We start from the raw sequence: 71,579 nt of genomic DNA, 5'->3' as shown, positions 1-71,579 counted from the left end.
CGGTGAAGACCGTAGTTTGAGGAGTTCATGTATTCACTATGTGTTAATGCTTAGGTCCGGTACTCTATTAAAAGGAGGCCTTAATATCCCTTAGTTTCCAATAGGACCCCGCTGCCACGGGAGGGTAGGACAAAAGATGCCATGCAAGTTCTTTTCCATAAGCACGTATGACTATATTCGGAATACATGCCTACATTACATTGATGAACTGGAGCTAGTTCTGTGTCACCCTAGGTTATGACTGTTACAGGATGAACCGCATCCGGCATAATTCTCTATCACCGATCCATTGCCTACGAGCTTTCCATATATTGTTCTTCGCTTATTTACTTTTCCGTTGCTATTGCTACAATCATTATAAAACACCAAAATGTTACTTTTGCTACCGTTACCTTTTACCACCGTTACCACTACTATCATATTACTTTGCTAAATACTTTGTTGCAGATATTAAGTTTTCAGGTGTGGTTGAATTGACAACTCAGCTGCTAATACTTGAGAATATTCTTTGGCTCCCCTTGTGTTGAATCAATAAATTTGGGTTGAATACTCTACCCTCAAAAACGGTTGCGATCCCCTATACTTGTGGGTTATCAATGATGAATTGTAATTGCAAACTTGACTGAGAACATAGTTTGTCGGTTTCCAGTAGAGTTTATGCTTTATACTTTGATGTTGTGATGAATTATTACTTGTTCATGAGAAGCTTATGAAACAAGTTCTATGATAAAGTTTTATGTTAAAGTTTATTGATGTTATAATAATATACATGATGCTTATATGTCCATATTTTGTTTTTATCGACACCTCTCTCTCTCTCTCTAAGCATGTGGACATGTTTTCGATTTCGGTCTTCACTTGAGGACAAGTGTGGTCTAAGCTTGGGGAGTTGATACGTCCATTTTGCATCATGTTTAACTACTGTTATTTATAATGTTTTATGGATAATAATGCTTTTTGGAGTAATTCTAATGCCTTTTATCTCATAATATGCAAGGTTCACACAAGGAGGGAGAATACCGATAGCTGGAATTCTGGACCTGGAAAAGCTATGTCAGGCTACCTATTCGCACAACTCCAAATGAGCTGAAACTTCACGGAGAATTTTTATGAAATACATAAGAATTATTGGAGCAAATAACTACCAGCGGGGGCCCACCAGGTGGGCACAACCCACCTGGGCGCGCTAGGGATCCCAGGCGCGCCTTGGTGGGTTGTTCCCTCCTCGTCCCACCTCCGGTGCCCCTCTTCTGGTATATAAGTCATTTTGACCTAGAAAAATTGAGCAGAGGACTTTCGAGATGAAGCGCCGCCGTCTCGAGGTGGAACTTGGGCAGGAGCACTTTTGCCCTCCGATGGAGCGATTCCGCCGGGGGAACTTCCCTCCCAGAGGGAGAAATCATCATCATCACCAACAACTCTTCCATCTTGGGGAGGGCAATCTCCATCAACATCTTCAACAACACCATCTCCTCTCAAACCCTAGTTCATCTCTTGTGTTCAATCTTTGTACCGGAACCTTAGATTGGTGCTTGTGGGTGACTAGTAGTGTTGATTACATCTTGTAGTTGATTACTATATGGTTTATTTGGTGGAAGATTATATGTTCAGATCCATTATGTTATTTAATACCCCTCAGATCTTGAGCATGATTATCATTTGTGAGTAGTTACTTTTGTTCTTGAGGTCACGGGAGAAATCTTGTTGCAAGTAATCATGTGAATTTGATATCCGTTCGATATTTTGATGGTATGTATGTTGTGATTCCCTTAGTGGTGTCATGTTGATAACCCACAAGTATAGGGGATTGCAACCGTTTTCGAGGGTAGAGTATTCAACCCAAATTTATTGATTCGACACAAGGGGAGCCAAAGAATATTCTCAAGTATTAGTAGCTGAGTTGTCAATTCAACCACACCTGAAAGACTTAATATCTGCAGCAAAGTATTTAGTAGCAAAATAATATGGAAGTAACGGTAACGGTGGCAAAAGTAACAGTAGTAGTTTTGTAGCAATTGTAACAGTGGCAACGGAAAAGTAACTTAGCAAAAATCAATATGAAATGAACTCGTAGGTAATGGATCAGTGATGGATAATTATGTCAGATGGCATTCATCATGCAACAGTTAAAACCTAGGGTGACACAGAACTAGCTCCAATTCATCAATATAATGTAGGCATGTATTCTGTATATAGTCATACATGCTTATGGAAAAGAACTTGCATGACATCTTTTGTCCTACCCTCCCATGGCAGCGGGGTCCTAATGGAAACTAACGGATATTAAGGCCTCCTTTTAATAGAGAATTGGAATAAAGTAGTAGCAATTAGTGAATACATGAATTCCTCAAACTACGGTAATCACCAGAAATAATCCTAATTATTGTCACCTTGGGGTATGCGGATCATAACTCGTAATAGGTGTCTACAACTTGCAAGATCGGATCAAGAACACAAATATATTCATGAAAAATAATAGGTTCAGATCTGAAATCATGGCACTCGGGGCCTAGTGACGAGCATTAAGCATAGAAAAGTCATAGCAACATCAATCTCAAAACATAGTGGATACTAGGGATCAAACCCTAACAAAACTAATGCGATTACATGATAAATCTCATCCAACCCATCACCGTCCAGCAAGCCTATGATGGAATTACTCACGCACGGCGGTGAGCATCATGAAATTGGTGATGGAGGAAGGTTGGTGATGATGATGGCGACGATTTCCCCTCTCCGGAGCCCCGAACGGACTCCAGATCTGCCCTCCCAATGAAGAACAGGGGTGACAGCGGCTCCGTATTGTAAAACGCGATGAATCCTTCTCTATGATTTTTTTCTCCCCAAACATGAATATATGGAGTTGGAGTTGAGGTCGGTGGAGGTCTAGGGGACCCACAAAGAAGGGGGCGTGCCCTAGGGGGGCGCCGCCCACCCTTGTGGGCAGATGATGGGTCCCCTCCGGTTGATTCTTTCGCCAATATTTTTTATTCATTCCAAAAATATTCTCCATGAAGTTTCAGGTCATTCCGAGAACTTCTATTTCTGCACAAAAATAACACCAAGGCAATTCTGCTGAAAACAGCGTTAGTCCGGGTTAGTTCCACTCAAATCAAGGGCAAAAGAGTTTGGAAAAGTAGATACGATGGAGAAGTATCACATGTGAACGTCGACTACATGGCACTTCACCATATTTGGGCCTAAGGGAATGCATTGTGGAGTAGTTATTAGATGATGGGTTGCGAGAGTGACAGAAGCTTAAACCCTAGTTTATGCGCCACTTCGTAAGGGGCTGATTTGGATCCAAAAGTTTAATGCTATGGTTAGATTTTATCTTAATACTTCTTTCGTAGTTGCGGATGCTTGCGAGGGGGTTAATCATAAGTAGGAGGTTAGTTCAAGTAAGAACAGCATCTAAGCACCGGTCCACCCACATATCAAATTATCAAAGTAGCGAACACAAATCAAACCAACATGATGAAAGTGACTAGATGAAATTATCGTGTACCCTCAAGAACACTTTGTTTATCATAAGAGACCCTTTTGGCCTATCCTTTGCCTCAAAAGGATTGTGCTACCTGATACGTCTCCAACGTATCTATAATTTTTGATTGCTCCATGTTATATTATCTACTGTTTGGACTATATTGGGCTTTATTCCACTTTTATATTATTTTTGGGACTAACCTATTAACCGGAGGCCCATCCTAGAATTGCTGTTTTTTGCCTATTTCAGTGTTTCGAAGAAACGGAATATCAAACGGAGTCCAAACGGAATGAAACCTTCGGGAACGTGATTTTCTCACCGAACGTGATCCAGGAGACTTGGACCCTATGCCAAGGCATCAGAGAGGCGATCACGAGGGTGGGGGGCGCCCCCCCCTAGGGCGCGCCCCCTACCTCGTGGGCCCCTCGGTGCTCCATCAACGTACTCCTTCCTCCTATATATACCTACGTACCCCAAACGATCAGAACAGGAGCCAAAAACCTAATTCCACCGCCGCAACTTTCTGTATCCACGAGATCCCATCTTGGGGCCTGTTCCAGAGCTCTGCCGGAGAGGGCCGTCATCACGAAGGCCTTCTACATCATCATAGCCTCTCCGATGAAGTGTGAGTAGTTTACCTCGGACCTTCGGGTCCATAGTTAGTAGCTAGATGGCTTCTTCTCTCTTTTTTGATCTCAATACAAAGTTCTCCCCCTCTCTTGTGGAGATCTATTCGATGTAATCTTCTTTTTGCGGTGTGTTTGTTGAGACCGATGAATTGTGGGTTTATGATGAAGTCTATCTATGAATAATATTTGAATCTTCTCTGAATTCTTTTATATATGATTGGTTATCTTTGCAAGTCTCTTTGAACCCGTTTGGTTTGGCCAACTAGATTGGTAGTTCTTGCCATGGGAGAAGTGCTTAGCTTTGGGTTCGATCTTGCGGTGTCCTTTCCCAGTGACAGAAGGGGCAGCAAGGCACGTATTGCATCGTTGCCATCGAGGATAACAAGATGGGGTTTATTTCATATTGCATGAATTTATCTCTCTACATCATGTCATCTTGCTTAAAGTGTTACTCTGTTTTTAACTTAATACTCTAGATGCATGCTGGATAGCGGTCGATGAGTGGAGTAATAGTAGTAGATGCAGAATCGTTTTGGTCTACTTGTCACAGACGTGATGCCTATATACATGATCATACCTAGATATTCTCATAACTATGCTCAATTCTGTCAATTGCTCAACAGTAATTTGTTCACCCACCGTAGAATATTTATGCTCTTGAGAGAAGCCACTAGTGAAACCTATGGCCCCCGGGTCTATTCTCATCATATCAATCTCCATCACTTTAATCTTGTATTGCTTTTTACTTTGCCTTTTACTTTTCACTTTGCATCTCTATACCAAAAATACCAAAAATATTATATCTATCAGATCTCATTCTCGTAAGTGACCATGAAGGGATTGACAACCCCTAATCGCGTTGGTTGCAAGTAGCTATCGTTTTGTGCAGGTACGAGGGACTTGAGCGTGGCCTCCTACTGGATTGATACCTTGGTTCTCAAAAACTGAGGGAAATACTTACGCTACTCTGCTGCATCATCCTTTCCTCTTCGGGGAAATCCAACGCAAGCTCAAGAGGTAGCACTACCTTGTTGCACTTTTTTTACCGTTACCATTACTTGCTCATTACAAATTATCTTGCTATCAAACTACTCGTTACTTATAATTTCAGTGCTTGCAGAGAATACCTTGCTGAAAACTACTTGTCATTTCCTTCTGCTCCTCGTTGGGTTTGACACTCTCACTTATCGAAAGGACTACGATTGATCCCCTATACCTGTAGGTCATCACAGCCGTATCAACCATAGTTTTTGACATGTGATTTAAACCATTATAAAATATATGAAGGATTAACCATTCCTCCATTCCATGATTAGGAGAGTTCCTTATGGCTTCTTTCGTTCTATCCCACGCAAGCTCTAGTGCCTCACATTCTTCCTATTTGAAACCTATAATCATATAATGTAGTTGCATAAATTTTGTAGGTGGACAAAATTTAGATAAAAATATGCTGCAACAATCAGCCCAAGAAGTTATATTTCCTCTAGGTAAAGCTAGAAGCCATTCTTTTGCTTTTTCTCTTAGAGAGAAAGGAAATAGATGCAACTTCAAAGCGTAAGGGTCACAATCTCTAATGTGTGTCACGTTACACAATTCAGTAAAATTATGCAAGTGCATACTGGCATCTTTAGAAGCAGAGCCTCCAAATTGGTCATGTTGAACCATGGAAACTAAGTTCGGTTTGACCTCATATTCAGCAGCTGCAACCTCAGGTTGTGCTTTGGATTCATGCATAAAGTCGTTGCTCGAAGTAGCAAAACTTCCAAGATTACGAGCCATGATAATCTTTTTGGATTTTTCAACTAACAAGACTTGCAACAAGAAATAAAACTTAAACTAGAACAAAAATTAAAAATAAAAACTGGAACTAAACTTTAACAAAAACTCCAAACACAAAGACTAAACTCCTCCCCGGTAATGGTGCCAAAAAGGGCTTGATACCTCCTTTTAGTGATCCAGTAAAGGAACAAAAAGTATCCCGCACCTGTTTCCCCAGAGGTGACCCCGGGTCATCGAACCCACTAGAGGAAGGCTCCATGAAGCGATGGTCTCTAGCAAGCTTTCGTCAAAGAATTAATTCTAGCTTTTGATCGGATCAATCAAGAAAATAGTGATTCAAACACTTACAATAAAAAGAGGTACGGGTATGAGGTCTTAATGCTTACAACCATGTATTTGTGTTGGGACTAGACATGATCTTAATTTATGTGTTGGAAGTCACTCGTCTAGATGTGCTTGCTATGAACCGAAGTGGGGGATATGTCCAAATAACATCTTGACCAGCACAAGTCCTGCGTCAAGAATCAGTTGTCCTACCACAGGCCCTATCCATCGCACGGGGTTGCCTCGATAATTAAGATTATAATAATCAGACAAGAGCTTTGGGAGTTTAATGACTACACCTCATGAATCCCCAAGAATTAGATCTATGTTACCATACTAAACCCTTAGTCACTGGTGTTTAGAATAACATTTCACATTCTCCTTGCACTTGGCATCACCGTTGCTCGATCTCCATGATCCTGGGTACCTGCAGGGATGAAGACCGCGGACAAGACAAGAGACATCTGCAGAACAATTTTATTTCACACATACGTGATGTTAATTCAATGTTCTTCCATTGATCCCCACAACAAATACAACAAATTGCAAGGCCTATGCCTCATCCCATACCTTATCGAACTACTCACACATGGAGATCAGATCGCAAGAAGAGAACACTGAGAAACACATCTTGAAGATTGATGGATTGCAAATATGTCTTACAATGGTTGCCATGTACGATGCACGATTACAAGTATGAACTAGAGGGAGATGGGCTATGGTGGTGTTGGCGGCTATGGAGATGGAGAATGGTGGCGGCTATGGTTGATGAGATGGGATGATGATGGTTCTGTTCTTGTTTCGCTCGGCGCTTCTTTGTTGACATTTTGACGTGGTCCCCTTTATAAAAGTTGTTCAGGTGGACGAGGCGCCTCAGAATTCATGCCATATGACCGCGCTGATACAGAGGCTCACGGTCATATAGAACACCGTCTTTTGTGTTGTTTTTGCTGGTGCACCTCCTGATGATTTATTATATCTCCATTTCCACTCATTTCCATGTTCACACGTGATTTCTTCCCTTTCTGGCCCATTTCCTCTTGAAACACATCAAAGAGAGGATTTGTGGAATCATTCACATTCATTAGTCATTAGTAGCAATATTGTAGCGAATATCTAGGTATTAATGAAATATATCGGTTTAAACAAAAAGTGAATGAGTGTAAAAATATCACTCATCAAGGTCAAAGAACCCGAGGACCTGACCCTTCTTGAGAGATAGTCATGTGGAGGAAGGGGCCCGGGGACACAGGGTCAGATGGCCCAGGGACCCAAAGAATCTAGAGTGCCTTTACTCGAGGACCCGGTGATGAAGCTATGTACCTAGGGTAGGGTCATGGACCTGTCCAGCATACCCGCCCCAAGGACATCTTTACAAAGAATCAGAAGCAGTCGAAGAGAAATCATCATCCACTCGACCATGGAGATGCGCTCACTCGACCACCTTGAAGACACTCGACCACCAGAAGATGAGGAACCCTCCACTCTGCAATGGTTAAGACATAAACCATAGCATTATGAGCATTTATGACATTTACTGTAGACATTACCAGTAACATCTTTCCTTTATGAGCATTGAACTCTGTGTAACGGAGGAGAGCTGGGGTCCTGGCGCACTCTATATAAGTCGCCTCCCTCCTCTGGGACAAGGGTTCGCACTTTTGTAAACACGCACACACATATAATCCAGTCGACCGCCTCAGGGCACCGAGACGTAGGGCTGTTACTTCCTCCGAGAAGGGCCTGAACTCGTAAAACTCGTGTGTACAACTACTCCATAGCTAGGATCTTGCCTCCTCAAACCTACCCCCCATTCTACTGTCAGTCTTAGATCCACGACACCCGGTCCCTAGACCTCGGGGCCCACAGGTCACAACAATAGTGGCACTTGGTTAGGATTTTGACCCAAAAAATCCTTAGGCACATGGGATGGCTTAGTGTATGAGTTTCCATGATCCTCAGGCTTTCTTGAACTCCCTCAACCCCTATCAATAGTGTGGTTTTCCTACGACTTGAATAAAGCCATAAAACCTTAAGAGTCTTCATATAACCGATACCTTTTTTCCTTTTTGAAATGGGGGTCAATCATTTTCGTAATATATCACCGAGAGACAAATGTCCCGAGGTAAACTTGAGAACCAACATTAGTCCTACAAACGATTAACAGATGGTCCAAAGACTCTTAGGACTCCAATTTGGACGCCTATTTAGGCCCGAACGCACCAAGACGTTTGAAATCCCTAGTTCAACCCCAAATCAGGGGAGTTCATGTTGGGGAACATAGCAGAATTTTAAAATTTTCTACGCATCACCAAGATCAATCTATGGAGTCATCTAGCAACGAGGGAAAGAGGAGTGAATCTACATACCCTTGTAGATCACGAGCGGAAGCGTTCAATAGAACGGGGTTGATGGAGTCGTACTCGACGTGATTCAAATCACCGATGACCAAGTGCCGAACGGACAGCACCTCTGCGTTCAACACACGTACGGTTGGGAAGACGTATCCTCCAACTTGATCTAGCAAGGGGGAAGGAGAGGTTGATGAACATCCAGTAGCACGACGGCGTGGTAGTGGAAGCAACGGTGATCTCGGCAGGGCTTCGCCAAGCGCTGGGAGACGGAGGAGTGTCACGAAAGAGAGAGGGAGAGGCCAGGGGCTTTGGTGCGCAGCCCTCCCTTCCCCCCACTATATATAGGGTGCCTAGGGGGGGCGCCGGCCCTAGGAGATCCAATCTCCTAGGGGGGCGGCGGCCAAGGGGGTGCCTTGCCCCCCAAGGCAAGGGTGGCGCCCCCCACCCCTAGGGTTTCTAACCCTAGGCGCAGGAGGAGGCCCAAGGGGGCGCACCAGCCCACTAGGGGCTGGTTCCCCTCCCACTTCAGCCCATGGGGCCCTCCGGGATAGGTGGCCCCACCCGGTGGACCCCCGGGACCCTTTCGGTGGTCCCGGTACAATACCGATGACCCCCGAAACCTTCCCGATGGCCGAAACTGGACTTCCTATATATAAATCTTTACCTACGGACCATTCCGCAACTCCTCGTGACGTCCGGGATATCATCCAGGACTCCGAACAACTTTCGGGTTACCGTGTGCTAATATCTCTACAACCCTAGCGTCACCGAACCTTAAGTGTGTAGACCCTACGGGTTCGGAAGACATGCAGACATGACCGGGAAGCCTCTCCGGTCAATAACCAACAGCGGGATCTGGATACCCATGTTGGCTCCCACATGCTCCATGATGATCTCATCGGATGAACCACAATGTCGAGGATTCAATCAATCCGTATACAATTCCCTTTGTCAATCGGTACGTTACTTGCCCGAGACTCGATCGTCGGTATCCCAATACCTTGTTCAGTCTCGTTACCGGCAAGTCACTTTACTCGTACCATAATGCATGATCCCGTGATCAACCACTTGATCACATTGAGCTCATTATGATGATGCATTACCGAGTGGGCCCAGAGATACCTCTCCATCATACGGAGTGACAAATCCCAGTCTCGATTCGTGCCAACCCAACAGACACTTTCGGAGATACCTGTAATGTACCTTTATAGTCACCCAGTTACGTTGTGACGTTTGGCACACCCAAGGCGCTCCTACGGTATCCGGGAGTTGCACAATCTCATGGTCTAAGGAAATGATACTTGACATTCAGAAAAGCTACAGCAAACGAACTACACGATCTTTGAGCTAAGCTTAGGATTGGGTCTTGTCCATCACATCATTCTCCTAATGATGTGATCCCGTTATCAATGACATCTAATGTCCATAGTCAGGAAACCATGACTATCCTTTGATCAACGAGCTAGTCAACTAGAGGCTCACTAGGGACATGTTGTGGTCTATGTATTCACACATGTATTACGATTTCCGGATAACACAATTATAGCATGAACAATAGACAATTATCATGAACAAAGAAATATAATAATAACCATTTTATTATTGCCTCTAGGGCATATTTCCAACAGTCTCCCACTTGCACTAGAGTCAATATTCTAGTTACATTGTGATGAATCGAACACCCATGCAGTTCTGGTGTTGATCATGTTTTGCTCTAGGGAGAGGTTTAGTCAACGGATCTGCTACATTCAGGTCCGTATGTACTTTACAAATCTCTATGTCTCCATTTTGAACACTTTCACGAATGGAGTTGAAGCGACGCTTGATATGCCTGGTCTTCCTGTGAAACCTGGGCTCCTTGGCAAGGGCAATAGCTCCAGTGTTGTCACAGAAGAGAGTCATGGGGCCCGACGCATTGGGTATGACTCCTAGGTCGGTAATGATCTCCTTCACCCAGACTGCTTCTTGTGCTGCCTCTCAGGCTGCCATGTACTCCGCTTCACATGTAGATCCCGCCACAACGCTTTTCTTGCAACTGCACCAGCTTACTGCCCCACCATTCAAAATATACACGTATCCGGTTTGTGACTTAGAGTCATCCAGATCTGTGTCGAAGCTAGCATCGACGTAACCCTTTACGACGAGCTCTTCGTCACCTCCATAAACGAGAAACATTTCCTTAGTCCTTTTCAGGTACTTCAGGATATTCTTGACCGCTGTCTAGTGTTCCATGCCGGGATTACTTTGGTACCTTCCTACCAAACTTACGGCAAGGTTTACATCGGGTCTGGTACACAGCATAGCATACATGATAGACCCTATGGCCGAGGCATAGGGGACGACACTCATCTTTTCTCTATCTTCTGCCATGGTCGGGCATTGAGCCGTGCTCAATCTCGTAGCTTGCAATACAGGCAAGAATCCCTTCTTTGACTGATCCATTTTGAACTTCTTCAATATCTTGTCAAGGTATGTGCTCTGTGAAAGACCAATGAGGCGTCTCGATCTATCTCTATAAATCTTGATGCCTAATATATAAGCAGCTTCTCCAAGGTCCTTCATTGAAAAACACTTGTTCAAGTAGGCCTTTATGCTTTCCAAGAATTCTATATCATTTCCCATCAACAGTATGTCATCCACATATAATATGAGAAATGCTACAGAGCTCCCACTCACTTTCTTGAAAATGCAGGCTTCGCCATAAGTCTGCATAAACCCAAACGCTTTGATCATCTCATCAAAACGAATGTTCCATCTCCGAGATGCTTGCACCAGCCCATAAATCGAGCGTTGGAGCTTGCACACCTTGTCAGCATTCTTAGGATCGACAAAACCTTCCAGCTGCATCATATACAGTTCTTCCTTAAGATAACCGTTAAGGAATGCCGTTTTGACGTCCATTTGCCATATCTCATAATCATAGAATGCGGCAATTGCTAACATGATTCGGACGGACTTCAGCTTCGCTACGGGTGAGAAAGTCTCATCGTAGTCAACCCCTTGAACTTGTCGATAACCCTTAGCGACAAGCCGAGCTTTATAGATGGTCACATTACCATCTGCGTCTGTCTTCTTCCTAAAGATCCATTTATTTTCTATGGCTCGCCGGTCAACGGGCAAGTCAGTCAAAGTCCATACTTCATTTTCATACATGGATCCTATCTCGGATTTCATGGCTTCCAGCCATTTGTCAGAATCCGGGCCCGCCATCGCTTCTTCATAGTTCGAAGGTTCACTGTTGTCTAACAACATGATTTCCAAGACAGGGTTGCCGTACCACTCTGGTGCGGAACGTGTCCTTGTGGACCTACGAAGTTCAGTAGCAACTTGATCTGAAGTTTCATGATCATCATCATCAACTTCCTCTCTAGTCGGTGCAGGCACCTCAGGAACATTTTCTTGAGCTGCGCCACTTACCGGTTCAAGAGGTAATACTTCATCAAGTTCTACCTTCCTCCCACTTATTTCTTTCGAGAGAAACTCTTTCTCTAGAAAGGACCCATTCTTGGCAACAAAGATCTTGCCTTCGGATCTGAGGTAGAAGGTATACCCAACAGTTTCTTTAGGGTATCCTATGAAGACGCATTTTTCCGATTTGGGTTCGAGCTTTTCAGGCTGAAGTATCTTGACATAAGCTTCGCATCCCCAAACTTTTAGAAACGACAGCTTATGTTTCTTCCCAAACCATAATTCATACGGTGTCGTCTCAATGGATTTCGACGGAGCCCTATTTAAAGTGAATGCGGCAGTCTCTAAAGCATAGCCCCAAAATCATAGCGGTAAATCGGTAAGAGACATCATAGATCGCACCATATCTAATAGAGTGCGATTACGACGTTCGAACACACCATTACGCTGAGGTGTTCCAGGCGGCGTTAGTTGTGAAACTATTCCACATTTTCTGAAGTGTGTGCCAAATTCGTGACTCAAGTATTCTCCCCCATGATCTGATCGCAAGAACTTGATTTTCCTGTCACGTTGATTCTCAACCTCACTCTGAAATTCATTGAACTTTTCAAAGGTCTCAGACTTGTGTTTCATTAAGTAGACATACCTGTTGGAAATATGCCCTAGAGGCAATAATAAAAGGATTATTATTATATTTCCTTGTTCATGATAATTGTCTATTATTCATGCTATAATTTTATTATCCGGAAATCGTAATACATGTGTGAATACATAGACCACAATGTGTCCCTAGTGAGCCTCTAGTTGACTAGCTCGTTGATCAACAGATAGTCATGGTTTCCTGGCTATGGACATGGGGATGTCATTGATAATGGGATCACATCATTAGGAGAATGATGTGATGGACAAGACCCAATCCTAAACATAGCACAAGATCGTATAGTTCGTTTGCTAGAGTTTTTCCAATGTCAAGTATCTTTTCCTTAGACCATGAGATCGTGTAACTCCCGGATACCGTAGGAGTGCTTTGGGTGTACCAAACGTCACAACGTAACTGGGTGACTATAAAGGTATACTGCAGGTATCTCCGAAAGTGTCTGTTGGGTTGACACGGATCAAGACTGGGATTTGTCACTCCGTATGACTGAGAGGTATCTCTGGGCCCACTCGGTAATGCATCATCACAATGAGCTCAAAGTGACCAAGTGTCTAGTCATGGGATCATGCATTACGGTACGAGTAAAGTGACTTGCCGGTAACGAGATTGAACGAGTTATTGGGATACCGACGATCGAATCTCGGGCAAGTAACGTACCGATTGACAAAGGGAATTGTATACGGGGTTGCTTGAATCCTCGACATCGTGGTTCATCCGATGAGATAATCAAGGAGCATGTGGGAGCCAACATGGGTTCCAGATCCCGCTGTTGGTTATTGACCGGAGAGCCATCTCGGTCATGTCTACATGTCTCCTGAACCCGTAGGGTCTACACACTTAAGGTTCAGTGATGCTAGGGTTGTAGAGATATGAATATGCAGTAACCAGAAAGTTGTTCGGAGTCCCGGATGAGATCCTGGACGTCACGAGGAGTTCCGGAATGGTCCGGAGGTGAAGAATTATATATAGGAAGTGCAGTTTCGGCCATCAGGAGAGTTTCGGGGGTCACCGATATTGTACCGGGACCACCGGAAGGGTCCCGGGGGTCCACCGGGTGGGGCCACCCATCCCGGAGGGCCCCATGGGCCAAAGTGGGGAGGGGAACCAGCCCATAGTGGGCTGGTGCACCCCCCTTGGCCCACCCCATGCGCCTAGGGTTGGGAACCCTAGGGTGGGGGCGCCCCACCTGGCTTGGGGGGCACTCCACCCCTTGGCCGCCGCCCCCCCTAGGAGATCCCATCTCCTAGGGACGCGCACCCCCTAGGGGGCCTATATAAAGGGGGGAGGGAGGGGGCAGCCGCACCCTTGAGTCTTGGCGCCTCCCTCTCCCCTGCAACACCTCTCCCTCTCGTAGTAGAACGGCGAAGCCCTGTTGCGGTAACCCCTGCATCCACCACCACGCCGTCGTGCTGCTGGATTTTCATCAACCTCTCCTTCCCCCTTGCTGGATCAATAAGGAGGAGACGTCACGCTGACTGTACGTGTGTTGAACGCGGAGGTGCCGTCCGTTCGGCGCTAGGATCTCCGGTGATTTGGATCACGTCGAGTACGACTTCCTCATCCCCGTTCTTTGAACGCTTCCGCGCGTGATCTACAAAGGTATGTAGATGCAATCCGATCACTCGTTTCTAGATGAACTCATAGATGGATCTTGGTGAAACCGTAGAAATTTTTTTGTTTTCTGCAACGTTCCCCAACAGTGGCATCATGAGCTAGGTCTATGCGTAGTTCTCTTTGCACGAGTAGAACACAATTTGTTGTGGGCGTAGATGTTGTCAACTTTCTTGCCGCTATTAGTCTTATTTTGCTTCAGCGGTATTGTGGGATGAAGCGGCCCGGACCGACCTTACACGTACGCTTACGTGAGACTGGTTCCACCGACTGACATGCACTAGTTGCATAAGGTGGCTAGCGGGTGTCTGTCTCTCCCACTTTAGTTGGAGCGGATTCGATGAAAAGGGTCCTTATGAAGGGTAAATAGAAGTTGACAAATCACGTTGTGGCTTTCACGTACGTAAGAAAACGTTCTTGCTAGAACCCTTTTGCAGACACGTAAAACTTGCAACAACAATTAGAGGACGTCTAACTTGTTTTTGCAGCAAGTGCTTTGTGATGTGATATGGCCAAAGTTGTGATGAATGATGAATGATATATATGTGATGTATGAGATCATGTTCTTGTAATAGGAATCACGACTTGCATGTCGATGAGTATGACAACCGGCAGGAGCCATAGGAGTTGTCTTTATTTTTTGTATGACCTGCGTGTCATTGAGAAACGCCATGTAAATTACTTTACTTTATTGCTAAACGTGTTAGCCATAGTAGTAGAAGTAATAGTTGGCGAGCAACTTCATGGAGACACGATGATGGAGATCATGGTGTCATGCCGGTGACAAGATGATCATGGAGCCCCAAGATGGAGATCAAAGGAGCTATGTGATATTGGCCATATCATGTCACTATTATTATTTGATTGCATGTGATGTTTATCATGTTTTTGCATCTTGTTTACTTAGAACGACGGTAGTAAATAAGACGATCCCTCATAATAATTTCAAGAAAGTGTTTCCCCGCACTATGCACCATTGCGACAGTTCGTTGTTTCGAAGCACCACGTGATGATCGGGTGTGATAGATTCCAACATTCACATACAACGGGTGTAAGACAGATTTACACATGCAAACACTTAGGTTGACTTGACGAGCCCAGCATGTACAGACATGGCCTCGGAACACAGAAGACCGAAAGGTCGAGCATGAGTCGTATAGAAGATACGATCAATATGAAGATGTTCACCGATGTTGACTAGTCCGTCTCACGTGATGATCGGACACGGCCTAGTTAACTCGGATCATGTTATACTTAGATGACGGGAGGGATGTCTATCTGAGTGGGAGTTCATTATATAATTTGATTAGATGAACTTAATTATCATGAACTTAGTCTAAAATCTTTACAATATGTCTTGTAGATCAAATGGCCCACGTTGTCCTCAACTTCAACGCATTCCTAGAGAAAACCAAGCTGAAAGACGATGGCAGCAATTATACGGACTGGGTCCGGAACCTGAGGATCATCCTCATAGCTGCCAAGAAAGATTATGTCCTAGAAGCACCGCTAGGTGACGCACCCATCCCACAGAACCAAGACGTTATGAACGCTTGGCAGACACGTGCTGATGACTACTCCCTCATTCAGTGCGGCATGCTTTACAGCTTAGAACCGGGGCTCCAAAAGCGTTTTGAGAGACACGGAGCATATGAGATGTTCGAAGAGCTGAAAATGGTTTTTCAAGCTCATGCCCGGGTCGAGAGATATGAAGTCTCTGACAAGTTCTTCAGCTGTAAGATGGAGGAAAATAGTTCTGTCAGTGAGCACATACTCACTATGTCTGGATTACATAACCGCTTCACTCAGCTGGGAGTTAATCTCCCGGATGACGCGGTCATTGATAGAATCCTTCAGTCGCTTCCACCGAGCTACAAGAGCTTTGTGATGAACTTCAATATGCAGGGGATGGAAAAGACCATTCCTGAGGTATTTCCAATGCTGAAATCAGCAGAGGTAGAAGTCAAAAAGGAACATCAAGTGTTGATGGTCAATAAAACCACCAAGTTCAAGAAAGGCAAGGGTAAAAAGAACTTCAAGAAGGACGGCAAGGGAGTTTCCGCGCCCGGTAAGCAAGCTGTCGAGAAGAAGCCAAAGAATGGACCCAAGCCCGAGACTGAGTGCTTTTATTGCAAGGGAAGTGGTCACTGGAAGCGGAACTGCCCCAAATACTTAGCGGACAAGAAGGCCGGCAACACAAAAGGTATATGTGATATACATGTAATTGATGTGTACCTTACCAGTATTCGTAGTAGCTCCTGGGTATTTGATACCGGTGCGGTTGCTCACATTTGTAACTCAAAGCAGGAGTTGCGGAATAAACGGAGACTCGCGAAGAATGAGGTGACGATGCGCGTCGGGAATGGTTCCAAGGTCGATGTGATCGCCGTCGGCACGCTACCTCTACATTTACCCACGGGATTAGTTTTAAACCTCAATAATTGTTATTTAGTACCAGCTTTGAGCATGAACATTGTATCAGGATCTCGTTTAATTCGAGATGGCTACTCATTTAAATCCGAGAATAATGGTTGTTCTATTTATATGAGAGATATGTTTTATGGTCACGCTCCTATGGTGAATGGTTTATTCTTAGTGAATCTCAAGCGTAATGCTACACATATTCATAGTGTGAATACCAAAAGATGTAAGGTTCATAATGATAGTCCCACATACTTGTGGCACTGCCGCCTTGGTCACATAGGTGTCAAACGCATGAAGAAGCTCCATGCAGATGGACTTTTAGAGTCTCTTGATTACGAATCATTTGACACGTGCGAACCATGCCTCATGGGTAAGATGACCAAGACTCCGTTCTCAGGAACAATGGAGCGAGCAACCAACCTATTGGAAATCATACATACTGATGTGTGCGGTCCAATGAGTGTTGAGGCTCGTGGTGGCTATCGTTATGTTCTCACCCTCACTGATGACTTGAGTACATATGGGTATGTCTACTTAATGAAACACAAGTCTGAAACCTTTGAAAAGTTCAAGGAATTTCAGAGTGAGGTTGAAAATCAACGTGACAGAAAAATCAAGTTTTTGCGATCAGATCCTGGAGGAGAATACTTGAGTCACGAATTTGGCACACACTTAAGAAAATGTGGAATAGTTTCACAACTCACGCCGCCTGGAACACCTCAGCGTAATGGTGTGTCCGAACATCGTAATCGCACTCTATTGGATATGGTGCGATCTATGATGTCTCTTACCGATTTACCGCTGTCATTTTGGGGCTATGCTTTAGAGACTGCCGCATTCACTTTAAATAGGGCTCCATCGAAATCCGTTGAGACGACACCGTATGAATTATGGTTTGGGAAGAAGCCTAAGCTGTCGTTTCTAAAAGTTTGGGGATGCAATGCTTATGTCAAGAAACTTCAACCTGAAAAGCTCGAACCCAAGTCAGAAAAATGCGTCTTCATAGGATACCCTAAAGAAACTATTGGGTATACCTTCTACCTCAGATCCGAAGGCAAGATCTTTGTTGCCAAGAATGGATCCTTTCTAGAGAAAGAGTTTCTCTCGAAAGAAGTAAGTGGGAGGAAAGTAGAGCTTGATGAAGTACTGCCTCTTGAAGCAGAGAGTAGCGCAGCTCAGGAAAATGTTCCTGTGGTGCCTGCACCAATTAGAGAGGAAGTTAATGATGATGATAAAGATATTTCTGTTCAAGCTCCTACTAAACTTCGAAGGTCCACAAGGACACGTTCCGCACCAGAGTGGTACGGCAACCCTGTCTTGGAAATCATGTTGTTAGACAACGATGAACCTTCGAACTATGAAGAAGCGATGGCGGGCCCAGATTCCGACAAATGGCTGGAAGCCATGAAATCCGAGATAGGATCCATGTATGAAAACGAAGTATGGACTTTGACTGACTTGCCCGATGATTGGCGAGCCATAGAAAATAAATGGATCTTTAAGAAGAAGACAGACGCGGATGGTAATGTGACCATCTATAAAGCTAGGCTTGTCGCTAAGGGTTATCGACAAGTTCAAGGGGTTGACTACGATGAGACATTCTCCCCCGTGGCAAAGCTGAAGTCCGTCCGAATCATGTTAGCAATTGCCGCATACTATGATTATGAGATATGGTAAATGGACGTCAAAACGGCATTCCTTAACGGTTATCTTAAGGAAGAACTGTATATGATGCAGCCGGAAGGTTTTGTCGATCCTAAGAATGCTGACAAGGTGTGCAAGCTCCAACGCTCGATTTATGGGCTGGTGCAAGCATCTCGGAGTTGGAACATTCGCTTTGATGAGATGATCAAAGCGTTTGGGTTTATGCAGACTTATGGAGAAGCCTGCGTTTATAAGAAAGTGAGTGGGAGCTCTGTAGCATTTCTCATATTATATGTAGATGACATACTTTTGATGGGAAATGATATAGAACTTTTGGACAGCATTAAGGCCTACTTGAATAAGAGTTTTTCAATGAAGGACCTTGGAGAAGCTGCTTATATATTAGGCATCAAGATCTATAGAGATAGATCAAGACGCCTCATAGGTCTTTCACAAAGCACATACCTTGATAAGATATTGAAGAAGTTCAATATGGATCAGTCTAAGAAGGGGTTCTTGCCTGTGTTGCAAGGTGTGAAATTGAGCTCAGCTCAATGTCCGACCACGGCAGAAGATATAGAAGAGATGAGTGTCATCCCCTATGCCTCAGCCATAGGTTCTATTATGTATGCCATGCTATGTACCAGACCTGATGTAAACCTTGCCGTAAGTTTGGTAGGTAGGTACCAAAGTAATCCCGGCAAGGAACATTGGACAGCGGTCAAGAATATCCTGAAGTACCTGAAAAGGACTAAGGAAATGTTTCTCGTTTATGGAGGTGACGAAGAGCTCGTCGTAAAGGGTTACGTCGATGCTAGCTTCGACACAGATCTGGATGACTCTAAGTCACAAACCAGATACGTGTATATTTTGAATGGTGGGGCAGTAAGCTGGTGCAGTTGCAAGCAAAGCGTTGTGGCGGGATCTACATGTGAAGCGGAGTACATGGCAGCCTCGGAGGCAGCACACGAAGCAGTCTGGGTGAAGGAGTTCATTACCGACCTAGGAGTCATACCCAATGCGTCGGGCCCGATGACTCTCTTCTGTGACAACACTGGAGCTATTGTCCTTGCCAAGGAGCCGAGGTTTCACAGGAAGACCAGGCATATCAAGCGTCGCTTCAACTCCATTCGTGAAAGTGTTCAAAATGGAGACATAGAGATTTGTAAAGTACATACGGACCTGAATGTAGCAGATCCGTTGACTAAACCTCTCCCTAGAGCAAAACATGATCAACATCAGAATTCCATGGGTGTTCGATTCATCACAATGTAACTAGATTATTGACTCTAGTGCAAGTGGGAGACTGTTGGAAATATGCCCTAGAGGCAATAATAAAAGGATTATTATTATATTTCCTTTTTCATGATAATTGTCTATTATTCATGCTATAATTTTATTATCCGGAAATCGTAATACATGTGTGAATACATAGACCACAATGTGTCCCTAGTGAGCCTCTAGTTGACTAGCTCATTGATCAACAGATAGTCATGGTTTCCTGGCTATGGACATGGGGATGTCATTGATAACGGGATCACATCATTAGGAGAATGATGTGATGGACAAGACCCAATCCTAAACATAGCACAAGATCATATAGTTCGTTTGCTAGAGTTTTTCCAATGTCAAGTATCTTTTCCTTAGACCATGAGATCGTGTAACTCCCGGATACCGTAGGAGTGCTTTGGGTGTACCAAACGTCACAACGTAACTGGGTGACTATAAAGGTATACTACGGGTATCTCCGAAAGTGTCTGTTGGGTTTACACGGATCAAGACTGGGATTTGTCACTCCGTATGACGGAGAGGTATCTCTAGGCCCACTCGGTAATGCATCATCACAATGGGCTCAAAGTGACCAAGTGTCTGGTCACGGGATCATGCATTACCTTTACGAGTAAAGTGACTTGCCGGTAACGAGATTGAACGAGGTATTGGGATACCGACGATCGAATCTCGGGCAAGTAACATACCGATTGACAAAGGAAATTGTATACGGGGTTGCTTGAATCCTCGACATCGTGGTTCATCCGATGAGATCATCGAGGAGCATGTGGGAGACAACATGGGATCCAGATCCCGCTGTTGGTTATTGACCGGAGAGCCATCTCGGTCATGTCTACATGTCTCCCGAACCCGTAGGGTCTACACACTTAAGGTTCGGTGACGCTAGGGTTGTAGAGATATGAATATGCAGTAACCCGAAAGTTGTTCGGAGTCCCGGATGAGATCCTGTACATCACGAGGAGTTCCAGAATGGTCCGGAGGTGAAGAATTATATATAGGAAGTGCAGTTTCGGCCATCGGGAGAGTTTCGGGGGTCACCGGTATTGTACCGGGACCTCCGAAAGGGTCCCGGGGGTCCACCGGGTGGGGCCACCCATCCCGGAGGGCCCCATGGGCCAAAGTGGGGAGGGGAACCAGCCCATAGTGGGCTGGTGCGCCCCCCTTGGCCCACCCCATGCGCCTAGGGTTGGGAACCCTAGGGTGGGGGGGCGCCCCACCTGGCTTGGGGGGCACTCCACCCCTTGGCCGCCGCCCCCCCCCCTAGGAGATCCCTTCTCCTAGGGCCGGTGCACCCCCTAGGGGGCCTATATAAAGGGGGGGAGGGAGGGGGCAGCCGCACCCTTGAGTCTTGGCGCCTCCCTCTCCCCTGCAACACCTCTCCCTCTCGTAGTAGAACGGCGAAGCCCTGCTGCGGTGACCCCTGCATCCACCACCATGCCGTCGTGCTGCTGGATCTTCATCAACCTCTCCTTCCCCCTTGCTGGATCAAGAAGGAGGAGACGTCACGCTGACCGTACGTGTGTTGAACGCGGAGGTGCCGTCCGTTCGGCGCTAGGATCTCCGGTGATTTGGGGATCACGTCGAGTACGACTTCCTCATCCCCGTTCTTTGAACGCTTCCGCCCGTGATCTACAAAGGTATGTAGATGCAATCCGATCACTCGTTGCTAGATGAACTCATATATGGATCTTGGTGAAACCGTAGAATTTTTTTTGTTTTCTGCAACGTTCCCCAACAATACCCTTATCTACTCAAGTCATCAGTGAGGGTGAGAACATAACGATAGCCACCGCGAGCCTCAACACTCATTGGACCGCACACATCAGTATGTATGATTTCCAATAAGTTGGTTGCTCGCTCCATTGTTACTGAGAACGGAGTCTTGGTCATTTTACCCATGAGGCATGGTTCGCACGTGTCAAATGATTCGTAATCAAGAGACTCTAAAAGTCCATCTGCATGGAGCTTCTTCATGCATTGGACACCTATGTGACCAAGGCGGCAGTGCCACAGGTATGTGGGACTATCATTATCAACCTTACATCTTTTTCTATTCACACTATGAATATGTGTAGCATTACGCTCGAGATTCATCAAGAATAAACCATTCACCATCGGAGCATGACCATAAAACATATCTCTCATATAAATAGAACAACCATTATTCTCGGATTTAAATGAGTAGCCATCTCGTATTAAACGAGATCCTGATACAATGTTCATGCTCAAAGCTGGCACTAAATAACAATTATTGAGGTTTAAAACTAATCCCGTGGGTAAATGTAGAGGTAGCGTGCCGACAACGATCACATCGACCTTGGAACCATTCCCGACGCGCATCGTCACCTCGTCCTTTGCCAGTCTCCGCTTATTCCGCAGCTCTTGTTTTGAGTTACAAATGTGAGCAACCGCACCGGTATCAAATACCCAGGAGCTACTACGAGTACTGGTAAGGTACACGTCAATTACATGTATATCACATATACCTTTCGTGATGTCGGCCTTCTTGTCCGCTAAGTATTTGGGGCAGTTCCGCTTTCAGTGACCACTTCCCTTGCAATAAAAGCACTCAGTCTCGGGCTTGGGTCCATTCTTTGGCTTCTTCCCGGCAGCTTGCTTACCGGGCGCGGCAACTCCCTTGCCGTCCTTCTTGAAGTTATTCTTACCCTTGCCTTTCTTGAACTTAGTGGTTTTATTCACCATCAACACTTGATGTTCCTTTTTGACTTCTACCTCTGCTGATTTCAGCATTGAAAATACTTCAGGAATGGTCTTTTCCATCCCCTGCATATTGAAGTTCATCACAAAGCTCTTGTAGCTCGGTGGAAGCGACTGAAGGATTCTGTCAATGACCGCGTCATCCGGGATATTAACTCCCAGCTGAGTCAAGCGGTTATGCAACCCAGACATTTTGAGTATGTGCTCACTGACAGAACTATTTTCCTCCATCTTACAGCTGAAGAACTTGTCGGAGACTTCATATCTCTCGACCCGGGCATGAGCTTGAAAAACCATTTTCAGCTCTTCGAACATCTCATATGCTCCGTGTCTCTCAAAACGCTTTTGGAGCCCCGGTTCTAAGCTGTAAAGCATGCCGCACTGAACGAGGGAGTAATCGTCAGCACGTGTCTGCCAAGCGTTCATAACGTCTTGGTTCTGTGGGATGGGTGCGTCACCTAGCGGTGCTTCTAGGACATAATCCTTCTTGGCAGCTATGAGGATGATCCTCAGGTTCCGGACCCGGTCCGTATAGTTGCTGCCATCGTCTTTCAGCTTGGTTTTCTCTAGGAACGCGTTGAAGTTGAGGACAACGTGGGCCATTTGATCTACAAGACATATTGTAAAGATTTTAGACTAAGTTCATGATAATTAAGTTCATCTAATCAAATTATTCAATGAACTCCCACTCAGATAGACATCCCTCCAGTCATCTAAGTATAACATGATCCGAGTTAACTAGGCCGTGTCCGATCATCACGTGAGACGGACTAGTCAACATCGATGAACATCTTCATGTTGATCGTATCTTCTATACGACTCATGCTCGACCTTTCGGTCTTTTGTGTTCCGAGGCCATGTCTGTACATGCTAGGCTCGTCAAGTCAACCTAAGTGTATTGCGTGTGTAAATCTGGCTTACACCCGTTGTATTCGAACGTTAGAATCTATCACACCCGATCATCACGTGGTGCTTCGAAACAACGAACCTTCACAATGGTGCACAATTAGGGGGAACACTTTCTTGAAATTATTACGAGGGATCATCTTATTTAAGCTACCGTCGTTCTAAGCAAATAAGATGTAAAACATGATAAACATCACATGCAATCAAATAGTGACATGATATGGCCAATATCATTTGCTCTTTGATCTCCATCTTCGGGGCTCCATGATCATCGTTGTCACCGGCATGACACCATGATCTCCATCATCGTGTCTTCTTGAAGTTGTCACGTCAACTATTACTTCTACTACTATGGCTAACGGTTTAGCAATAAAGTAAAGTAATTACATGACGTTTATGTTGACACGCATGTCATAAATAAATTAAGACAACTCCTATGGCTCCTGCCGGTTGTCATACTCATCGACATGCAAGTCATGATTCCTATTACAAGAACATGATCAATCTCATACATCACATATATCATTCATCATTCATCACAACCTTTGGCCATATCACATCACAAAATACTTGCTGCAAAAAACAAGTTAGACGTCCTCTAATTGTTGTTGCAAGTTTTTTACGTGGCTGCTATAGGTTTCTAGCAAGAACGTTTCTTACCTACGCCAAAACCACAACGTGAATTGCCAATTTCTATTTACCCTTCATAAGGACCCTGTTCATCGAATCCGATCCGACTAAAGTGGGAGAGACAGACACCCGCCAGCCACCTTATGCAACTAGTGCATGTCAGTCGGTGGAACTGGTCTCACGTAAGCGTACGTGTAAGGTTGGTCCGGGCCGCTTCATCCCACAATGCCGCCGAATCAAGATAAGACTAGTAACGGCAAGCAAATTGACAATATCGACGCCCACAACTGCTTTGTGTTCTACTCGTGCATAGTAACTACGCATAGACCTAGCTCATGATGCCACTGTTGGGGAACGTAGCAGAATTTTAAAATTTTCTGCGCATCACCAAGATCAATCTATGGAGTCATCTAGCAACGAGGGAAAGAGGAGTGCATCTACATACCCTTGTAGATCATGAGCGGAAGCGTTCAAGAGAACGGGGTTGATGGAGTCGTACTCGACGTGATTCAAATCACCGATGACCAAGTGCCGAACGGACAGCACCTCCGCGTTCAACACACGTACGGTTGGGAAGATGTCTCCTCCAACTTGATCCAGCAAGGGGGAAGGAGAGGTTGATGAAGATCCAGCAGCAGGACGGCGTGGTGGTGGAAGCAACGGTGATCTCGGCAGGGCTTCGCCAAGCGCTGGGAGACGGAGGAGTGTCACGGAAGGGAGAGGGAGAGGCCTGGGGCTTTGGTGCACAGCCCTCCCTTCCCCCCACTATATATAGGGTGCCTAGGAGGGGGCGCCGGCCCTAGGAGATCCAATCTCCTAGGGGGGCAGCGGCCAAGGGGGTGCCTTGCCCCCCAAGGCAAGGGTGGCGCCCCCACCCCTAGGGTTTCTAACCCTAGGCGCAGGGGGAGGCCCAAGGGGGCACACCAGCCCACTAGGGGCTGGTTCCCCTCCCACTTCAGCCCATGGGGCCCTCTGGAATAGGTGGCCCCACCCGGTGGACCCCCGGGACCCTTCCGGTGGTCCCGGTACAATACCGGTGACCCCCGAAACCTTCCCGATGGCCGAAACTGGACTTCCTATATATAAATCTTTACCTCCGGACCATTCCGGAACTCCTCGTGACGTCCGGGATCTCATCCGGGACTCCTAACAACTTTCGGGTTACCTTGTGCTAATATCTCTACAACCCTAGAGTCACCGAACCTTAAGTGTGTAGACCCTATGGGTTCGGGAGACATGCAGACATGACCGAGAAGCCTCTCCGGTCAATAACCAACAGCGGGATCTGGATACCCATGTTGGCTCCCACATGCTCCACGATGATCTCATCGGATGAACCACGATGTCGAGGATTCAATCAATCCGTATACAATTCCCTTTGTCAATCGGTACGTTACTTGCTCGAGACTCGATCGTCGGTATCCCAATACCTTGCTCAGTCTCGTTACCGGCAAGTCACTTTACTCGTACCGTAATGCATGATCCCGTGATCAACCACTTGATCACATTGAGCTCATTATGATGATGCATTACCGAGTGGGCCCAGAGATACCTCTCCGACATACGGAGTGACAAATCCCAGTCTCGATTCATGCCAACCCAACAGACACTTTCGGAGATACCCGTAATGTACCTTTATAGTCACCTAGTTACGTTGTGACGTTTGTCACACCCAAGGCACTCCTACGGTATCCGGGAGTTGCACAATCTCATGGTCTAAGGAAATGATACTTGACATTCAGAAAAGCTACAGCAAACGAACTACACGATCTTTGAGCTAAGCTTAGGATTGGGTCTTGTCCATCACATCATTCTCCTAATGATGTGATCCCGTTATCAATGACATCTAATGTCCATAGTCAGGAAACCATGACTATCCTTTGATCAACGAGCTAGTCAACTAGAGGCTCACTAGGGACGTGTTGTGGTCTATGTATTCACACATGTATTACGATTTCCGGATAACACAATTATAGCATGAACAATAGAAAATTATCATGAACAAAGAAATATAATAATAACCATTTTATTATTGCCTCTAGGGCATATTTCCAACAGTTCAGGCGGTCCACCACCCACCTGGCCCACATTCAGTCAGGCTAGCCCAACTCTCCTCACTTATATATAGCTTTTGGGGAATGAGCTAGAGATGCTCTCTAGCGGGGATCCCTTATCCTATAGTTCTATATTGTATCCCCTATCCTCTAAAAAGCTATATTTTAGGGGATTGAACTTTTCTTCATCTAGAAAATCCCCTAAACTTATTCCCGAGACCAATTCGACCCCACATGGGAGCCTCTCTTCATCTTCTTCTTACTTCTTCCGTCTTTCTTCTTCTTCCTTTCATGTGGACAACGATGACTTCTCACCACTAGACGATGTCCATGAGCTATCTAGGGCTTGGATATATGATCCGCAAAAGTAGTTTGATAAAGGATCATCGAGCATGATTGTACGCATGTGAAGGAGTCTACAAAGTAGGTGCAATTCGTCTTCCATGGGCCACGGTTTCAACATTTCTTCTTCAGAATGAGTTCTTCTCATCTTCCTTCTCCTAGTGGCACGATGGCGTGGTTCCGAAACGCAAGGAATCATTGGAATCGATGTTGGCGGCCATGTTTCTCAGTACAAAAAAAATCTATGTCATGTTTCTCCTTTGTAGGAGTCCATCTGCTTGGGTCGCTGCTCTACTCATGGCCAGTGAGGACAGGGAGGAGCCATCGAGCCAGGGATGCTAGGGACAAGCTCCACAATGGTCGGAGACAACGAAGAAGACAAAATGATGAAAAAAGAAGTTTGCCGGAATCTCATCGGAGACGGTGAGGAGGCGGGGATGTGGAGCAAATATAGGCTAGGGGGAGATTTTAGTGGGGGTTATATTGGAGGCACTAAACTTTTTTAGAGATTTGTTGGACGGTGTTTAATCCCCTAAACCAGATATTTCCCCCCCAAAAAAAATACCTTTTGAGGGATCCACTAGAGATGATCTTAGATTCCTACTTGAGGTTGGGGCTCTTCAAAAGTTTCACAAATTTGCCACATTCATATGACTACCTATAAAGCTTATGTGCTAGGGTTTTGAAAGTTAAATATTATCCTAATGGGCGGTTGGAGGATATTGTTTTTGCAGGTAACGCATCCTCTACTTGGCAGGCCATAACATATGGCTTGGAGCTCCACAAGAGAGGGCTCGTATGGCGGATCGGTGACGGTCAAAATGTTCGTATCTGGCGCGACCCTTGGCTCAAACGACCGGCGTCATACCGGCCCATATCACAGGCTGGAAGGTGCCGGTTACGCCGGGTGGCAGAACTACTTGATGATCATGGTGCATGGAAAACAGAGTTACTTCAACAACACTTCTTGCCACTTGATGTTGATGAAATACTAAAGTTGCGTCCCTCGCCAAGGATGCATGATGTCTTGGCTTGGGGTCCAGACCCAAAAGGCATCTTTTCTGCCAAGTCGGCCTACAAGATTGGTCTTGAGGATAAATTTCACACATCTTCATGAGCCGCAAGCAGGGCACCGGATGGCAATTGTGCCGTCTGGAAGGCAATGTGGAGGTGCCCTGCTGCACCTAAGGTATGCGTCTTCGGTTGGCGGATTGCGACCAACTCATTGGCTACGATGGAGAATAAGCATAAGAGAACCTTGGAAAAATCTTATGTGTGTGGCCTATGTGGCGTTGAGCAGGAGGACACCTTCCACACTATTTGCAGGTGCCCCATGGCGTGTGCACTATGGGAGGCCATGAGGGAGTCATGGCTACTCCCGGACCTGGCGACGGTCGTGAACACCGGCAAGGAATGGCTACTTCACCTCCTGGATAACTGCACCGAGTTGCAGCGGCTGGTCATCCTCATGAACTTTTGGCGTGTGTGGCATTGTAGGAACGAGGTCACACATTACAAGCCGGCACCAGCTATCGAGTGTCCGTGGAGATTCTTGTGTAGCTACATCGAGTCCCTACCGTGCATCAAGCAGCATCCATAAGGAGATTTGGTGAAAGGCAAGATGGTTCAGAGTGTAGCGCATATGGTCAAGCAAACAGTAGCATCACCGAGAGGTATAGTAGCTAACACAACTTGGGAGAAACCTCCGGCGGGATGGACGAAGCTCAACGTGGATGGATCATACATCCATGGCGAGAATACAGGGGGTGCCGGCATGGTACTAAGGGACGACACCGGGGCCATCATCCTTTCTTCGTGTTGCTTTCTTCGATCATGTCGCTCTTTGATGGAGGCGGAAATGGCAGCGTGTCTTGAGGGCACGTCCCTGGCGCTGCAGCGAACGGAGAAGTCATTAATCATTGAGTTAGATTGCAAGCAGGGAGTGTGCGCCCTGATGGATAGCAGCGTCAACAGATGTTCACTGGCGAGCTAGGTGAAGGAGACAAAGAGGGCCCTGCATGGGATCCGGAGGCATAGTTTTGGCCATGTCTGGAGATCAGCCAACAGTGCCACCCATTGTCTAGCTCATAGGGTACGCACCACCCAGCGTACTAGGCTCCGGGCCCGAGGATCTTTCTCTTATTTGTGAAAACGAGTGTAACACCTTTTCTTAATTAATACAATCTCGTTTCACCCGCAAAAAAGAAAAAAAAAAACTAATCCAACTTGTGCAGGTTTCACTTCTAACCGTACTGTATACAGGGAGGGGAAAAGCCTTTTGTAGTTTATATGCTCAGTATAATACACAATTGAACCAATCCAGTAGCGAGCAGAAAATCACCGAGGCTGTCTGCCTGCCTGCCTGCCTCTACTACATCCACGTTGTCCCGAGTCCCGACCCTCTGCTACTCGCCAGGAGCTGCTGCCACTTCAACCCTATGAAAACTCAATCACCTCACCATGTCTCTACAACAAAGCGTCTTCGACGGGCAGAACGAAATTAGCGTCGCCATGACTACCACCTAGCTCCTCCTCCTCCATCAAGCCATCCTCAGCGCCTCCCTGAAGCCGATGCTGAAGCTGCTCTCCAGCCCGGCCCCGGCCTTCTTCGCCAGCCCCAGCGCCGGCTTCTGCATCATCGCCACGAACTCGTTGTAGTCTATGCGCCCGTCCTGCCAAAGCAACCAACACACGAGATCATCAGCGTTTTGGTGTTTCAGTTCAGTCAGAGCACCCCGAAGAGAAGAGAAGAAAAAAGAAGGGAGGGAAGGTGTGACTGACGTTGTCCTGGTCGACTTCTCTGATCATGTTGTCGAGGCTGAGGTCGTCGGAGCCGAGGCCGAACTCCTCGCACGCGAGCTGCAGCTCGTCGGGGGTGATGTAGCCGCTGCCGTCCTTGTCGAAGTACTGGAACGCCGCGAACAGGTGGTCCTCCCGCTCCACCTTGTTCAGGTGCAGCGTCGCCGCGATGAACTCACCGTAGTCGATCGTCCCGCTCTTGTCCACGTCCGCCTGCATTCACCCCATTTCATTCTTCGTGTCAATGCCAACACACTTCTTTCACTGGATTCATCACTCTTGTGAATTTGAGTGACAAACTTACGGCCTGCATGAGCGCGTAGATCTCCGACTCCTGGAGGTTGGCGCCCACCTTCTTGAGCCCCACCTTGAGCTCCTCGTACGTGATCTGCCCGCTGTTGTCCGAGTCGATCATCTTGAACATCTCCTTGAGGCCGGCGATCTCGTCCTCGGACAAGTTCTCCGCAATCACCTGGACAGACACACACATACACACGCGTCAGGACAAGTCGATTTGGATGGTTTTGCATTCTTGGTCTCTTCCATGATAACATCCACCAAGCTCCAAATGGCAGGTGGTGCCGGCCACTTGGCTTGGTGGACGAGCACAAAGGCAAGATGACAATTCAGAGCGACAAGGCATGCGAAAGAAACAATCATTTCAAGCCGGGAAGTGAATGCTTCTTACCCTGAGAGCCATCTTTTTCAGCTTGTTCATGGCCGAGAACTGCTTCATACGGGATAGAACAGCAGAGTCCAGAGGCTTGTCAGGAGCCAGACCGCCAACCTGAACCCATGGATGCCCTGAGACAATGCGAAAATAGAAATCTTCAGACTTCAGCAACACAATTCACTAAAGAGTAAAGACCATTGAGAGAACTAGAATTTATTTAGTCATGTGATGAGAAATTTAATGACTCACGTAGAACTTCATGGGCAGTCAGTCTCTTCTTGGGGTCCCTGAGGAGCATTCTCCTCACGAGATCCTTGGCGCCTTCGGAGATGCTGGGCCATGGATCTGACTCGAAGTCGAGTTTCCCGTGTAGAACCTCTTCGAATATGCCCTGCTCGTTCTCTGATCGATGAAAAGAAACAAGGCTGTAATTAGATCAAAATGCCAAAAAATTGTAAAGTAATTGCGCATTGTGTCGAAGAAGTAAAGAAGTCAGAAACTGAACACAATTCATACCTGCCCAAAATGGCGGCACGCCACACAACAGAATGTAGATGATCACACCGGCGCTCCAGACGTCTGCCTCGGGGCCATATTTCTTCTTCAGGACTTCCGGCGCGACATAGTAGGGGCTTCCGACAACGTCGGTGAATATTTGACCTGGGATAATTAAGATCCACATTAGCAGAGATTACAGTGGAGAATGTCTCAAATCTGATGAAAATTCAAAAAAAGATTCAGGCTGCAGTCTGATAAAGATGTGTAGCCAAGATGTTTATGGTTGCAGTTGAATGGCATAATTTCTCAGGAAAAAACATGTTGCTGAAAGCACAATGCATTGCAAAAATTCAGTATGCTGTCATGCTTTATGAAGCCCACAACATGGTCACATCAATCAGTCTGGATGGGATGTGAGCGTGTGACCAAATTATGGATCAAATCAAGGAACAGAAATACAGAACCATGGTAGCAAAATGACAAATCATACATATTTTCTTGCCCATCTAGATGCAGTGCAATGTATGATAAGTATTGTTTTCATGTTTATTTTTCTGAAAAATAAATACGAACATAGGCAAGTGTTTCCTTTTCTGAAAAAAAAATGGAGATGAACTCTAGCTATGATTAGTAACAGAATGGTGGTTGCACCCACCAGATTGACCAAAAACTCACCAGGCCGGAAGAAGACGGAGAGACCAAAGTCGATGGTCTTGAGCGCGGCCTCCTCCGTCTGGTCGACGAAGAGGAAGTTCTCGGGCTTGAGGTCCCGGTGCATGACGCCCATGGAGTGGCACACCTCGACGACGCCGACGATGACCCTGGCGAGCTCGGCGGCCTTCCGCTCGGTGTAGTGTCCCTTCTGCACGATCCTGTCGAAGAGCTCGCCGCCGGCGCAGAGCTCCATGACGAGGTGCACGGCGACGGCGTCCTCGTAGGCGCCCCGGATGGAGATGACGTTGGGGTGGCCGGCCAGGTGGTACATTATCTGGATCTCCCGGCGCACGTCCTCCACGTCGTCGTCGGTGACGAGCTTGCGCTTGAGGATGGACTTGCAGGCGTACTCCTTGCCGGAGCTCCGCTCGACGCAGAGGTAGGTGGTGCCGAACTGGCCCTGCCCGAGCCGCCGCCCCAGGCTGTACTTCTCCTTGACGCTCTCCGTCTTGCGCTTGAGCACGGAGCCGACGAGCAGGCCGGCGCTGGACACGCGCTTGACCGGGGGCACCTTGGGCCGGTGGTGCGGCGGCTTGGCCTCGCCGCCGGAGCCGGAGCCGGAGCTGCTGGACGAGTCCGTGGACGCCTTGGACTCCTGCTCCTTGGCGGGGGCGGGCTTGGGATGCACCGGCGGCTTGGCCTTGGGCTTGGGTTGCGCCGCCTCATCGGGCTTGGCGTTGGCGGCGCCGGAGGCGATCTTGACGGGCTCGGGCGCCTTGCTCACGATGTGGCCGGCCAGCGGCGCGTCCGGCGGCGGGGCCCGGTCCGCGACGCCTGCATTGGCGTTGGCGTTGGCGGCGGGCAGGGCTTCGCCGTCGGGGCGCCTGGTCCAGAGCACGGTGGAGACGGAGTGGAAGAAGCCGTTCTTGCCGATGCTGGGGCCGACGCAGGTGTTGCCCATCGTCGCCGCTGCCGATGGATGGATGGATGGAACGGCCGGACCAAGACGAAGACGGAATCGGCGAATCTTTATCGACCGGCGGGCGGGGGGGACAGGACAAGAGGCTGCGGCAGCTACCCCACCACCACTCCTACTCCTGGTCCTGGGATCCAAGGAAGGAAGGAGCAGCAAGCACGGGACGGGAGACTCGTGGTGCTCTGCGCCGCGCCGGGGTCGATCAGATCGCGGCCCGGAGGGATGTCGGCCACCCACCGAGGAAAGGAAAAGAAAGGATTTTTACCTCCCAACCGGGAAGAGATGGGCTGAACTGAAGGAAAGTGCTAGCAGAACCGATGAACCAACAAAGTCAACGCTTTCCATCCGGCAGGAGCTGGAGCTGCAGCGTGGAATGCCATGATCTGACGCTTCTTGGACGGGGGCTACGTATGCATCAAGAGGAAGAGGCAGAATTGTTGAATGAGCACATTGAATTGAAGGTGGTTGGTGGGCCTTGGAAAGAAGCAGTCAAAGGCGAATGCTTATGCAAGAAACCAAATTGCGCAAGCAAAGATGGTCAGGGACTGGTTCTAGGACCAAGAAACCGCACGCACGCCAATCAGCAAACAAAACAAAAAGTGTGGACGAAGAGATCGGACGGGCCCTCGGCGATGATGATATACTGCTGTGAAGAGAGGAAGGGGACAAGGGAGACGAGGGAGGCCGGCCCCGCGAGGAGAGGAACCCAGCCGTGATATCTAAGACGAAGGAGAAGACTGGACAAAAAGTAATGCTAGCAGCAGCAGTACGTGACGGGAGGTAAGTGTGTGTGAACAAAAAAAACAAAAAAATCCAGCCACGGGCAGGGCAGGAGGTGGTTGCGGGCCTGCTAGTTAAGAAGAGGCAATGATTAGCGAGCTGCACCTACTTATCTGCGACCTCGACATGGCACCGCACAGCACGGGGGAAGGGAGAGGGGGAGAAGTGGGATGCGAGAAGAAGGTCGCATAGATATATATTCATATCTGCCGTGCCCTTTCGCTCTTCCCGGGCGGAGTGCCTAAACCGCAACGCGAGCTCGGAGAAAGAAAAGAAAGCGCGTTCGCCCGCGACCAGGTCGTGCCGCGCTCGCCGCTTGGCGCTGTCGACAAAGTCCAAAAGGGCGTCGCCGTCTCTACCACACAGGGAGGGAAGAAGAAGAGCCACTGGCCGTTGGGCCTCCTTTTCCCGGCAGGTGGCCAGGCAACGTCCCTGTAACATCCCCTGTTTCTGACGGGGATCGCGACCGACGTGGCTCGGGCATGCTACGTGACCGTAATAATTCAACGTATGGGTGCCGATTGCTGCCTTTTTCCCGGAGAACGGGTCAAGCAGATGGGAGAAAACCGGTCGCTTTCTCCGTGGGGATGGATAACACAGAATGGCGATCAAACGGAACAGCTCATAAGGACGGACGGGCACAGTAAACAAACACGGCACATTGCCGCGTTGACAGATGAAGGGAAGCATCCAGGAAGCACGCATGCTCTAGTGCTTCCAAAACAAGCCTGCTGGGTGCTGAGACAAGAATAATAAATAGTACAACGCCAGTGCATTTCCTCTCTACCAGACAAATATATCGGACGCAAATAAGAAAAAAAGGAAATGAACCAGACCAGACGGCAGGGAAAAGGAGACAAAATTACACTCTAAACTAGAGTTCTAAGCCAGTTGGGTGTGGAAACAAAAAAAAGAATAATACACCAGTCAGTACACTTTCTCTGCGAGACAACTATATCGGACCCGACGCAAATAAGAAACTCAGACAAAATTACACCTTCAGATACACACTCTTGTTTGTTCCATTTTACACCCCAAGAGCACAAGCATACTACTACAACATGTGCCAACCCACCAGGGCTTTCACCCTTTTGACTGACCCACCAAGCAAGCAAGAAAATATAATTGAGTGGCTACTCTACACTGACCTTGACTTGATATTCGCATGACAGCCTCCAGATAGATATATGTCCTGTCGGTGGGACAGCTTCGATGCTGGAACATGTGTATGGCCATACGAAATCATCGCCTCCGGAGTTCCCATCCACATGACCTTCCCGGACATTGCACCATCGAAAATAGCCACCATGTAATGCAAAATTGAACAGCGAGGCTACCTTTTCTTCTGTGTCCTCTTGGCCTTGATGATCCGCCTGTTGGACTTGTCGCCACCCATGCTGCCCAACGAGAAGTTCCCGCCCTGAAACTCTAAGCTACCACCAGTTGGGAATGCCGGGTTCTGCTGCACCGAGCCTTGTTGACCGCCAAACTGGAAAGCTCCGGCAGGCTGGGCAGCCGGAGCACCAAATACTGGAGTGGCCGGTGAACTAGCTGGCTGCCCAAATATAGGAGCGGCAGGTGAACTAGCTGGCTGCCCAAATAGCGAAGAACCAAACACTGGTGCAGACACTTGCGGGGGTGCTGCTTGGTTGGTGTCATCAGCCATGCTGTCTTCCATACTCATCTGGTCATTTCCAGGAGATCCCATTCCGAAGCCTGTGTTGGCATTTGTCATCCCAAATGCAGGCTGTGGTGTAGACAAATTCATGCTTGCGCTCGCCGAGGTAAACGAATAAACTGGAGGAGCTTGCGATGAGAAAGCTGGAGCTGACTGTGCTCCAAATGAAAAAGCACCCCCTGAAGATGCTGATTGTCCAAATGTAAACATGCTGGGAGAGGACGAAGCTGAACCAAAAGGGTTGCTGAGAGCAGCGGACGATGAAGCCGTGGAGCTACTGCTGAACATACTTGTACTAGCCGCTGCCAAGGACGAGGCAGTGGAAGAGCTAGGTGATGAAAATGCAAACCCACTTCCAGATCCAGAGAAGGCGGCAGCTCCAGATCCAAACGGTGAATTACCAAACACAGGCCCGGTAGAGGAAGTTGTCACGCCAAAAGACACAGTTCCAGGTCCAGATGAGGAAGGTGTCCCTCCAAAAGTCATAGTCCCAGATCCAGATGAGGAAGGCGTCGCTCCAAAAGATACAGTCCCAGGTCCAGATGACGAAACCCCTGCTCCAAACGAGAAGACACCAGTGCCAGATGAGGAAGCTCCTCCAATAGAAACACTCCCTGGACCTCCTGATGAGGCAGCCCCCGCTCCAAAAGACACGGTACCAGGACCAGATGAAGATGCCCCTGCTCCAAACAACAAGGTCCCAGGGGGAGAAGCTCCCGCTCCAAAAGAGACAGTGCCAGGTCCCGATGACGAAGCTGCCGCCACTCCACTAGCCACAATCGGGAACGAAGAGCTAAACTGTGTGGCTGAACTCTGAGGCGGCTGTGACATTGTGCCCTGTGGCTGTGGCGGCTTGCTACCAAAGATCGTGCTAGCAGGAGATGGTTGAGAGGTACTGCCACCAACAGTTGTGCTCAGACCAGTAGATTGAGATGGAGAACTGAACCCAAATATGCTGTTTCCTGAGCTCGAGAATGCAAACGCTGCCGTTGAAGCGGACTGGACACCAGATGTAGTAGATGGTGTAGAATTAGCTGGTGCAGTTCCAACACTAAAGGATGCAACAGGAGAAGACGAAAATGTTGCAGTGCTCGAGAAAGAAGAGGATGTGACTGGAGAACTCGAAAAGGTTGTGATATTTGATGAGAAAATGGACGAGGTATTCAGATTGGATGGTGCATTGCTGGCTGATTCTGGGGCTTTAGACTTGGATTCAGTTGTAGTACCCACGGTACCAAAGAGTGAAGTGCTAGCTGGCTTTGTCTCTGTGGATGTCGTCTCTGGTTTTGGTGTTGCTACCATTGGACTGCTGGAGCCAAAATTGATAGTTGGAAATGCAGGAACTGAAGATGAAACAGGTGGACTGCTGCTGGATACAGAGAAGCCGGCAATGGTAGTTAATGGAGTGGTGCTGACAGCAGGTTTATCAGTGGGCGTGGTATTTGACAACTTCGGTGGTGATGTGTGCGACAAGCCATTGCTCAGGCCCGGTGAAGTAGATGCAGCAGAAGCAAAATGGAGAGGTGGAGTCAATGTTGGTGCAGCCGTAGGCAACTCCTTGTCAGATGACTTATGGATATCTCCAGCTCCTTCCCTTCCATTGCCTTTCTCCAAATTAGGTGTGTCCAATGATGCGGGCTTCGTGGCACTGGAAACACACAAGTAGCAGAATACGTTAGCAGATACTCCAAATAGTAGAATGCAACTGCCTATGAAAAATAAATGCCTAACAAATCCAAAACAAAATTTGAGTTATAAACAAAAGAAACAAGAATTTCTGATGGGTTGTCCTCCAATTTTTCAATCCATAGTGATTGAACATAACTAAGATGCCCTTATCTTTCAAACTATACCCTTGCTATATGTTTCACAGTTGTAACTACAATGCTCACTCGTCTCACTATATGTTATTGGCCTCGGAAAACTCTGTTCCCAGAGAGTAGGGCAGTGATGAGATACTGATGCATGAGATGTATACATGGACGACACTTAAAAACAATATTTTCCCATTGAGGGAATCAATATTGTAGTCAATATTTGCGCTTTACCCCTATTTAACTGATTTGGAAATTGCTGATTGGTAGTACTGTGACATTAGGTGTGTGCTGTCTCGTTCTTCTTAGAATTACTGCATCCTTGGTCTGCGCACATGGTAGGCTGAAGACTGATATAGAACAACACAAGCACTTTCACTACAATCCAAAAGTATACAACATGTCCGAACTTGGTGCACACCCTTCGACCCTTGCCATTAATTATCTTAATATTATTGCGACAAAATACGATATGAAAGAAGCTCCTCAAGTGAATAATTAATATGCATCTCTTATCCTAACAGATTTCTTTCTAGCCTACCTTTATGATATCCCTTCCAGGTAATACCAAAATCTTTCAAAAGATGGGTATGCAACCAAATAATTAAACATGGGTGCTTAAGGAAAAATGAGGAAAAAAGAGTTCCAAGAGAATCACCTCTCCCCAAGTCTTCCTTTGGTTTTTACACCAGCGGCTGTTGATGTTTCCAAATCTGATGTACTGGATGGCTTGGAACCAAACATAAAAGGTGAAGCACTGGTCTGTTTATCGTCTTTATTTGAAGCAAGTGGAACTGCTGAAACAGTACCCTCAGCACGGTCTGCAGGAGATACATGCTGAAACGTAAAACCAGTGTTGTTATTTGAGGAAACATTGGGGGTGCCCTTCTTTTCAGTATCACTGGATGAAAACAAGCCGGGTGTAGAGACATCTTTTGATGTGGATGTTCTAGGCTGTTCAGTAACTGAAGAATTGATAACATTCTGCTCCGATGAGGTTGATTCAACTTTCTGCTCAAATTTAACATGTTGAACTTTCCGCTCCTTCATCTTTGAATCAAACTTCTGCTCTGTTGCCTTCACATCTGTCTCAAATTTTGAATTCTTTGATGGGACAGGGGCTTCCAGATCATCGTCAAACTCAGTTAAATCCTGAAACGTACAAAACAAAAAAATGGTAAATATAACTTTCAGACCGTAAGTGCTTATATGACTAATTTACACTGCATTAATATTTCTACCATACCTCAAAAACAGCCATTTTGAAACCTGGTTTCCTTGATGTAGTAGCAGAAACTGAATTCCCCGAAATGGCAGGCTTATTAAGAATAGCAACATGATCAGACTTCATGTCTCTGTTGCCTAAATCCTGATGAAACGTAATGGAATGAACTTTTGATGATCCATCTTTCATCAGCTTGTCTTTATTCAATGTAGAACCATTCAGATCAGAATCATGGGGAAGATTAACTCCATCCAAATCTTGAAATTGTCGGGAACTACTGGGGTCACTTACACCCTTTGGCCCATTGGACATGGATTGCCTTGGTTTCCCAGCAACAGATTGTTGCCCAGACTGTTTGCCTTTTGGTGATGGAGCTATTATGTTAAGCTGCTCAAATATCTTCTCAGCCATCTTGTTTGGTTGAGTTGGAACAGGAGGAACATCATCATTAGAAGGTTTGCCACCTTCACTATTTCTCTGTCTTTCTACAGTCCGCAGGGATTGGCCGGACTCAAGCAGTAGTCTTTTTGAACTAGGAGGTTCCTGATGGGGTGAACTGCCTTCAGCAAAATCTGAACCAATTGTACGGGTAGGAAGAAAATTTCCCCGAGGACTAGCACGAGCATCTTTAAAAGGAGACATCATATTCGACTTCTGACGAATCCTGCGTATGGGGCCAACAGATCCAAGTTCATTGTCAAACTCTGTGCCTCTTCGTTTCAACACCTGTTAGGAAGACAGATGATTTAGAAAAGCTCTGGCAGATATAGTCCAGACAATGCAAAATCTGATGGAGAATGTTCCTCAATCCTCACTAATATTAAATTTATTATTTATATTGAGACTAAAATCTAAATGGGTCGTTGTCACAACGCCACTAGTGTCAATCAAACAGGATGACCTGTTACTTTCTGCCTCATTAATGTTGGGATATGCAACAGTTTGTCCATATATATATAAAGATGTTAAAAGGGTCGATTGGGTATCAACCATAAATACACACCATGTTTCAACTGCTTTTCAACAAACGGCATGTTTTTCAAGCTGAATATATAACATGAACAAGAATATACAGTGCAGTATGTGGCTTATTTCAAATTCAGAAATCTTCCACAAATTACCTGCCTGCCGCCAGCAGCCAAACTTGGGGTTCGTGCATGAGATAATGAAAATGGTGAAACATTCATATCATTGGAAGAGCTTGGGCCCTGCTAGGCATAAATAGATATTTAGTAAAAACAACTATCACAGTTTTGCAGTTGAAAATCACTCAACTGAAGAGAGAAAATTCAAGCACCATACAAGGACAAGAGTATGCCACGTGGAGCAAAATATAAATGTAGAACTATGAGATGGAAAGAGAATGATGTGCAGCAGATAGAAGTATAAAGCTACCTTAAAAAATGGAGAGCGGGACATTTTACATATTGCTGACCGCCCACGTAATCCTGAAGCCATATAGCCATTCACAGGAAGTCCAGGGTTTTCATTGCTAACTTGATTCAGCTCCTGAACAAGTGGTGCACCAGAAGTCCTATAATAACCAGTGTTGCTTGATTCCGCTTTGTTACCAAAAAGTACTTGGCTCCTTAGACTACTCTGTTGGGGTTCTCTCGAATAACGGGAGCTCATATATTGTTTGGCAAGGTCCGCAGGGGACTTAACATCCCGGATAGGAACCTGCAAATTGAATATGAATTATAATTAAAACAGGCAACTGAAATCCTAACCAAGCTTAATAGAAGTACAGCTACATTTGCCTGCCTATTCCTAACTTAAACACTGAATAACTTAGTTGCCAGGTGTATTGTATTAGACGGGCAAAACAAGGAAACCAAATGGTAAAATCCATGCTACCCTGTTTGAATTGCAGGTAAAATCCATGAACTGTTCAACTGCACAATTGTGCACCTAATATTGTACAGGTGAACCAAAAGAGGTCCTAACAGACACAGAAACTTAGATCAATCTGAACAACTGAATCCACATCATATGTCAAATTGATGTATTACTTCAATGAAAGTTGCTAGATCACAGTCATAATTTTGCTACCATCTTACTTAACATATTCAAGTTTGATCGAGCAAAGTCAAGTGAGCATCATCACTAACCTGACCACAGGAATCACTGAGACAGCATACTAAACAAATACAGTATCTACTAACAACATACACTTCATGGAATTCGTCAAAAATGTTCACATGGTCCTTACCAGCACCTTAATACAAATTTATCCAACAACTAAAAGGAAATTACACAAACAAGGTAACTCCTTACATCAGCGGGCGGAGAATGGTCTATAGCCATCCCATGAGATGTGGAGCCTCCTATTCCATCAATTCTGGTTCTTGTTTCATTCTTATCCTCATGGTGGTCTACTTGTGCAGACAAAGCAGGCTCTACAGTTCTTGCACGCAGCAAGTCTGTGAGACGATCAAACTCAACCCTGAACAGAAGAATCCAATCGTCAAGAACAGGTACAAAAGCAGTGAGGGAAAAGAGATAATGTTGCAGAGGATATCAGGTAGTGACAATGTTCAGTCCAAAATAATGGAACGCGAAACAAAAAAATGAGAAATAACTTGGATTAATATATACTGTGTTCTGAAGCAAGTTGGACATCAAAAGGACATACATCATCCATTAATACTAGGGGATCAGAATTCACCATGGACAGCTAACAATTAACATATTTTGATACTTACCGAGAGAAAAAAAAAACTAGTACTCCCTCTGTAATAAATAAATATAAGAGCGTTTACAGAGGGAGTAGAAAACTGGAAGTTCAAGAAGCACAAAATATGCAGATACTTTCCTGGTGAACGTTTTCCGCATTAACAGATGCTCTACTTCAGACAATGATTTGTCACCGGGTGTACCAGCGAGGTCCTTCCCTTTCGCCATTCCACCCACTGGAGATAAACCCTGCGTAAAAATTTGAAACAGCCCTTGGTCAGAACAACAGGGGATGAGCTTAAACAGGTTGCACCATGATTGCTACTTACCGTATGTGTTGCCTCAGGCAAATCTTGATTAGGTTCAGCATCTTGGCCTGCATACATGAAACAGGTATCAGATTTGTAAGTGCAGCTCAATGATATAAGCTCGACAACAGTATGATGCAATTACAACTAGAGCTTCAGTTATCTAGCAAAAAGAACTGAAACATGAAGAACATCTCCTGTGTTGTATTCTAATTTCTACCCAATCAAACATATGGTTCCAATAGACCACACTCCCCTCCAATACAAAAATTGGCACAATTTAAGTGTAGCTTACAAACATCAACGTAACGCACAGGATAATAAAAGTTGTCCAGTATAACTAGTTTCAAGCACAGATCTAAGCCCATGTGTTATTCTTCAGAACGCACAGCCATGCACATGCCACATCCATATCGATACAAACTACAACTTTAAACATAATAAAGCAAAAGCAAGTAAAAAACTTTAGAGGGCTCCAGTTAACACCCTTTTTCCTCGTGAAATTGGCTCTTCGTGCCAGCAATAGCACTGGTCGGGTCAAAATCGCCGAAAACTGGAAGCAGGCGGTCAGCAATCTAAGCTAAACCCTAGCATGCCGGGAAGCAGACCGAAACCCTAGCCCAAGCCCGCAGCCACAACCAATCTCAGGAGCGCGCGCGAGCAAACACGAATCTCGGGAGGGGAAAGCGGGAAGGAGAGGAAGCTGTAGGCTCACCGGGAGGCGGGGAGGCGGGGGGCTGTGCGGCCGCGGCAGGGGCAGGGGCTGGCGCGGGGGGCGCGACGGCGAAGCGCTTGCGGAAGACCGAGGAGAAGAGCCGCGCGGCGCCGCCCGCGATGAGGCGCGAGGCCGGGTCGACGAGCCGGGACACCCAGCCGCCGCCCTCGCCGTCGCCGCCGCGGTAGGCGGCAGCGGCCGCGGCCGCGAGGCGGCGGGAGGCGGCGGCGGCGGGGGGGCGGTCGTAGGGGGTGGCGGCGGAGGCGCGCGGGGGCGGGCGGCGCCGGATCTTCCCGCCGGCGCCGGAGTACGAGCCCTGCTCCATGGGCGGTGCGGCGCGGCGCGGAGGCGGGGCGCGGGGGAGGGAGAGGAGGCAGGAGGAGGAGGCGGGCGTCGTGTGGGGGGGAAGGGAAAAGGGGGGGCGCTTCTGCCTAGGGCTCTTGCGCTGCGAGGCCCGCGTAGTTCGCAGGCAGCCTCCTGTTTTTTTCCGGGGTATTTTTCTTTCCTTTTCGTGCGCTAGGGCGCGGGCGGCGTGGGCTTGGGTCGTTAGGAGCCGTTAATCTCGCTCAGGCGTGGATGGATTACGGGCCCGTTTAACGTTCGGCTCGGGTCGTTAGGAGCCGTTAATCTCGCTCAGGCGTGGGTGGATTACGGGCCCGTTTAACGTTCGGCTCGGGTCGTTAGGAGCCGTTAATCTCGCTCAGGCGTGGCGTCGCGGATGGGCGAGGGGGTGGATTTAAATTTCGAACCGTGGGATGGATGGATGGATGGATGGATCGGCGGATTTTGGCTGGGGATACACGCACGCACGCGCAGATTCTCTTGTCTCGGGAACGGCGGGGTTGCTCCTTGTCATCGGTGACGCGGCGACGAGCGGAGAGCGGCAGAGCGCACGTGGGGCGGTCTCGCCGGAAGCTGCTTGCGAAGCGTGCAGTCCAAACGTATGAGAAAGGTGTTTATCTTTACTACCAGACCAAAGCAAAGCAAAGGAGAGTGATCATCGCCGTTGGTGCGTCCAACATCTGCTCTCTATACTACACAATACTCCCTCCGTTTCTAAATATAAGACTTTTTTAGGATTTCACTATACTCCCTCCGTTTCTAAATAGTAGACTATATACGGAGTAAAATGAGCGAATTTACACTCTAAAGTATGTCTATATACATTTGTATGTAGTTCATAGTGAAATCTCTAAGAGGTCTTATATTTAGGAACGAAGGGAGTACATCGTTTGAAAATATTCTCTCCTCACAATTATCCTCTTACTGAATTACAAATCAGTTTTGCTAAGTCTCGGCCGACTAAGACTTGGTTATGTCTCAGTCGATACTATATTCGTTTGATCTTGCATGAAGATCCGTGCAAAAAATATCCTTTTCGTTTTCTTTTTCCTTCTTATATATTATGTCACTTTGATTGAAACTTGGTTAAGTCTCGGTCGACTGAGAACTAACCACCACGCTGAACGCCGGCCGAACGCCCGACCGGTCACGTGCCACGCTGGCATCGTGCGCCCACTCAAGCAGCCCCTCACGCGAGACACGTGTATTTCGGTGGAGCTGTGAGGACCGCCCCTTCCTACCTTACCTCTTCCCGTGCACTCCATCTCCTACCTTCAGCCGCGTCCTTCCCGCGCCATGTTTCTTCTCTCCCTTCCCCGCACTGTCGCGAAACCACCACAAGGCACACTTCAGTTGCGCCGCCGTCCCCCCGTTCCATTCTTTTTCCTTCTCTGGCAAGGCAGGGAGGGAGGCCCCCGGCCATGGGCGCTGCCTTTTTTTCGCAGGAGGATCTGGCGCTGCTCTGGGGGAGACAAAGGGGGGATTGCGGCGCTGCCTGCCAGGAGCTTGCCACCCATGGGCCCGGCACCGCTAGAACCAGAGTCCAGCGATGCTGGAACGAGCAGCCATGGTTGCTATAACCAGCAGTCGCCGAAGGTGGAGACGGGAGAGGCTTCGGTGTTGCAACCGAGCTTTTGTTTTGCTGGAACCAGAGTCCCGAGATGCTGGAACCGGAGACCATGCTTGCTGCAACCAGCAGCTGTCGGCGGCGAAGACGACGGGCTCCGGTGCTGCAACCATATATCATTTTTGCTGGAACCAGCCGGCGAAAAAGTTGCATCCACACATGACCAGTGCTGGAACTGAACGACGATACAGGTAATTTTGCTACAACAGGTTTTTTGTTTTGCTACAACCGGCAAAAAAATTGCTGGATCCACATTAACAAATGCTGGAACTAGAGACCGTAAGCTTTTTTTGCTGATCGAACGTTTGGTTTTTGCTACAACCGAAAAGAAATTTTGCTGAAACCAGCTCTCTGTTTTGCTGGAAACGGGGTAGCAGGGTGCTGGGACGGGCTCTCTGTTTTGCTACAATCAATCACCGGGAGTTCTTGCTGAAAGAGTTGTTATTTGCTGGAACCGGTGTTCATTTTTGCTGGAACCGGGTTTTTTTTGCTACAATCGGTCAATGGAGTTCTTGCTGATGAGTTGTTATTTTGCTAGAACCGGTGTTCAATTTTGTTGGAACCAGGTAAATTTTTTCTTCAACCGACAAATAGAGGATTTTGTTGCTTTTGGACTTCTGTGTTGGGCATGACTGTGCAAGTTGACGGCCGCGATGACGCCGGTGGTGCTCCAATCATGGTGTATGGCGCTGGAACCGACCGCATCAGAGCTGCAATGGTCTGGTTTGTCAGCTACGGACACGACATGCGGCAACGACGACCTTTCAGCAGAAGGGTGGCATGGGGGCTACGACGCTGGTGCTGCAATGAGCAGCGGCGCAAGGGGACGGGGTGCTGTCGCCCCTCGCCGGAGCGCAAGCGCGTGGGGGGCGAGGGCAGAGATGCTCGCGGGAAACAGGAAGGAGGGGATTTCTGTTTGCGTTGACCAACGCGAGAGGAGGAGATGGTTCAGCGAGAGGCTACAAATCACCGGATCGGAGGAAGAAGAATGAGGCGGGGTTAAGTGCCAGATCAGATGGTCCCGGCTCGCTGCATCGGGAGGCTGGCGTTTGACCGGCCAACTGTTGGGCCGGCGCACCGGCGCAGATAACGCCCTTATAAATATACATCTCCTTCATGAATCATGCATATATCTTCATTATTTGGTATGTTTTGCAAACTAACGTCTCATTCATAAATCACATAAAAACATAAATTATGTCCTTCATGTGTCACAAGCACGTAAGGTCCATTTTCCCCGAAGTCATTTGTTTGCTCCCACGCTGCAAATTTGTTGGCGGTGTGTTACGGTGTTCTTTTTATCAGAAAGAAACACAAGAGAAAAAAATCTACCAACACCTGTCGCAACATAGAAAGCCATTGAAACCCTCTCCTCTAGCAATAAGGCACCCTGCCACCCAATTCTCAATGTTGTGCTACAGTGGAAGTTGATTGATGTTGTCGTTTTATCAACTTTAAGATTCCCACAAGTTTGAATGATTTGTGTTTGCTTGGTTGTCGTGACAGAGGAGGAAACATGTGGAAGATGTCGGTGTTTCTCACGACTTATTTGACGTCACACGAGAGTCACGCTCTCAACACGCATGGTTCCAAACTATAGTGATTCTTTCATTTGTATTTATTATGTATTACCCTTTTGCTGTTGTGGAATATTGCGTAGATTTCATTTATTGTTCCGTTATGACGCACGGGTATTTAGCTACCATAGGAGGACAACTGCATAGCCAACGCCGCACCCTTTCTTGTCGCATACAAGTGTTGATGCTCCAGTAGGGACACATGCTTAACATCTATTTGTGCGTATTATAACTAAGCGCTGAGTCATCAGAGATAACAAAATCATCGGAGCAGAAGAAAAAGGAGCCGCTTTCATCAGGGTACTACATAGACAAAGCATTTAGGTGCTTCACAGTGCGACGCTATCTTCTCTGCCTCGGTGGACAGCGTGCTAGCAGCAACCCACGACAGGTCCTCCACGGATGGACGCCCTTGTCGGGCCATCACAACAGGATGAATGCGGCACCGGCCCCAACCAATCACCCAAAATGCCCATGGTTCGTCGAAAGCAACCGCGGAGCCCAACCACACATGTAAAACACACACACAAGCGACATTCAACACTCAGAAAACACGCACTGGCAGCAACTCTGAATAAAACGGCTCAGTCCAACACATGCTCTCCCACTCGGGGTGATTCAGATTTTAGAGAGTTCTGCAGGTACATACATACATCCCTGGACCATGGTGTGCTCTTTGCAACTGCAACCAAGGGTGTGTTTGGGTCGCGGCACATATTTGGTTCACATAATGGCGACAGGTGCGACGAACCCGATGCTGAACCCGAACAAGATGCAGGTCAGCTCCTCGTTCTTGTCTCCCAGCAGCTTCATCTGGAGACTGTAAGAACCCTGAAGCACATCACAGCAACACAAAACGTCAGGATGTCTAGATGTGATCTTACTTGCAGCGGCCTATTGAGCCCCTTGTCTGTCACAAGCACTACAAGGGAAAATATCTAGACAAGTTCGGCACCGAAACTGAATGTGCACTGCGGGTATGCTTACTGGTGGGGTGTAAGATGGCAAAGTCTGTTCGCTGGCTAGTACGAATTCGCCCGTTGCGGGACAGGGAGTCCCAGCACACAAGTCGTGAGTCTCTGAATCGACGTGGAAAAAGAAGTACCACACATCTACCACCAGCTTCCCTTTGGTGATGGTTTTATCTGCCAGGTGTAAACAATAGTAAAAATGCATCAGGGAGATTCAGAGCAAGGAAGCAACTAGAAAAAAAAACATTCTAGTTACAGAAAAACACTGTGAAATATGGGTGCATGCCGTTCATGCGTGTGTGTGCGTGTGCAGACACTAGTAGCAGATCCACGATAGACTAGGCCCAACAGACAAAAAGAATCTATATTTCAGCAGAAACCCTGCCAGATCCACATCACAAAAATTTCAATATTAAAGCCCTAGCGACCATGGTACTAACTATGAAGTGGAATATATAAAGTGTTTTGCAGGAAACACATGTTACAACTCACATTTCTTTCACCTATTGGCTATCAGAACAACTAACTGGGACATACTCCTACAAACCATTTCGGTTGACATGTCAGATGAATTTTAAGAGACTCAGGAAGCCTCGGCAAACTCAAATACAAGCATCGACAAACACAGGGAAGTCGTGAAAGTAAGGCCGATAAACATGCACGCATTACTGCAATTTGCGGCCAACAAATATTGGACGTTCCACAATCCAAACATGCAGGTGCAAAATATAGAAAGACAGTAACAGCTGACTTGTCCAAACTCCAAAGAAGTCTTACAAAAACACCTAAAGAGACATATTCCCCAAATCTCAGTTCCTAACACACCACATTAGGTCCTTCACAAAACTCCAATTCGGTTGAAAACTTGAAATGTTACCGCGGACATGACTAATTCACATATAACAGTACATGGATAGGGCCAGCTAAACCTTCAGCAGGGCACTAATTTGATTGCTCGAAAAAATCGACACATCAAAAAACAAGCAAAAGTGCATCGATTTGATCTGACTACCACATACACACGGAGACACCGATCTAAACTCTGGAGTAGGCTGCTACCAACAATAAGCCATAACAAGGAGTACTCTACTAACAAGCTAGATTCAAGTTGGCCGACAGCAGTCATGAGCACACCGCGCCACAATTCACAAGCCAAATCGCAAGGAGTTCAGGCTATTCGACGAAATCTTACCGGTGGAGGCGGAGATCTTGAAGGTGGCGGGCTCGCCGCGCACGACGGGGTCGGGGACGATCTCCACGCCGCTCACCTTCACCGGATAGTGGCGCCCCTTTTCTGCGGAACCAAACACCAACAGAAGCTCGCATCGCATACACAATCCGTGGAATCTCAAAAGTCAAAACGGGGACGATTTAGCCGCGAAAGGAGAGCTCGGAGCACTCACTGCAGTACTCGAAGTCGGCGGCGGCGGCGCAGGAGGCGGAGAGCAGGAGCGCCGCGGCGAGGAGGAGCAGGTCGCGGAGGCGGCGGTCGGTCGCCATCGCTGCGAACCAAAGCTCTGCTGTGTGGCGACTAGACCGGCAGGCAGGCAGGTGGACGCGAGTCGTGTCGCTGAGCAAGTGGGGCCGGTCAATCCAAGGAGAGAGATGTTGGCAGCAGTGTGTGTATGTGGAGGCCTATTTGGGCCTTGACATTGTCATTGCGTGCAATTGAGGTGGAGGCAAATCTCAAAACAAAAAAAAAACACGGGTGGAGGCCTTCAGTTGAGTTTTACTGTACAAGCCTGCCTGTTTTTCTGACATGCTTATATAAAACAAACAAAAATCTGTGTTTTTGCCTAGGGATGTAAGTGGCAAATAAATGACTTGACATTCCTATTTTTGCCCTAGAAAAATCTGTGTTTTAAAAGTTCGATTCAATGAGGTCAAAATAAAATAATTTTTTTACCATCTCTTTGAAGATCCATATCCTTATGGTAGTTTCGAAATCATACTTTTTAAAATAGATTGTCACTTTTAAAATATTTGGGATTCAACTTGAGTGTCTTTTTTAGATCGGATTCAACTTGAGTCGTGGAGCTATGATGTATATGAGATTATTGTTAACACCACTTGGTATATCCCGTGATTCCTACCTATCTGAATTCTAATTGGAAGCCCATTGTTCAACTTGCACACGCTGCGTGGGCCTATGGGGCTGCAGGCGCTGCAAATCGGCTGACCAAAATGTGTGGCCACCAGACTTCTACGTAGTTGCTCCCTTTTTTTGTATTAAGAAGAAAAACACCAAATAGCTAAATATAACCACCTTCGCATCATAAGGCTTAATGGGGTGCTGAATAAAACAACGGAAATGTTAACGCCCATACGTGTGGGCTTTTGCATCTCGCCCACACGCGTAGATCCGCGTCCGTCCGTGAGCGCACGAATCTTGGCATGTTTCTAGTGCCATGTAGGACATACCTGGTGTGTGGGCGTTCAGCCGGTCGCCCACACGACCGTTTCACCACACAGGAGGGACTGGTGTGTGGGCGTTCAGCAGTTCGCCCACACGCCACTTTGCACGCACACACAAGGGCTAGTGTGTGGGTATTTGCATCTTGCCCACACGCCCTTCTTCTCTCCCACACCCAAGCTGCTAGTTGCCATGTGTTTTTGCACTGCACATGGCAACTGCCCCTAGTGTGCTTTTATAAACAGGTGGCAACTCTCTTTTTTTACCCGAGTTTGCTATGTGTTTTGCAGGGTACATAGCAACTGCCTAGTGTGCACGTAAGCAGATGACAACTCTCTTTTACCGAGTTGCCATATGTTTTTGCATGGTACATGGCAACTGCCCTAACGTGCATGTACATGGCAACTGCCCTAACGTGCACGTAAGCAGATGGCAACTCTTCCTTTTTACATGGCAACTGCCCTAGCATGCTTGTGAGCACATGGCAACTCTCTCAACTGCCTAGTGTTAGTATGTGGCAACTCCTAAAGTTATGAAATCATGGCAACTACATTAGATCAGATCATACATGGCAAGTGCAGTTGAGCAACCATGGCAACTGCAGTTGTCCGACATGGCAACCGTAGTTCAGCGATATAGCAACTGCAATTAAACGAACATGGACGAGGGTCTGGACCATGGCAACTGCGGGCGTGCGGTGACCGTCACGCGTGGCGTGCGGGACCAGGAGGTACGAGGTCGCCCACACGCACGCGTGTGAGAGGGATCGGGAGGGGAAAAAGAGGCGTGTGGGCGCTAATTGTTTTGCCCACACGTAGGTGTGTGGGCTGTTCCTCTTATACACCACATAAAATGTGTGGGCGGATTCCCTAACGCCCACATGTGTGGCACTTATCGGCGTCCTAAAACAATAGGTTCATGGACCAATTCTCTATTTATTTCTTTTAGTAAAAAGACACTTGTTTTCCACTAGAATGGTCTTTCACGCTATTGCTGGTTTTCTGGGTATTTTATGGCTTACTAGCAAAGTATGTGTGCTAGGCAATAGATCTAAGGAGACGAATACATGTTCATAATCTCGAAAGAAAATCAATAAAATTATGTTAGGGTTTGCCCAAATTTTATTCCTCCTATTTGTTTGGATGAGGTGGGGGAGGGCATAGAGTCACGGGGTCATTATAGGGGGTTTTTGCAAATGTGCCTGGTTTGGAGATACTAATGAGTTTTCTGCAAATGTGGCACAGATTCACAGGGTCATTTTGCAAAATACCGCATCTTGTTTCGCATGCCTTATATTAGGTGTAGATTGGATAGTCAGAAATGACTGGCAAGATCACGAACATACTCTTTTATAGGAGTAGATAAATGAATATTGATGGTACTTAGATTCTAGATAAAATGTTGATCAAAAAATTGTTTTTATCCAATAGACTAGAGGAGATCACATTGCAAAAATAAAGTTGCAGGCAAAGATCTAGTTACCAGGCGGAAAACTCGGTTATCGCCCGGTAACTGTGAATTCCCGATACCTCACAAGAAATTGCCTGGCTGAGCAAAAAAAAAAACCTAATTCATGAATTTGAATGAATTTAAACTAAATTTTGTTGCATTGAAATTCATTCAAAAAATCATCTGGTAACCGCTCGGTATTTTCTGGTTAACGTGGTAACCAGAAATCTCGGTGCCCAATGAGTTTTTTTTTTTTTTTTGCATCCGGAATTGAAAAACTTTGTTGCAGGCAGGGAAGGAAAATGACACCTTGTTCGAAGTGAGACAACTGTGGCATTTGATTTCCACGCTTTTTGAAAGGCTCATAAAGATATATCGACGGGTCCTTTTTGCGACTAATTTACAGAAAATGGCACGGGCTGAACGAAGTACTGAAATTTGCAATAAACAAAGACAAAATTGTACTTCCTCTGTTTTTATTTAATCCGCATTTTAGCTTTGCTCAAAGTTAAATTTTGTAAACTTTGAACAAGGTGTCTGTTTGTTAAAAACAGACGTGGGCGTTCTGGGTCTTTTTCGACCGCCTTCGTTTTTCTACGACGTCAGCTGGTTAAAAAAATCGCTGGCTGTACGTCTGGATTGCTGGACCACTAACAGTAACAGTACCACGAGCCTACGATACCACTTAACAGTACACAGAGCAGAAAGTCGTCTCCATTAAAATCATCTACCGTAAGCGGCGTATCCAGCTCTTCAACGCTGTACCATCACAGACCATAACACCACAGATGCCCGAATCCTGATACAGGAGTACCTCCTCTACTGTATACCATTTTCTGCCGTGTTTCATCCATAGTACGTTTGAAATGTAATCAACCGACACTTTCTTCTCTGATTCTCTCCAGCAGCCGGTAAAAACTGAACCCAATGCAGTGCCTACGATTCAACGAGCTCCCAGACTCTCAGCAGATCAGTGCACAAAAATAAGTTAAAATTCAAATGGACGGTCATTGTTTTGTTCGGATCAAGGCAGAAGTCGCGTGCCCTGGAATCGAAGGTGCCTGTCATTTTGCTCTATATCTTGTCTCGTAGAACATGAAGCCGCATGGGTGTCTGTGTTACTCCAAAGCACAATGAAAACTACGGGTTTTCGCATGATTGACCCTGCAAACCTGGGGGGAAGGGGGCTGCATGTACTCCACCTTGCTTAGAGACCAAGATTATATTAAAGATTCAGTTTGGGGGGTTGCCGGAATTGTAAATTGGTCAACTTGCTGGAGGTGTTTGAAATTGAATACCGAACTATCGCTGTTCGATGTTCTAACTGACACTGGAAGCCAAGAATATCGAATCGGCCCAAAGCGCTGATTCTGAACTTGTCTGCTGCATTTGCGAATCAGTGTATGACAATGAGAGAATGCATTTACATTTCGAGCTTGAAACCCAACATTTGATTCAGTATATTCAAGACAACCTACTCTACATTGTGACATTGACACCCAATTTGCTAATGTCAAGTAATAATCCCTCTTTGAGCACATGTTCTGAACTTCTGATCGGGGAACTCTCAACCATTTGTATCAGGATTCAGGACAGAATGCTAGGCTGACTTGCATTTCCATCAGAAGTGAAACTAAGCTGAAACCGGATTTACACCCCAGATCACAAAAGAAACTTCTAATTGATTCCTAACCTGAACTTTTCTTTCACCAATCCCAATTTTCTAAAACAAGAGAAAAAGGAACGAGAAAAGAGCAAGAACATTAAAACCACGCAAGAACCTCTGTGTGGTGTCAGGAGGACAGCCTCGTCATGGCCAGCGGCGTGACCTCCGCGAGGGGCGTGGGCAAGGGGCTGGGCAGCGGCGAGGTCCGGCAGACGGGGCAGGTCGGGTGCTTCCGGAGCCAGGGGTCGACGCACTCCCGGTGGAACAGGTGGCCGCAGTCCGGCAGCATGCGGAGCACGTCGCCGTCGCCGTAGTTGTCGAGGCACACGGAGCAGCAGGTGCAGGTGGTGCCCAGCTTCCTGTTCTTGCTCCTCCGCGCCTCGCCGTACACCACCTCCGGGTACCCCTTGAGCGTGGCCTCGTCGATGCCGAGCTCCACGTCGACGTCGTCGCCGGTTGCCCCGCCGCCATCGTTGTCGCCGCCGCCCTCGCGGCGCCGCGCACGCCGCCTTCGCCGGGCCGTCCCTTCGGCGTCGGCGGCGGCCTCCGGGCCGGGCGGGGGCGCGCGGGTGCAGAAGTAGGAGGCGAGCGTGATGGTGGTGATGAGGAGGAGGATGCCGACGGAGACGCCGACGCCGTAGCCGAAGCCGCCGATGCGGTCGGAGCTGAACATGCCCACGGAGGTGCCGTCGCCCGGGGTGAACCGGCCGGGCGCCGGCGGGGCACCGGCGTTCATCCCGACGTCGCGCTCGTCGCCGCTGGACCGAAGCGAGCGGAGGCTAGCTAGCTAGCTAGGAGAGGTGAAGGTGAGGAGTCGTTGGTGGAATGGTGGTGGTGGAGAGGGGAGAGCGATTCCTGATCGTCCGGTGGGGTTTTTGTTTGGGGTCGAAGGAAGGGAGGGAGGGAGCTCGGATCCAGCGGACGGAGGTTGCTGCGAGGGGGACGTCAACGCTTTGCATGTTGCGGGGAGCGGGACGGGGAGACGACGACTAGGGGAGCGAATACCATGTACGGGTACGAGTAGTGCGGGAGAGCTGTATTAATTGGATGCGTCCGGACTATGGCATCGATCGAGGTCAATGCTGCGTCGGGCGATTTTTAAAATGCTCGTTCGGTTTGGTTTGATTTGGTGCCCTCTTTCCTGCATGTTTTTGCTGTTGATTTCTGCTTGTTTGTCAGTTCCGCCGTGGTCAATGCAAATCATGGTTCATGGGCTGACTTTTGCGGCTTCTTCGGTTGTCTTTCTTCCAATTTTGTTTTCCAACTTGTGCGAGAACCTATACTGTGCAAATTTTTATACGTCCTTATAAAATATCTACTCCCTCCTTTTCGGTTTATAAGGCCTATCTCAATTTTTTTGTTTTTCCAATTTAAAAGGCTCATCTCCATCTTATTTTTAATTTCCAATGCACATTAAATATTTGCATGCAAGAATTAAAAAGAAACACACTAATGCATGTAATATTCCTACTCATCTACTCCCTCCATTCCCAAATACTTCCTCCGTTCCAAAATAGATGGCTCAACTTTGTATTAAAGTTAGTATAAAGTTGAGTATCTATTTTGAAACGGAGAGAGTATAAGTCTTTCTAGAGATTTCAACAAGTGACTACACGCGAAGCAAAATGAGTGAATCTACACTCTAAAATATGTCTACATACATCCGTATGTTGTAGTGCATTTGAAATGTCTAAAAAGACTTATATTTAGGAACGGAGGGAGTAGTGGTCAAGCATGCATGCACTGTAATTAGTCCAAATTAGTGCATGAGTTTAATTAGGATAGTTTTGTAAAGTACGAGATACATTCCTCCAATCATAAAATGCCTTGGTTGATGAGATTTGAGATTTGAGCCTTATAAACTGGAAGGAAGGGAGTAGATGTGAATTAGACAAACTATTTTTATATTACAAATAGGCGTCTGTCCATTACCAAGTGGCATGGTATTCATTTTTCTAAAGTAGGACGTTTATGATGGTGGGAGTGGGGAAAAACATGCATGTAGAAAATGTATAACATGGCAGTGTAAAATGCTTATAGAAAACTAGAAACATATAAATGTATGGTAAGATGGTAGCGGTCGGAAATGCCTAATGGAGCTCGAGCTTCATGGAACCCTTTATTTGAAAAGTTCAAAAATCAAAATTTTATGTTTCATGGAGGAATACAAGCATACACACGGATCTATACTACTTTTCTGCAAAGTTTCATGGCGGAATACATTTATACGTGAGCTACACAAAAATGACTAAATCACATATTTCTAGCACATGTATTGTTCACTATAAAAGTACATGGTTCTTTTTGTACAGCCCACACCAAAACGTATTTCGTGATGAAATTGTACACACATCTAGTATACATATATAAGTACTTGTGTATTTTTTTAAAAAGACTAAAAAGGTAAAAATTTAAATGTTTGAAAATTTCGGACTCCATGGAGCCCGAGAACAAAAGGTCCACTCTTGGTAGTTGTTGGTTTTTATAATATGTAATAACACATAAAAAATCAGACGAGATGACTAAGTCTATACCATAAATTTCATAGATACAATAGACTTATATAAGATTGGGCTCGGTGATTTCATTTTTCTTCAAAATTGCATGCATCATTAGATCATTGCGGAAAGCATAAATTTCTATGGGTTCCAAGTCAATAGACTAGACAAGCTTTGTAGGGAAATTTTCTAAATGGCAGAGTCCTCTAATTTTGTTTTATAAAAAACATTTAAATCAAATAAGAAGCCTTGGCAATGGTACCGTTGTCTTAAACCTTCTTTGATTAAATGAATGATGCATGGATGCATCCTAGGATGTAGAAGTTGAAATTTCTTCCAAAGAGATATCCCCTCTGAGGGAGTCCTGGATTAGGGGGTGTTCGGATAGCCGGACTATACCTTCAGGCGGACTCCTGGACTATGAAGATACAAGATTGAAGACTTCGTCCCATGTCCGGAAGGGACTTTCCTTGGCGTGGAGGGCAAGCTTGGCCATACGATATGCAGATCTCCTACCATTGTAACCGACTTTGTGTAACCCTAACCCTCTCCGGTGTCTATATAAACCGGATGGTTTTAGTCTGTAGGACAACATAAACAACAACAATCATACCATAGGCTAGCTTCTAGGGTTTAGCCTCTCCGATCTCGTGATAGATCTACTCTTGTACTACCCATATCATCAATATTAATCAAGCAGGACGTAGGGTTTTACCTCCATCGAGAGGGCCCGAACCTGGGTAAAACTTCGTGTCCCTTGCCTCCTGTTACCATCCGGCCTAGACGCACAGTTCGGGACCCCCTATCCGAGATCCGCCGGTTTTGACACCAACATTGGTGCTTTCATTGAGAGTTCCTCTGTGTCATCGCCGTCAGGCTCGATGGCTCCTACGATCATCAATAGCGATGCAGTCCAGGGTGAGACCTTCCTCCCCGGACAGATCTTCGTCTTCGGCGGCTTCGCACTGCGGGCCAATTCACTTGGCCATCTGAAGCAGATCGAAAGCTACGCCCCTGGCCGTCAGGTCAGATTTGGAAGTTTAAACTATACGGCTAACATCCGCGGGGACTTGATCTTCGACGGATTCGAGCCACTGCCGAGCGCGCCGCACTGTCACGACAAGCATGATCTAGCTCTGCCGCTGAACAGTGCCCTGGAGGCCGCACCCGCATCGGCTTCGACCCTTAATTCGGAGCCAACTGCGCCGATCGAGTATGGGTGGTTGGACACCGCCTCGGGGGCTGCGCTCCCAACGGCGATCGCGCCGAACACCAGCCCCGCACTCTGCGAGACTCGTGACTCCAAGGAGCCGGACTCCTCTCCGGACTCCGAACCCTCCGCGCCCCTGCCGATCGAATCCGATTGGGCGCCGATCATGGAGTTACTGCCGTGGACATCTTTCAGCACTCGCCTTTCGGCGATATTCTGAAGACACTAAAGTCTCTCTCTTTATCAGGAGAGCCCTGGCCGGACTACGGTCAGCAAGGTTGGGATACGGACGATGAAGGAATTCAAAGCCCACCCACCACCCACTTTGTAGCCACTGTCGACGATTTAACCGACATGCTCAACTTCGACTCCGAAGACATCGACGGTATGGACGCCGATGCAGGAGACGATGAAGAACCAGCACCTATCGGGCCCTGGAAAGCCACCTCGTCATATGACATATACATGGTGGACACCCCAAAAGAAGGAGATGGCGATGGAACAGCGGAGGATGACCCCTCCAAGAAACAGCCTAAGCGCCGGTGTCAGCGGCGCCGATCAAAATCCCGCCAAAACAAATACGGTGATTCCAGCACGGGAGACAATAATACTCCGGAGAGTGCCGAAGAAAACCCCCTCCAGCAAGATTTAGCACAGGAGGATGGAGAAACCAGCCCTCATGAGAGAGCGGCAAATAGAGAGGTCGAGGACGATAATTATATGCCTCCCTCCGAAGACGTGGCAAGCCTCGATGACGACGAATTTGTCGTGCCAGAGGATCCCGTCGAGCAAGAGCATTTTCACCGCAGGCTTATGGCCACGGCAAGAAGCCTCAAGAAAAAATAGCAACAACTTAGAGCTGATCAAGACTTGCTAGTCGACAGATGGACTGAAGTCCTTGCGGCCGAAGAGCATAAACTCGAGCGCCCCTCCAAGAGCTACCCAAAGTGTAGGTTGCTACCCCGACTAGAGGAGGAAGCACTTAAACCTGCATCACCTGCACTCGATACGGCCGATCGGCCACCTCGTGGCCGCGACAGAGAGGCCTCTTGGCCCTCCACTCAAGCCGCACCCCGTATCAAGGCACGGGAAAATGCGCCGGACCTGCGAGATATGTTGGAGGACAAGGCAAGGCAAACAAGATCGATCTATGGATCGCGTGGGCGCACCACGACTCAAGACGGTAACCGTCACGCCGGCCACAAATTCGGCAGGGCCGAACACAGGAGACAAAGCTCATTGGAGCTACGTCGTGATATAGCCTAGTACAGAGGCGCTGCACACCCACTATGCTTCACAGACGAAATAATGGATGATCAAATTCCCGAGGGTTTCAAACCCGTAAACATCGAATCATATGATGGCACAACAGATCCTGCGGTATGGATCGAGGATTATCTCCTTCATATCCACATGGCCCGCGGCGATGATTTCCACGCCATCAAATACCTCCCACTCAAGCTTAAAGGACCATCTCGGCATTGTCTTAACAGCTTGCCAACAGGATCAATCAGTTGTTGGGAGGACCTGGAAGCCGCATTCCTCGACAATTTCCAGGGCACTTATGTGCGACGCCCAGACGCCGATGACCTAAGTCACGTAATTCAGCAGCCAGAGGAATCGGCCAGGCAATTCTGGACACGGTTCCTAACAAAGAAAAATCAAATAGTCGACTGTCCGGGCGCTGAGGCCCTAGCAGCCTTCAAGCACAATATCCGTGACGAGTGGCTTGCCCGGCACCTTGGACAGGAAAAGCCGAAATCTATGGCAGCACTCACGACACTCATGACCCGCTTTTGCGCGGGAGAAGACATCTGGCTTGCTCGTAGCAACAACATGACCAAGAACCCTGGTAATTCGGATACTAGGGACAGTAGTGGCAGGTCGCGTCGCAACAAGCAGAAGCGCCGCATTAACGGCGACAACGTTGAGGATACGGCAGTCAATGCCGGATTCAGAGGCTATAAATCCGGTCAGCGGAAAAAGCCATTCAAAAGAAATCCTAGGGGCCCGTCCAGTTTGGACCGAATACTCGACCGCTTGTGCCAGATACATGGCACCCCCGAAAAGCCGGCCAATCACACCAACAGGGATTGTTGGGTGTTCAAGCAGACATGCAAGTTAAATGCCGAAAATACAGACAAGGGGCTGCATAGCGATGACGATGAAGAGCCCCGGCCGCCAAACAACAGTGGACAGAAGGGTTTTCCCCCACAAGTGCGGACGGTGAACATGATATACGCAACCCACATCCCCAAGAGGGAGCGGAAGCGCGCGTTAAGGGACGTATACACGATAGAGCCAGTCGCCCCAAAGTTCAACCCATGGTCCTCCTGCCCGATCACCTTTGATCGAAGGGACCATCCCACTAGCACCCATCATGGCGGATTCGCCGCATTGGTTCTAGACCCAATTATTGACGGATTTCATCTCACTAGAGTCCTTATGGACGGCGGCAGTAGCCTGAACCTGCTTTACCAGGATACAGTGCGGAAAATGGGCATAGATCCCTCGAGGATTAGGCCCACCAAAACGACCTTTAAAGGCGTAATACCAGGTGTAGAGGCCAACTGTACAGGCTCAGTCACACTTGAAGTGGTCTTCGGATCTCCGGATAATTTCCGAAGCGAGGAGTTAATCTTCGACATAGTCCCATTCCGCAGTGGCTATCACGCGCTGCTCGGACGAACCGCATTTGCCAAGTTCAATGCGGTACCGCACTACACATACCTTAAGCTCAAGATGCCAGGCCCTCGAGGAGTAATTATGGTCAATGGAAACACCGAACACTCCCTCCGAACGGAGGAGCACACGATGGCCCTTGCAGCGGAAGTACAAAGCAGCCTTTCCAAGCAGTTCTCCAGTCTAGCCATTAAACGTCCGGACACCGTCCAGCGCGCCCGGAGTAACCTACAACAAGACCGCCTAGCACGTTCCGAGCAGGTGTAGCAATGCGGCCCCAACCCCAGCCCTCGCAAAAATGCGGCACCAGTACTTCGCGTACATAACTACGCTCTAGAAATACCATGGGTACAGGGGGAGGGGCACCATCACGGCACGCCCAAAACACGGCTTAAACCGCACCGGGGACTGCCGATTTTTTAATTTTCTCTTACTTTCAGGACTCCACTCTTCGGAAGGCCTGTTCGGCAGTTCAATTGCCGCACAAACGATGCAAGAACCAGGGAAGCAGACAAGCCATGCCACATTACGGAACTCCCAGGTGGTCTCTATCACGAGCAGTATACCTGTTTCGCATATCATTCCGCAGCCTGCCCTTGGAACGGACATGTTAAAATAGTCCAACCTTTTGCTTATCACATTATTTGTATCGTTCTGCTTTGATCGCAGCCCTGCATAGCTTCTGTCTATTTTTGCATTACTCTTTTTTTACAAATATATGTTCCTTAATGACATGTTGCACCCGTGCACTTCGGTACGGCCAAGATACGCCAGGGGCTTTAGTACCCCTCAACATGGTGTGAGAAGTCCGAACACTTTAACAAGTGCGGCACCCCGAACTTATAGCATTATATGCATCGGCTCCGAATCATGTCTTGGGTCAATAGTTGGGTTTGCCCGGCTCCTATGTTTTGGTGCCTTACGTTCTGCTATATCGGCTAAGGTAGCACTAGGAGAACCACTGCGATTGTGCCCCAGTTGAGCTGGGTCGAGCACCTCAGTGGAGAAAGCTAAAACTGACTGTCATGATGAAGCGAGAGCTGGTTGCTGTTCGAGAGGTGTTTCGAGTCCCTAAAGACTTATGCCGCTTAGAGCGAGGAGTTGGCTCTGTCCGGCCAAGTCGTGGATAGCGCTCCGAACTCGGTCTTCCGAATACCAGGGGCTTCGCCGAAATTTAAAATTATAGAATTCTATGGCTAAGTGAGAGTGTTCACGCATTATAGTCTGATTGCCTTGTTTGTTGGGCTGAGCGCCTCCCTCGAAGGACCCAAACATGGGAAAAAGAGTGCTCAGGTTTATCCCCGAACACCCCAGCACTAGCGGCATGAGGGCAGAAGCCGACGACTCGCCATCTCTCAGAATTGATAAACAGCCGCACAGAAGGTAATATTTTAAATTCCAACAGCATTGCTTAGCGCATATGAACAAGTTTTCAGCGCACAGGACAAAACGAGCAAGTTTCACTAAAAAATTACATCCCTAGAACATTCATTCTCCACAAGGCAGGCACCCTTCAGAACATCCTTATAATAATTCTCGGGCTTGTGATGTTCTTTCCCCGGCGGTGGCCCGTCCTTCACAAGCTTCTCAACATCCAGCTTGCCCCAGTGCACCTTAGCACGGTCTAGGGCCCTACGGGCACCTTCAATGTAGACGGAGCGCTTGATGACTTCGAGCCTTGGACAGGCCTCCACCAGCCGCCGCACCAGCCCGAAATAGCTCCCAGGCAGAGCCTCTCCAGGCCACAGCCGAACTATGAGGCCCTTCATGGCCTGTTCGGCCGCCTTGTGGAGCTCGACCAGTTGCTTCAGCTGGTCGCTCAGGGGCACGTGGTGTCCGGCCTCAGCATACTGAGACCAGAACACCTTCTCTGTCGAGTTGCCCTCCTCGGCTCGATAGAATGCGGCGGCATCGGACACACTCCGGGGAAGATCTGCGAACACTCCTGGAGAGCTCCGGATTCGGGTAAGTAACAAGTAACTCACGTTTATGTGTTTGCTTTGCATAAAGAATGCCTTACCCGCTGCTATCTTCTTCACCTCATCCAACTCCTGGAGGGCCTTCTGGGATTCGGCCTTGGCAGACTTGGCATTTTCAATAGCCACCGCAAGCTCGGACGCTCGCGTCTTTGAGTCAAGCTCCAAACTCTCATGTTTTTCCATGAGAGCCTGAAGCTCTTGCCGCACCTTGCCAACCTCGGCCTCATACTTCTCTCGCTCGGTGCGCTCCGTGGCCGCCGTCTTCTCGGCCTTGAGTAGCGCTTGCTTAAGGGTCGCCACCTCAGACGTGGCCCTTACAATAGCCACGATAATCCTGTCATTTTTTGCAATTGCACCTTTTTATATATATTTAAACAAGGTATTTCTTACCTTCCTTGTCCTCGAGATGCTTCTTGACACGCCCGAGCTCTTGCTCGGACTGCTCGAGGTTCTGCTTTAGCATGTCCACTTCCGCAGTCTGTGCGGCGGACGCCAGCAGAGAAGCCTGCATACGCATATTGACTCTTTTTTGTTAGACTCCTGTGAATTTCATTTGATCCTCTATTCGGCTTTTCTTCCCGAACGCGAAATAGAGCATCAGGGGCTACTGTCTATGCGGTAATATTATTTACACATTCTTTACTTACCTCAAAGCCTGTTAAAAGGCTAGCACAAGCTTCAGTCAGTCCGCTCTTGGCGGACTGAACCTTCTGGACCACCGCACTCATAATGGTGCGGTGCTCCTCGTCGATGGAGGCGCCTTGGAGCGCCTCCAACAGATTGTCCGGCGCCTCCGATTGGACGGGGGTCACCGGCACGGAGGGCTCGCTCCTCTTGGAAGGAGGTCGCCCGCCGGACTCTGGAACCTTTGAAGGTTCCGGAGCGGTGTTCGGCCTGGAGCCGGACTTGGAGCCCTGGGAGATTTTATCCCCTTCACCCCTGGAGTCCGGGAGGTCGCCTTGCGGCGCCTCCAGGACCACCTCCTCCTGGCTTGGAACCTGTTGGGGCAACACTTCGGCGGCGTCCGTAGGGCGGGGGGAGGAAGCCGTCGGAAGCGAATTCACGTCCGACGAGTCCAGTGAACCGCTCGACGACGCATCGAGCCGGTCTTTTGGTGGGCTGCATATTCGTATTCGACATAAGGGAAAGCTGTGCAATAAAGGAATACTATGAAGTACTCTGGTATCCGGATACTTACGATTTCGCCAGGGGCTTGGCCCTGTGCGGCCACTCCTCTTCGCCGTCGTCGTCGTCGGTGGAGTAGTCCGGAGGAAGGGTTTTCCCCTTCTTGGACCCTTCGGCCTCCCCAGTTGGGGCGGCCTTCCTTTTCTTCCCTTCCCCCGCTGGGGGGGGGGAGACGTCTCTTCTTCCTCCTCCTCGTCTTCGTGGGAGGAGTGCGTCTTGGAGCCGTCGGATGATGGATCCGACACCTCCTGGCGCCGGGCACTCTTTCGAGTCCCCGCGGCCTTCTTCTTGGCCTTCTTCTCCGGCACCACATAGGGTGCCGGAACCAGCAGCTTCGCCAAGCGAGCGTCCGCTGGCCCTTCGGGCAAAGGAGCCGGACAGTTGATTTGTTCGGACGTCTCCTGCCAATCCTGTCAAAGGTAAGGGAGCTTAGATCTCGCATGGAGTCAAACTATGAAAAACTGATACCTTGTAGAAGGTAAAAATAGCTTACCGCACGAGCGTGACGCTGCGTACTGAATCCGCGATCCTCGGTAGCGGATGCGGGGGCCTCGGCGCCTTTGAAAAGCACCTTCCAGGCATCTTCATACGTCGTGTCGAAGAGCCTGCTCAGAGTTCGGTGCCGCGCCGGGTCGAACTCCCACAGGTTGAAAGCCTGTTGTTGACACGGGAGGATCCGGCGGATGAGCATAACCTGGACTACGTTGACAAGCTTGAGCTGCTTGTCCACCAGGGTTTGGACGCATGTTTGGAGTCTGGACAGCTCTCCTCTTTTACCCCATGACATGCCCGTCTCTTTCCAGGACGTGAGCCGCGTTGGGGGTCCGGATCGGAACTCGGGGGCTGCGACCCACTTAGGGTCGCGCGGCTCGGTGATGTAAAACCACCCTGATTGCCACCCCTTCAGGGTCTCCACAAAGGAGCTCTCGAGCCATAGGATGTTGGGCATCTTGCCCACCATGGCGCCTCCGCACTCCTCCTGGTTGCCGCGCACCACCTTCGGCTTGACATTAAAAGTCTTGAGCCATAGGCCGAAATGGGGGCAGATGCGGAGGAAGGCCTCGCACACGACGATAAACGCCGAGATGTTGAGGACAAAGTTCGGGGGCAGATCGTGGAAATCCAGGCCATAGTAGAACATGAGCCCCCGGACAAATGGGTGGAGAGGGAAACCCAGTCCGCAGAGGAAATGGGGGAGGAACACCACCCTCTCATGGGGCCTAGGGGTAGGGATGAGCTGCCCCTCTTCGGGAGGCCGGTGCGCAATGTCGTTGGACAAGTATCCGGCCTTCCTTAGTCTTTTGATGTGTCCCTCCGTAACGAAGGAGACCATCCACTTGCCTCCCGCTCCGGACATGGCTGGAGAAGGTTGAGGTGGGGAGTGCGGACTTGGGCGCTGGAGCTCGAGTGCGCGAAAATGGATAGGCAAAGGAGGAAGAAGGCGTAGGTGAAAAGGTGGATCCTTATCCCCTTATATGGGTGGACACGACTATGCGTCCCCACCAGCCTGGTAAAACTCGCTTATCTCCCAAGCGCCATAATCAATGGCGCGGTTGGGTTACCCACGCCCGTATTGATGAGAATCCCGGAATAAGGGGACACGATCTCTGCTTTAACAAGACGTGCCAAGGAAACCGCCTCGCATAACACGCTGAGATGGGACAGTAAAACGATTCGAATAAAGGCTTGGCCATGGTGTGATGTCACACTACGGAATACGTCAGCAGATTAGATTTGTGTAAATATTATTCTCTCTATGGCAATATGTGGAAACTTATTTTGCAGAGCCGGACACTATCTTTGTGTTCAAAATCTTCTATGAAGTACTTGGAGGAGGAACCCGCTTTGCAATGCCGAAGACAATCTGCGCACCGGACTCGTCGTCATTGAAGCCTGGTTCAGGGGCTATAGAGGGAGTCCTGGATTAGGGGGTGTTCGCATAGCCGGACTATACCTTCAGCCGGACTCCTGGACTATGAAGATACAAGATTGAAGACTTCGTCCCGTGTCCGGAAGGGACTTTCCTTGGCGTGGAGGGCAAGCTTGGCGATACGATATGCAGATCTCCTACCATTGTAACCGACTTTGTGTAACCCTAACCCTCTCCGGTGTCTATATAAACCGGAGGGTTTTAGTCCGTAGGACAACATAAACAACAACAATCATACCATAGGCTAGCTTCTAGGGTTTAGCCTCTCCGATCTCGTGGTAGATCTACTCTTATACTACCCATATCATCAATATTAATCAAGCAGGACATAGGGTTTTACCTCCATCGAGAGGGCCCGAACCTGGGTAAAACTTCGTGTCCCTTGCCTCCTGTTACCATCCGGCCTAGACGCACAGTTCGGGACCCCCTACCCGAGATCCGCCGGTTTTGACACCGACACCCTCTTTTCGTCTAGAGATGTTTCTCCACTAATGAAGGTAAAATCACATGAATATGCATTAGGCTTTTCAGATCCCATTGCCCCGCATTGACCAAATCATTAATGCAACTGCAGGACGCAATTCACCGTGCTTCTTCAACGCATACTCCAGATACCATCAAATTAAGATGAGGGAATCCGATCAAGCCGCAATGGCATTCATCACCCCGTATGGGCCTTTCTGCTTCAACACTATGCCTTTCAGACTCAAAAACGCCGGCGCCACCTACCAACACATGATTCAAACGTGCCTGGAAAAATAAATTGGCAAGACAGTGGAAGCATATGTAGATGATGTAGTCATCAAAACTAAACATGTAGAACCATTGGTGGACGACTTGCGCCTCACATTCACAACCTCCGAACATACGACATACGGCTCAATCCGAAAAAAATGCGTTTTTGGCGTCCCGGCCGGAAAGCCGCTCGGGTTCATTGTTTCCAATAGAGGAATCGAAGCAAATCCAGCCAAAATCCGAGCCTTGTCGCAATTGGCAACGCCAACAGATCTAAAGTAGGTCCAAAAACTAGCTGGGTGCGTGGCAGCCTTGAGCCGCTTTATCTCCAGATTGGAAGAAAAGGCACTACTACTTTATCGCCTGCTCCGACGTACCGGTCACTTCGAATGGACGGATGCGGCAACGACCGGGTTGGAAGAAATAAAAACTCTATTAGCAAATAACTCAATCCTTGCCGCACCAAACGTCAGCGAACCTATGCTACCATACATACCAGCAACTCACCAGGTTGTGAGCGTTGTGCTCGTTGTCGAATGAGAGGAAGAGGGACACAAATTCCCACTCCAAAAACCAATATACTATGTATCGGTGGTCCTTACACCATGCAAATCCCGATACCCGCATTATCAAAAGATAGCGTATGTGGTCTTCATGGCATCTCGAAAGCTGCGACACTACTTTCAAGAGTGCTCGATCACGGTGGCCTCTGAAGTACCACTTAATAACATCATAAACAATCGAGACGCCACCGGCCGCATTGCCAAGTGGGCTATCGAGCTCCTACCATTTGAAATAACATATAAGCCACGCCGAGCTATTAAATCTCAGGTGTTGGCCAACTTTGTCACCGAATGGACAGAAGCCGAACTCCCCAGAGAGTACATCACATACTCCAACTGGGTGATGTACTTCGACAGCTCCAAAATGTTAGCCGGATTGGGAGCTGGCGTCATCCTAACATCCCCTACAGGGGACACAGTCCATTATATATTACAAATCATGTATACAGACTCCAATAACACAGTTGAATATGAAGCGCTCCTGCATGGACTCCGGATGGCCGTTTCTATGGGCATACAACGCCTTGAGGTGCGTGGGGATTCGAACCTCGCGATATCTCAAATAAATGGTGAATTCGACGCAAAAGATCCAAAGATGGCGGCCTACCGCAACGCCGTACTTAGAATATCAACTCGATTTGAGGGGCTCGAGTTTCATCATGTGGCTCGAGATAGTAATCAGGCAGCAGACATCCTTGCTCGAATGGGCGCTAAACGCGACCCCGTCTCGCCTAACACCTTTTTGGAAAGTCTTTTCAAGCCATCTGTGGTATGGCAAGACGAGAGCGGAAATACCAGTCCGGCGCCGATCACACCCCCGGACGCCGAACACGATTCAGATATCATCGGGGGCTTGGGCACTGAGCTAAAGCCTTCTGCTCATGTAATCATGGCAGTTATTGTTCAATGGACCAAACCCTTCTTGGCCTACCTTAATAGGCAGGAGCTACCTAATGATCAGAACGAGGCCCGTCGCATAGTTCGACGCTCCAAGGCCTAGAAAGTTCACGAAGGAGACTCATGCCTAGGCATGCATTAAGTATACATACCTCTTGGAAGACTGTGAGGTCTCCGCAGTACTCCCGATCTCTTTTCGTTTTGAACGAGGGCCTTGCGTGGGGGCCGCCCTCGAGGAGATACGGTCCTTGGAGCGCCGATCCTGTTAAAACCCAGATCAGTACAATAGGTAAGGATACAAATGAGGATCTCTTCTTAGGAAGCCTCTGGATACTCACGATGCAGAATGAGTAAAGGCGAGGGTAGTCGGCGATGATGGTTACTTCTGAACCGTCAAATCTCGCTTGATAGAATACCCCATCGTCGAATTCTATATATATATATATATATAGGAAAATGGTTGTGTACTCCTAGGAGTACGTATTCCCGCTCCTCATATACCACGTAGATGAATCTTTTATACCTTTTTATTATTTTTAATATACTTCATTACTAATTATGAGATACCCCAAAATGAGTTTCATGAAAAAATTCATGTGAGTCTATATATATTTAAATATTTACGTATATACTGATGTGTTTGTACGTGAAAAGGTATATTACAAAAAGTACGTCGCATATGATATTTTTTCAACTAAACTCATATTGGGATATCTTAGAATATTTAATGAAGTATATTGAGAATAATAAAGAGGTATAATTAATGCGTATATGAGGTATATTGAGGATGGGAGTACATACTCCCAAGAATACAGAAGAGGAGTCCTATATATATATACGGATCCTCGCAAAAGCCAGGATCTTCATCACGATTATGATCCTCTGGATGGGGAGCATGACAGTAGACGTCCTCGGTCATCCTCCTCCATGACTAGTTGGTGGCAACAAAAAGTACATTCGATTAGTGTCTGCAAATGTAGTGAAATAAGCACAGACGATCGAGATTTACCCATTCGATAGGGGTGTACATGGAATAGGCCTCCCGACAGTTTAACCGGAGAAAATATTCCTTTTCACCCTTGTACAGATCGACCAAAATTGAAGCCAGTTCGGCTAGGGTATCCGGACCCTGCCGTCTGTAGCAGGACGCGTCTTCTTCTTCATTGTAACACCATAAAGGAGTTACTCTGGATTGAAGGGGCTGCACACACCTCTTTATTGCGATTGCCATGACTTCAACCATTGAGAGTTCGGAGTGGGCTAGCAGCCTGACCTTGCTGACCAACCTTTGTATCTCCGCACTGTCCACTTCTTTGGGACTTCGGGGACGCCAGTTGAGGCGCTTCTTTAGAGGAGCGCTGGAAAATTCAGGGAGACCGCGCCTGACTGGATCCGGCAGCGGAACATCGTCCATATAGAACCACTCCGAAGACCACTGCGGGTATGCTTCTTTAGGAGTTCCTACAGGGTATCCGGATCCGGCAATACGCCATAATTCGGCACCACCCACTTCAAATATGGAACCCCTTTTGTGGCGGGGAACGAGGCAGAAGAATTTCCTCCATAATCCGAAATGGGCCTCGATGCCTAGGAATAGCTTGCAAAGGGCAACAAAGCCTAAGATGTGCATAATTGAACCTGGGGTGAGGTTGTGCAGTTGGATGCCGTAAAATTCCAATAACCCCCAGAGGAAGGGATGGATTGGAAATCCCAGGCCCCATAGCAGAAACGGGACGAAGCACACCCTCTCCTCCTTACTGGGGTTGGGGAAGTTCTCAGCCATTGCGTCATTGCCAATTGAATATAATCCCGCTCGAACGGGAACTACATCTGCGAGGGGGAGGTAGCCCTGCATTTGGAGCCAGCTTAGTTGAAGATGAGGCACGGAGCAACTCTTCCAATCGCCCTCTTGAGGGCCATGGGGGTGATGTGTACTACGCAACTTTATTCTTGTAGACATGTGTTGGGCCTCCAAGCGTAGAGTTCTGTAGGACAGTAGCAATTTTCTCTCAAGTGGAAGACCTAAGGTTTATCAATCCGTGAGAGGTGTAGGATGAAGATGGTCTCTCTCAAACGACCCTACAACCAAATACAAGAAATCTCTTGTGTCCCCAACCCACCCAATACAATGGCAAATTATATAGGTGCACTAGTTTGGTGAAGAGATGGTGATAAAAGTGTAATATGGATTGTAGAAATATATTTTTATAATCTGAATAAATAAAAACAGCAAGGTAGCAAATAGTAAATGGGCACAAAAACAGTATTTCAATGCTTAAAAACAAGGCCTAGGGTCCGTACTTTCGCTAGTTCAATCTCTCAACAGTGCTAACATAGTTGGATCATATGATTATCCCTCAAAGTGTAACGAAGAATCACTCCCGAGTTCCTATTAGCGGAGAACAAAAGATAGGAATTGTTTGTAGGGTACTAAACCACCTCAAAGCTATTCTTTCCGTTCGATCTATTCAAGAGTTCGTACTAAAATAATGCAAAGCTATTTTTTTACGTTTGATCTATCCTAGAGTTCGTACTAGAATAACACCAAAGAATATTCATATTCATAATACTTAATCCACACAAAGAACTACAAGAGTGCCCGAAGATTTCTACCGGAGAAACAAGGACAAGAACGTGCATCAACCCCTATGCATAGATTACCCCAATGTCACTGCGGGAATCCGCAAGTTGAGTGCCAAAACATATATCAAGTGAATCAATACGATACCCCATTGTCACCATGAGTATTCAATTGCAAGACATATATCAAGTGTTCTCAAATCCATAAAAGTATTCAATCCGATAACCACGAAATCTCAAAGGGAAAAACTCAATTCATCACAACAAGATAGAGAGGAGAAAACAACATATGATCCGACTATATTAACAAAGCCCGCGATACATCAAGATCGTGACATATCAAGAACACGAGAGAGAGAATAAACACATAGCTACTGGTACAAACCCTCAACCCCGAGGGTGTACTAATACCTCCTCATCGTGGTTGTCGCCGGGATGATGAAGATGGCCACCGAAGATGATTCCCCCTCCGGCAGGGTGCCGGAACGGGTCTAGATTGGTTTTCGGTGGCTACGGAGCCCTGCGGCGGCGGAACTTCTGATCTAGGTTAACCCCAAAGGGTTTCGAAATATTTGGGAATTTATAGTGCAAAGAGGGGGTGCGGGAGGCCACTGAGGTGGGCACAACCCACCTGGGCGCAGCAGGGGGCCCTGGCGCACCCTGGTGTGTTGTGCACCCCTCGGGGCACCCCCAGGTGCAGCTCTGGCCCAATGGGTTCCTTTTGGTCCAAAAAAAATCTCCGTAAAGTTTCGCGGTGTTTGGACTCCATTTGATATTGATTTTCTGTGATCTAAAAAACAAGCGAAAAACAACAACTGGCACTGGGCACTGGGTCAATAGGTTAGTCCCAAAAAATGATATAAAGTTGCTATAAAATGATTGTAAAACACCCAAGAATGATAATATATTGGCATGAATACTTCATAAATTATAGATATTGGAGAGATACCAGGGGGCGCGGAGAGGAGCCTGGGGTGCCGACCATGATCAAAGGCTTTGTTTTGTGGCTAGACTTGGCCTTTATTTCTTCTGCGCGGTGTGAGATGGCCTTTGGAGATCTATATCTCTTTATATAGGTGCCGCCCGAGCATGGTGGAGGGCTTATTTGCGAAAAATCATGGACCGTTCGTATTCACCCGGCATGCAAAAATCGAAGCGCCGTCAGGGGGAATCGTAAAAGACATTGGGGTTATCGCCGGATTATCATTGGTCTGGATTATGATGAAGAACCTGCCTTGCAAAGACGAAGACATGGGCCGAATATTACATCATCATTGAAGGCAAGTTCGGGGGCTACTGAGGGAGTCCTGGATTATGGGGTCCTCGGGTGTCCGAGCTATATAGCTTGGGCCGGACTGACGGGCCATGAAGATAAAAAGGTAGAAGACCTTCCCCCGTGACCGGGTAGGACTGTCTTATGCGTGGATGGCAAGCTTAATGTCCGGACGTGTATTTTCCTTTCTCTATAAACCGACTCTGTACAACCCTAGGCCCCTCCGTGTCTATATAAACCAGAGGGTTTAGTCTGTAGAGGCTATCAGAATTCATATAGGCTAGACATCTAGGGTCTAGCCATTACGATCTCGAGGTAGATCAACTCTTGTAACCCCTATTGTCGGTGTCAAAACCAGCGGATCTCGGGTAGGGGGTCCCGAACTGTGCGTCTAAGGTCGATGGTAACAGGAGACAGGGGACATGATGTTTACCCAGGTTCGGGCCCTCTCTATGGAGGTAATACCCTACGTCCTGCTTGATGGATATTGATGAATACGAGTATTACAAGAGTTGATCTACCTCAAGATCGTACTGACTAAACCCTAGAGGTCTAGCTGGTATGGCTATGGTAATGAATCTCTCTCCTTTCCGGACTAAGTCCTCCGGTTTATATAGACACCGGGAGGATCTAGGGTTACACAAGGTCGGTTACAAAGAAAGGAATCTACATATTCGGTCGCCAAGCTTGCCTTCCACGCCAAGGAGAGCCCCATCCGGACACGGGTGCAGTCTTCGGTCTTCGCATCTTCACAGCCCATCAGTTCGGCCCATGACTAACAGGTGGACGCCCGAGGACCCCTTAGTCTAGGACTCCCTCAGTAGCCCCTGAACCTGGCTTCAATGACAAGGTATCCGGCACGTAGATCTGTCTTCGGCATTGCAAGGCGGGTTCCTCCTTCCGAACTCCAAGATAGTCTTCGGACGAAACAAACGTGTCCGGATCTGCAACACACAACCGTAGAGAGTATAGTATTCCACGAATCCAATCCGCTGACAACTTTACTAATGTGACATCACGCTTTCCCGATCATTATTTCAAACCGTTTCCCGTACCGCCGCTCCATATTTCGGGGCGTGGTTTTTATTGGCACGTCTTGTCGAAGCAGAGATCGTGTCCCCTTATTGCAGGATTTTCATCAATACGAGCGTGGGTAACCCAACCGTCCAGCGGGAAAGATTCCTTAGGAATAGGCAGGTTCTTAGGCTTAGGAGGAGGTGTTCAATACCCGCTGCCTTTATAAAGGAACCAAGGGCCGTCTTTTTTATGCCAAACTTCTCCTCGGCCTTCCCAACCTCGAGTTCTAGCACCCAAGGTTCGACTTCGTTGCTTCAAGCCTCCCCATCATGTCCAGACCCAGCCCTCAAGGCTGATGGATAGCTTCCTCCGTTCCATAGGAGGATATTGCAAAGCTTCGGGCGGCCAGATACTTGACCGCAGAGGTACACCATAGGCTCCCTGCTCAAGGATAGGTTATTTTGACTCCCATATCTGGCGAGAGGGTCGTATTCATCTCCCACTTCTTCTGAGGGATAGGGTTCGCTCTTCACCCCTTCGTCCGGGGGCTAATGTTTTATTACGGACTAGATTTTCATGATCTAGCTCCGGACTCCTTTCTCCATGTCTCGGCATTTATCATCACATGCGAGGCCTTCCTCCGAATCCACCCACACTTCGGCTTATGGCTTAGGACATTTAGTGTGAAGCCGAAGGTAATTGACGGGGAACAGGCAGAGTGTGGTGGTGCTGTAGTGAGCAAACTTACCAAGACTCCCTGGCCAAACGGCTCTTTCACCGAAACCTCCAACCAATGGCAGCGGGAGTGGTTTTATGTCACGGAACTCCGTAGTACCAAGTGGGCAGCTATACTTGCGTTCCGTTCCAGCCCTCCGCCACAGCTTGCATCATGGATTAACAAGGGGCTGGACTGGGGATCAGTTGATTAAGTGGAGACTCTACAGAGCCGCATCCGAACCCTCCTTGAGAGAGACATCAATCTTGTCAACGTGATTCAAGTGATGCTAGTTCGCTGAATCCTGCCATGCCAGCGCAGGTCTCGCCGTATGTGGGAGCTTAATCCAAAAGGATCACGAACCCTCCAACACTTCTTCGGCACTACGCACGAAGGGATGTGGAAGTTGTTTTTCGGGAAGCGAAAACATTGGCCGGACACTGATATGTCTCCATCGTATCTACTTTTCCAAACACTTTTGCCCTTGTTTTGTACTCTAACTTGCATGATTTGAATGGAACTAACCCAGACTGACGCTGTTTTCAGCAGAATTGCCATGGTGTTATTTATGTGCAGAAACAAAAGTTCTCGGAATGACCTGAAACTCCACAGAGATTATTTTTGGAAATAATAAAAAATACTGGCAAAGAATCAAGGCCAGGGGCCCACACCCTAGCCACGAGGGTGGGGGGCGCGCCCCCTGCCTCATGGCCCCCCTGGAGCTCCACCGACCTCAACTCCAACTCCATATATTCGTGTTTGGGGAGAAAAAAATGAAGAAAAAGGATTTATCGCGTTTTACGATACGGAGCCGCCGCCAAGCCCTAAACTCTCTCGGGAGGGCTGATCTAGAGTCCGTTCGGGGCTCCGGAGAGGGGAATCCGTCGCCATCATCATCATCATCATCAACCTTCCTCCATCACCAATTTCATGATGCTCACCGCCGTGCGTGAGTAAGGGTTTGATCCCTAGTATCCACTGTGTTCTGAGATTGATGTTGCTATGACTTTGTTATGCTTAATGCTTGTCACTAGGGCCCGAGTGCCATGATTTCAGATCTGAACCTATTATGTTTTCATGAATATATGAGAGTTCTTGATCCTATCTTGCAAGTCTATAGTCACCTACTATGTGTTATGATCCAACAACCCCGAACTGACAATAATCGGGACCACTCCCGGTGATGACCATAGTTTGAGGAGTTCATGTATTCACT

At 47.7% G+C, this 71,579-nt stretch overlaps 4 protein-coding genes across 4 annotated transcripts; all 4 read right to left on the bottom strand.

Annotated features, from left to right (window-relative positions):
- Positions 1 to 28,515: 28,515 nt before the first annotated feature.
- On the bottom strand, positions 28,516 to 32,820 carry LOC147973145 (calcium-dependent protein kinase 10-like). The gene is made up of 7 exons (XM_087521926.1): positions 30,904 to 32,820; positions 30,247 to 30,390; positions 29,980 to 30,132; positions 29,746 to 29,861; positions 29,362 to 29,529; positions 29,040 to 29,270; positions 28,516 to 28,930 (listed from the first exon to the last, which is right to left on the bottom strand). The coding sequence occupies exons 1-7, from the start codon at positions 31,841 to 31,843 to the stop codon at positions 28,799 to 28,801; spliced, it is 1,884 nt and encodes a 627-aa protein (XP_087378052.1). The 5' UTR covers positions 31,844 to 32,820; the 3' UTR covers positions 28,516 to 28,798.
- A 660-nt stretch (positions 32,821 to 33,480) lies between these two features.
- NUP1 (nuclear pore complex protein) lies at positions 33,481 to 41,474 on the bottom strand. The gene is made up of 9 exons (XM_087521925.1): positions 41,055 to 41,474; positions 40,361 to 40,407; positions 40,174 to 40,280; positions 39,633 to 39,804; positions 38,751 to 39,035; positions 38,477 to 38,563; positions 37,377 to 38,081; positions 36,789 to 37,282; positions 33,481 to 35,964 (listed from the first exon to the last, which is right to left on the bottom strand). Exons 1-9 carry the CDS (start codon positions 41,377 to 41,379, stop codon positions 33,972 to 33,974), a joined length of 4,215 nt encoding a protein of 1,404 aa, XP_087378051.1. The 5' UTR covers positions 41,380 to 41,474; the 3' UTR covers positions 33,481 to 33,971.
- A 3,662-nt stretch (positions 41,475 to 45,136) lies between these two features.
- Positions 45,137 to 47,220, bottom strand: LOC125510912 (uncharacterized). The gene is made up of 4 exons (XM_048676202.2): positions 46,975 to 47,220; positions 46,764 to 46,865; positions 45,588 to 45,745; positions 45,137 to 45,431 (listed from the first exon to the last, which is right to left on the bottom strand). Exons 1-4 carry the CDS (start codon positions 47,069 to 47,071, stop codon positions 45,324 to 45,326), a joined length of 465 nt encoding a protein of 154 aa, XP_048532159.1. The 5' UTR covers positions 47,072 to 47,220; the 3' UTR covers positions 45,137 to 45,323.
- A 3,615-nt stretch (positions 47,221 to 50,835) lies between these two features.
- Positions 50,836 to 52,096, bottom strand: LOC125506103 (putative RING-H2 finger protein ATL71). Its single transcript, XM_048670979.2, has one exon. It carries the CDS (start codon positions 51,833 to 51,835, stop codon positions 51,227 to 51,229), a length of 609 nt encoding a protein of 202 aa, XP_048526936.1. The 5' UTR covers positions 51,836 to 52,096; the 3' UTR covers positions 50,836 to 51,226.
- Positions 52,097 to 71,579: the final 19,483 nt, after the last annotated feature.

The sequence above is a fragment of the Triticum urartu genome, chromosome 5A (assembly GCF_056163025.1).
Source record: "Triticum urartu cultivar PI428250 chromosome 5A, HENAU_Tu73, whole genome shotgun sequence".
NCBI classification, from domain to species: Eukaryota; Viridiplantae; Streptophyta; class Magnoliopsida; order Poales; family Poaceae; genus Triticum; species Triticum urartu.
This window is presented reverse-complemented; position numbering and strand designations above follow the sequence as displayed.

Bases quoted from the DNA above. Each gene is read 5' to 3' on its own strand.
- LOC125510912 (XM_048676202.2), bottom strand. From the start codon at position 47,071: ATGGCGACCGACCGCCGCCTCCGCGACCTGCTCCTCCTCGCCGCGGCG. The intron at 46,866-46,974 runs GTGAGTGCTCCG...TTGGTTCCGCAG, and splicing joins CGCCGACTTCGAGTACTGCA to AAAAGGGGCGCCACTATCCG. The intron at 45,432-45,587 runs GTAAGCATACCC...GATGTGCTTCAG, and splicing joins TGCCATCTTACACCCCACCA to GGTTCTTACAGTCTCCAGAT.
- LOC125506103 (XM_048670979.2), bottom strand. From the start codon at position 51,835: ATGAACGCCGGTGCCCCGCCGGCGCCCGGCCGGTTCACCCCGGGCGAC.
- LOC147973145 (XM_087521926.1), bottom strand. From the start codon at position 31,843: ATGGGCAACACCTGCGTCGGCCCCAGCATCGGCAAGAACGGCTTCTTC. The intron at 30,133-30,246 runs GTATGAATTGTG...TTCATCGATCAG, and splicing joins CGTGCCGCCATTTTGGGCAG to AGAACGAGCAGGGCATATTC. The intron at 29,530-29,745 runs GTAAGAAGCATT...GTGTCTGTCCAG, and splicing joins TGAAAAAGATGGCTCTCAGG to GTGATTGCGGAGAACTTGTC.
- NUP1 (XM_087521925.1), bottom strand. From the start codon at position 41,379: ATGGAGCAGGGCTCGTACTCCGGCGCCGGCGGGAAGATCCGGCGCCGC. The intron at 39,805-40,173 runs CAGGAAAGTATC...GATTCTTCTGTT, and splicing joins TTAATGCGGAAAACGTTCAC to CAGGGTTGAGTTTGATCGTC. The intron at 37,283-37,376 runs GTATGGTAGAAA...TGTACGTTTCAG, and splicing joins TCAAAATGGCTGTTTTTGAG to GATTTAACTGAGTTTGACGA.